General features: G+C 37.4%; 1 protein-coding gene and 1 long non-coding RNA gene across 2 annotated transcripts; both read right to left on the reverse strand.

Annotated features, from left to right (window-relative positions):
• Positions 1 to 11,463: 11,463 nt before the first annotated feature.
• LOC140135689 (uncharacterized) lies at positions 11,464 to 12,625 on the reverse strand. The gene is made up of 3 exons (XR_011856556.1): positions 12,540 to 12,625; positions 12,172 to 12,257; positions 11,464 to 11,494 (listed from the first exon to the last, which is right to left on the reverse strand). It is a non-coding gene; the product is annotated as an uncharacterized lncRNA (long non-coding RNA).
• Positions 12,626 to 27,815: 15,190 nt separating this feature from the next.
• On the reverse strand, positions 27,816 to 34,414 carry LOC140139215 (neogenin-like). The gene is made up of 5 exons (XM_072160998.1): positions 34,354 to 34,414; positions 31,543 to 31,749; positions 30,067 to 30,369; positions 29,397 to 29,675; positions 27,816 to 28,120 (listed from the first exon to the last, which is right to left on the reverse strand). The coding sequence occupies exons 1-5, from the start codon at positions 34,412 to 34,414 to the stop codon at positions 27,816 to 27,818; spliced, it is 1,155 nt and encodes a 384-aa protein (XP_072017099.1).
• Positions 34,415 to 59,430: the final 25,016 nt, after the last annotated feature.

The raw sequence follows: 59,430 nt of genomic DNA on the forward strand, positions 1-59,430 counted from the left end.
TCGGTGGGGGGGGGGGTTAACGCGTACGGGAGATACAACCCCCCCCCTTCCACACACACACCCCTACACCCCTAAAAATAGGGTATATAAACCAGCAAACACAAATAGATTTTGAAGAACCTCAGGCTCCCTCGAATGTAAGTTTATTCTAAAGGGTACATACTTGAAACCTTCCATCTATATTTATCAGCAAATTCGGTAAAAATCGCACCCTCTCATTTTAAACTTATTGTGATATTGTCCGGGGAATGAACGTATTTTGGTATCTCTGAATAACAGATACCACAACTACAGGTTGTAACCAAAAAAATGTAGAAAATAGTATTAAGCAAACATGTCACTTATTGTTTGTATTGAATTGACTTGGTCGTCAGGGTGATTTCTTAACCTACTATATAAGCTTGTTTCAGTAAAATCGGTTGTCGACAAAGAAAAATAATGTGCAATAGTCCTAAAACAGGTTGGGCCACTTCCATGTCTTTGTGTAGCAACAGTGACTGCATTGAGTTGAATCATGAACCATCTGGTCAGTGCTATTTAGATTGGTCATTTTAAACAATTGCATCTAGGCCTAGGAAAGGATAATCAAGATTTGGATCTGAAGCTGAGGTTTAAAAGGGAAGATAAACTTGGACAATAGAGCTGTTAACTAATTGATGGTTCTGTCTTCCCTTAGAATCCCAAATGCTTCCCTAGATAGGCAGATGTCGAAACTAAAACGAAAATGGATTTTGTATGAAATATGCAAAGCAGTGCATTATTACCTATAGTATGACCACTAGTCACTATTGCCCAGGCAGGGGAGAATTACTGACCCAACTTTTCCCTGTTTTATGCTTTAGTCCATTTTCCCTTAAAATAATTATTTTTGTGGTGGAAATGCGTAAAAGCCAAGGGACCACTACATGTATGCTAATGCTATGTACCCAATATAATTTTTCCCTAGATGACACTACCCTGAAGAGCAGTCACTGCCAGCCAATGACCATCTATTTTATTCCAAAAATAACCATAAAACATAATAATACATGTTCCAGTAATACATTTTCCGCCTAAATTAGTAAAATTTTATTTTTATGTTAACATAAATATCATATTATTAATAATGTCAATTAAATGAAAAAAAAACGTGAAAAACCTTTGCTTTTGTTCTGCAATCTTTGACAATAAACATGAGAGTTCATTTTACGCGGTACAGAATTAAGGGTTGACCAAGGAAAGGTAGTCGAGCCATTCACAAAGATCAATTTTCATTGTCTATAAAATATTATTGAAAAATTACACCTTGATGCTTTACAGAAGTTCAGTCTACAAAACATAATTTTTATACTTTGAAAACGTGTTTGATTTATTGTTCTTAATGAGTTATGTACGTTTGATGATGAAGGTGATGTTGTTTCAGCCCTCTTTACAACATAACATAACATAACAGGACCTAGAAACGTATATATGTGATATTTGAATCCTTCTACACGCTTGCTATGTAATGATCAATGCATTTTTTGCCAAAGCTCGCTACCATTGGTAGGATCCTGTGAACTACCAAATCGCAACAGTTTAAAATAGTTACTAAGATTAATGTGGGAAATTGGCAAAAAGTGGCCCAACTCTGGCGATTAGTGTAAAATCGAGCTTAGCAAACTAGAAAAAGACACCAAGTAAAAAAAAAAACTGTTAGCCAAGAATATTACTTGATTTTACTGCATATCACATTACACCATGACCCTTTTTTTTCTGAATGGCATAAATGCATGTCGATTTTACAAAATGCAAGCTTGGTATGCGCGAAAATGTCAAAATTGGTCCAATTCGTTTTCTGAACGATTTAGTAAATTGAGCATAGCATTTGAGCCCGAAGTAGTAAAGAAACCAAGTAAAGTCAAGACGTTACCTATTCCACTGCATATTATAATATCGTTTCCATGATCTCTTTTATTCTTTTTCCGAGAAGCGTCTATATACATTGGTATTAACTATAACCGGTACCTTTCCGTTTGCAAATAAACTGAGTAAGGCGCGGGTTGAAAATACAAAATGTTTTGTTTATTTATGATTATTAATGTCGTGGGGAAAATTAATAAAACGTCCAAAAAACTAAAGTTTTTCACGCTATGGGCACGTTTTTCGAAGATCTTGTCAGGAATTTTGTTTACGCTAAAATTTTAAAAATCATCATTTTGCTTCCAAAACCAAAAACTCCCCAAAAATGCTTAAAAGTTCGTTAAAAAAAGGGATGTAATTGAAGCCTGAGCGCAAGAAGACTGTAAGTCCATATTTGGCATTTATGAGATATGGACGTTTAAAATGTTGAAATAAGATAATTTGGAAACCAAAAAGCCATAATATTGATACTTCTCAGGTATATGGGTATAGGCAAGAACAATAATTTTGTATATCAACCAAGTAAATATCTGTAATATTGATCGATATTGATCGATTTATCATTATTGTCTTACCTTGAAAGAATCATCCATCAGAGGTCCCTTTACTGCAGTAGTATTCCATAATATTATGTTATAATAACTTACCTTTTATCAGGTATTTTCAACAGATTTTCCAAGTTTCCTAGTTCATCGCCGAATAATGTCAAAACCCCCACTTTCGTATCAATAAAAGGTTCCACCTAATAAGAATCCACTTTGATATTATTTTAACTTCCAAAAATGAGCACTACTTTAAAACTTACACTTTTAAATGCTCAGTCGGAACTATTAGAATCCATGATTTTCCAGAAACGCTCATCTACTCGTTATGATCATTTACCACCGCTGAAGAAGAAGCAGTCAGAAGCTATTGAAACTATTGGCAACTGATTACGACAATGGCCTAATAAGGTATGGTTTATACCAAATATGGAATTGAACCATGTATATAGTCAAGATCGTGTGCGCAACAGGCAATAATATCCCAAAATAATGGATGTTGTCATGCGCTATTAATTACCTAAAAGCATATTATTATTTAGCCTTCCGTTTGTAATCAAATATGCATAGCTATGCGAATTATATATATTAATCTCGTTGGGGCTCTATACATGTAGCCTAAGCATATTCTTTTTTTCTTTTTTATGTGTTTTCGAGGTGGGTGTGTGCTTTAACATGCCGATATATGCCGGTCGAGGTGATAATGTTTATTGTTCGGTTACGTGAAACTGGCGTATACAAAAGGTTCACTCTGGCTGCCCAAAACAAAAAGCTGCGAAAATGGGTCAAATTGTTAAGATCCAGTGTATAAAAATGTTGCTAATTAGTTTCTTAATTATTTGACATGGACTGGTATCAGAAAAGTTTAACCTTGAAACAAATGTGTTTAGTAAATGCTGATATTTTCCATTTCTGAGACAGCCATGGTAACAATAATTTATAACAATGATCTGGTTAATTCACGGATGGATACCCATAGTTCATATACCAAAAAGCAGCTACATCTTGTTCGTTTATATTCTGTATGCCAGGAGTGTGCACCACTTAAATTCAATTATTAACAAACAAAAAGGTCTTCTTGATTGAATATGACGGTTTCATTTTATAACCGTATTGTACAATGCGCGGGCTCTACTGGCATATATTTGGATATCTTTCCTTATACAGACACTAAAACAACCCCTATATATTCTAAACAAAGACAAGATTACAACTAAATCTAGCAGCCAATATCTATACCCTTTAGCTCTGATTTTGTTAAAATCAATTGAGAATTAAACGGTTAATCTGAAACCCAAGGAAGGGTCGATATCAAAAGTTTAATAATCTAATCAATTTGAAAGAACGGCGCTGGTTTTGTTGTTTGAGAACGCTTTATCAGGCAGAACGGTAGCCAGTCGATGCCTATTGTTAAACAAGACTGACTCAGTCACTTAATTTAGGTGCTTGAAACGATCGAATTCGGTGTTGAAATAAGCAAAATGTTTAGTTACACCTTTTCATTTCATAATTAATTCTCGGTCAAATTAAGGGGGCACTACGCCCCTGGCCAATTGTGTACCTATTTTTGCATTTTTCTCAAAAATTATAGCACATTGGTGACAAGTAAGATATGTATATTATAGGGGTAAGGACTACAACTAGTGTACTGAAAATTCAGCAACTCAAAGCAAGTAGTTATTGATTTATTAATCAAATATTGGTTTTCCCTCATTTTTGACTGTTACTCCACACCTGTTGTCTGTGCTGAAATAAAATTTCCAGTGCAGTAGTTGTAGTCCTTGCCCATATAATATACATATCTTACTTATCCCCAATGCGCTATAATTTTTGAGAAAAATTCAAAAATAGGCACAAAATTGACCCATTCAGAGCAATAGTTTTCATTTCTTCAGTAAATGTCAGAAGAAAACTATAATGCTTGGTACTCTATTTTTTTTTTTCAAACCCTGGTGTTGAACTTAGGTGTACAATTTAGGCTTCTACTGTACTAAGGTCAACGTTTTTGCTTTTCAAAGTAACATAATTCGCTAACGAAAGATATTTCCCAACTTTCTAAAGCACATCATATAGCTATATGTCATAGTTTTGTCAGAATTTCGGTTTTGATTTGCACCGGTTTTTTTCCAATTCCGACTTCCAATTTGGTCAAAATCAACTCGCGAATGTACCCATGGATGGATGATTTTTCAAACCACAATAGAAATATCGATTATTTAACTGGTTATATAAGAAATGAAGTACTAGTTGGACATTTTGGAGGTCGCAAGTGGAAAAAGGTGAAATCAAAACGGATATTCTGACAAAACTATAATATATATTAGTTTGAAACGCTAAAACATGAATTCCGGAAAAAAAGCTGCGGGGAAAGTAAAGGCCTATAAAAATAGAAAAGCTTATACTAACATGACTAACAGACACAATTTAAACTGCCTATTTCAATATTTTGTATTGAAATAGGCAGTAGAGGCCTCATCGCAAGCTCCAACAAGTGTAACCTGAGTTCCATCTTCCCCTTAGTGTCAAAAAAGCCAAAAACCAATGAAACGGGTCTTTGATAAATGTTCAAAATCACTCAGTCAACGTGCAATCCTATGTTCTTACTCAATTTTTTATTCAAAATATGACCATGACTGGTCGATTTAAATCATAATGCCGTCTTTTAGACCATATTTTATCGTTTTGTGCAATTGTTTCGGGGCGGGTCCCTGTCAACATTTTGTATGCAATATTACTTCTAATTTATAATATAATATTATTGATGTATTCCTTTATAAACTGCATTCATGTGTTGTATTGTCCTGTTGTTTAATATGCCTGCGGATGTTTGAGCCTGGTCATGTACCTTCTCAACCCTCCTGACTGGCCTTAAATGTATTCTTTTCAATATATCTGTTTTATGTGTATTATGAATAAAATTGAAATGATGAAACTAAACCTAATTTTAACACGAGGATTTTTTGTTAAATGTATATCCAAGTACTATGATTTTAACTGACATTACTGAGGGACAAAAATATTTCTTTATATTTGAATTTAAAAATTAATATAATAGCAAAAAGGTGTATCTCTGAATTGCGCTGATTTCAACAAGCTGGTGCCCAACGTCCAGAGTGTTATGTACAAATCAAAAGAGCATGCAAGGGATCAAACTGCAATTTTCAGCTATAAAAGATGCAGCTATTGCAATATGACATTACCTGTCTTTGTTAAGGATTATTCATTTCATTCATTTCATTTCATTCGGCTGCGAAGCAGGCGACTACAAAGTTTCTCCATGTACTACGATCTGAAGCCAAAGTGGCAATGGACTCTGGCAGTAGAAGGTTGTCGAAATCCCCCAACAGTTTTTGCACATAAGACAATTAGAATGTTCTTTGCCTTCCAGGTCTTCTTTTACCATGTAATGGGGTGTAGATAGCATATATTCTGCATGGTTCATCTTCGTGCATCCTCAGGGGTTTTCGCGAGGGGTGGCGTTGGGTATGGGCATTGAAGTCAACAGTCGCCATCATTCCCAAGCCTTTTCACAACAATATTCAATATTATGGAAATATACTCTCTGTGATCTATCTTACCATAACATGTCATGCTTTATATCCGTGTAGCTCATAGGCATTTTAGTTGCTCTTAATTTATTTCACAGCTTTTTTTCAATTACTTAATGAGGTTAAATTCCATCTTCAATGATTTGCAATAACAGTGAATGGAATATACACTTCATTATTAAACACAGTATATACGTCTCCATGACAATGAAATAGTGACAGTTAAATATACATTATAGCAACAGGCATATTTTGTTATATTGGTAGACAAGATAAGATATTACCACAGTTGGTAGTCTGGCACACAGAACACTGCTTGTTTTGTTTTCCCGCGAACACAGACACTGAGAGGCATCACATCATCTTTATAGAAAATTGTATTTTCTTTCTCAATCTATAAATATATATTGCTTTGTATACTTTAGTGATGTTGTTATCACTTTGAAAAACAAAGCCCATTTTATAATGTACTCATTAAAAATGTTGATAACGTCTTGTAGAAGATATTTTTAATGTTGCCAAAAAAGTATTAAAAACAGTTTTCTAAAACACTTATTTTATCTATTTATCGTGAAGATAGCAATAAATAGTTGGTTTACACATACTTATTAATATGAACATCACGAATCATTGCTTTTTTAGTTGTTTGTACATCAAGTCAATTATCAAGCCTCCAAAATGTGTGACTCCATTGCAAAATGTGTACTACAATGCGGTATACCAGACACTGACAACGCGACCTTGCAACCTACACAATGTGTAGGTGGCAAGGTCGCGTTGTGTAGTACACATATCAACTTGTAAGCGCAAATTAGCAAAGTCATAGTTCATTGAATTTACAACCGTATGACAAAAGAGGTGACAATTTGCACAAAATTGGCAATTTAAAGAGAATTGTCTATTGCTTATTATATGAAGCTAGTATAGACGAATCCAACGAGCCAAGTCATGGTCAGGATTTGGTCGGCCATTACTGCGTCCCCAGCGCACCAAGCTGGTGTTGTGACTGCCCCATTGGGTGGATTAACCCCGCTTAAAAAATCGATGTTATATTGCATCGTGTTGTAAACTTTTATCATTCTTTTGTCTACGTGTATAACAAGGGTGATGGAATGCAGTTTAAAACTCCCACCAAGGACGCATCATTTCACATTTCAGGTGAGATATAATCAGCGAGGACCCAGCCATGGCTACCGCTGAGGGGTGGGAATGCATGAAATTGGATTCGTCTTCCTGGAGAATATAAGTGTGCTCTTTTATTTCATGACATAAAATTTCAAAAATATTGTAAGGACGACTTGAGGTTTTGACTTTTAAAAAGTACATTTTGGTCAAAAATTGTGCTGGAATAGGTCGTTTGCAACAGATCTACCACATTCACCTTGCTATAAACAAATTATCTGTTGACCTAATGAAATGAAATTTTTTTAGGGGGAAGTATTAGCTTTCGTTCGATATAAAAAAATTCTGATTGGATGAAGGGAACAGATGCCTATTTTCCACTAGATCTCACACAGCTCTTATGATGCAATGCACTCAACCGTGTAGCATAAACACAGATTGTGTAGAGGTTAGACTCTCTGTGCTTGGAAATATCTATGTGCTCGGGTGTATCGAGGTGGAAAAAACGGAAACCCTCCGTAGATGCATTTATAATAAAGTCGTTTTTGTAGCCAAACCATTTTTTTCGCTATTTAGGCGCGCTTAGCACAATGTACGCTGCTATAGTAAAGTGTACGGGTCGTGAAAAGTTAGTTCAAAGTGTGACATTTCTTGTCCTATTTTTTGTTTGTTTGTTTGTTGTTGGTTTTGGGTTTTTTTTTGTCTGTTTGATTTTGTTTGTCTGCTATGTGCACAATGATTTTCATCACTTCCATGGTACTTTTGTTCTGTTTCCTTACACTTCTGTGATCTCTGGAATTGGCAATTTTTGGCCATCGAACTTTGCCTGTTTGTGTGTCTACATTGGTTGTTTGGTTTATTGTGTCTAGCGCACTTTTGTATTCCCATTGATTCTTGTTATTTTTGCAGGTTTAGCACTTCTGTGGGCCTTGGAACTGGTAATTTTAGGCTATCGAACTTTGACTACTTCTAAGGCCCACATTTGCTGTTTTTGCCCCCCCCCCTGCATACTGTCTAGTCTGTATTTTCCTGTTGTTCATATTCAAAGTATCCTCTTGTATCATTTATTGATCCTTGATGTGTTTTGTGTCCTCGTCCGTTGGATTCAACATTACCCACTTTTTTTGACGATAAAAGAACCTCCTTTTTACTCCATGTTTAAGGATGTAACACTACAAGGGGGTAATTTTACACTCCGAATAGCTTCTAATGGCCCTTTTCAGAAAGAGTCCTCATGTAACACCCTTAAAGGTATCACAATAAAAATACCATCCATAGGTGTCATGTTGTTACACCGTTAACCATGTTAACGGTGTCAACCTGACGCCTATTTGGCAACATGCTGGCTAATTTTAACACCGTTATTAATTTTCGTCAGAAGGAATTTTTTATGTCTTTACATCGAAAGGGCTAATAGTTAATATAAATCGACTTATTCTAGGTGTTTCAGTGGCGATGATATGGTTTTTGCTGAATGCCGTCATTCTCTATAAATTGATTATGAATTTTTCTGCAAAGAAATACAATTTACTTAGTCGTTGTATAAGTAAACATAAAGCTACAATATAAAGAAAATGCAACATAAGAGCAAACGCGACTATAAAAAGAAGCTTCAAACTCAAAGAAAATAATGTACAAATATTTACTGTTCAATTAACAAAATGTATATTTCAGAATAATCCAAAATTATCAAGTTATTGAACAGCAAGGATGAATATAACTGACGAGTTTCTTTTTGTGCCTGGTGTAGTATGTTTTTCAAATGTAATTGGTCATCATTTTGAAACCTATACTCCCCATGTATTGTGGCGTTTTGTACCTATATCTTCCACAACTAGAGTGAGTATATCAAACAGAAACTACCTTGCTGTCTATTCTATTCGAAATTCATACTCCCTCTGTGGAAGACTTAAGATAAATCTTCAACAGTAGAAGTGTGAATTTTAACTGGAATAGCATAATGGTTTTACTACACAGGAGGTAATATACATACAAACAATCATAAGAAAAAAGGAAATGCAAATCTATACAGCGGCTATTTCACTGACGATGAAACGGTTTTAATAAAAATGTTCTTCCCTTTTCAATTAGTTTTTAAACAGCTTATACTGTAAATATTCTATTCTAACGAAATGACAAAATGTTGATACAGTCGGATGTAATTTTCTTCGGAAGGGTGGGCCTTCCGCTTACAAAGACTCAAAACAAATTATTCATTACCGGAACTATGGCGCGGAGTGCGCCAAAACTTTAGAGCAAAGAAAGTGCGCGGAGCGCGTTAAAATTTCCATCATAAAGGTAAACAATACATTTTGCATAATATAACTAAAGATTGTGGGCACATATTGAATGTGTTAAAGAATGTGCGCAGCGCGCAAAAATATTTATATAATAATTCTCTAATCCCCCTAGTTTGGGTGTAATAAAATTGTATACAATAAAGCATAAGCTACAATATTGATAAAAAGCAGCATAAGAGTACACGGCAACTATAAAAGAGATACACACACACAACAGAAAATAACGTACAACTATTAAATTGTTTAACCTTGTGTCTAAGTTATTTCGAGGGAATTTCGTGATCCACACCCTCATCCCCCACTTTTCTCTAGAAAGTTGAGATTTTTATACCACTGGAAACCTCTGGCTACCGTACTAAAAGGCAACTATAAAAGAGGTATACACACACAAAAGAAAATAATGTACACCTGTTAAATGCCTTCATTCAATAATGATTAACCTTGTGTCTAAGTTAAAGGGAATGTCGTGATCCATATTCACATAAGAGTACACGGCAACTATTAAAATAACAACGACACACAAAGGTGTCATATTCTTAGACTTAACAGTGTCAACCTAACACCTTTGGTGGCAAAATGATGACTCGTTTTCTGTAAAATGATTCTGAATTTCACTGCAAAACAAAACAAAACAAAACAAAAAAAACCCAATTAATTTAGTCTTTATACAATAAAGCATAAGCTACAATATTGATAAAAAGCACCATAAGAGCACACGGCAACTATAAAAGAGTTACACACACAATAGAAAATAACATACAACTGTTAAATGTCTTGATTCAATTGTTTAACATTGTTAACAAGTTAAAAGGGCATTTCGAGGGCATTACGTGATCCACACCTTCCTCCCCACTTTTCTCAGGAAAGTTGAGATTTGTATACCACTGGAAACATCTGGTTACCGTAATGTTTATGTACAAAAATTATCGTTAAATTTGAATTACGTTCCGCTGTACCAGAACGAAATTACAACAATAGCCCACGGAGCAGTGTAAACATAAGCATGAATAACTCTCAAACACAAAATCTGAATTAACTGCGATGTGTTGCATAAAAGGACATGCGTGAAAATGTATTTCATTTAAAATAAATAAAAATCTGAAATGTGTGCTAACATCAAAGAGGCTATTGTTTTAATGTAAATCCACACATTCTGGTTATTTGAGTTCCGATAATTAATGGTTTAACTCACAGGGAGTAGCATGCATACTATCACAAGATAAAGGAAATGCAAATTTATATATAGAAGCTATTTACACTTCCCACTCATTCATTTATTTCCTAATAATAAAAAGGTTATTGTTTAATATAAATCGACGCATTCTTGGTGTTTTAGTGGCGATGATATGCTTTAAAGAGAAAAACAACATTCCGTCAACATCTATAAAATTATTGTGAATTTCACTGCAAAAATACAATATATTTAGTCTTTATACAATTGAACATGAAGCTACAATCATAAAGAAAAAGCAACGTACGAGTACACAACGATAAAGCTAGCGTCTAAAGAAAATCAGCATAAAAGTATACATAGCGACTTTAAAAGAGCTTCACACACAAATAGAAACTAATGTACAAGAGTTAAATATCTTGATTCATATGTTTACAAATAATATTATGTATTACATAAATTGACTTGCTCCAACCGACTCCGATAATTAATGGTTCATTTTACTACATAGGGAGTAACATACGTACTATCACAAGATAAAAGAAATGCATATACAGCGGATATTTACACTACCCTTTCTAATTAGATTTCAAACAATGTAAATTTTCTAACAAAATGCTCCAAGACAAATGTTGATCCATTTTCATTAGTTATCACTGTCATAAATTTGAACTTTACCCTCATCAACAATATTGGCACTTATGCTCGGGATAGGTGTCGTTGCATTTGTGTCATTGGTACATTTAAATGACAGCGTATCTTCGTAGACGTTGATGTCATCTGGCATAGATGCAATAAGGGCGACGTCGTCCGAAGTTTCTCCGAAATTCCCGATGTCATCCAAGACAAACCTGATGTTCTTTGACGTTTTGAAGAGGTCGTTGCTTCTGATTGGCTGCTCATCATCTTCGAACACTGGATTGACTCTAGCTATCATTGTCAATGTAGCAAAAGCAAAACGAATTAATAATGTTATGATCATCATCATCAAATCAACATCAACATCATCATTAAGATCTTCTTCATCATCGTCGTCATCTACTTTTTTTTCTTCTTCACGTGACGTGGGTATCTAATCTAATATTTTTGTTAAAGATGCACGCATGGAACAAAACATAATACGTAATACATCGTGATAATGAAATGCTACCTTATTAACGCACTGTGGCATTATTGATGAATTTGAATGTAGAGTCAAATGACTCAACGGGTAGAGTCAGTAGGTCCGACTCCATTTAAGAGTCAGTGCCAAATTACTAGCACAACTCCGCAGGTAGGCCCTATAGTCAACTAACTCCACAGGTAGAGTCAGTTGACACTCTTGTGACAGTCAGACGACTCCTTTTGAGAGTTAGTGCTATGTCACTTAACTCCATTCTTGCTATCAGTGAGGGTGATATTTCGTGAAATAAGCGTCCATCACTGTACAATGTATATTTTTCAGTACCGGAGTTTATCGGTATTGTATTCTCTTGAGTAGAGAAAGTAGTGGTCGTGCGCAATATTATTGAATATTAGTCTGGATCGGTTTACCTAATAATATACCTACAAGCGCGTAAAAATGGAGAATCAGCGGCAAAAAAAATCGGAATACATGGAATACTTACTAGAATTCAAAATATTGTCGTTTTGGTCTGTCTCATGACCATTGTTATTCACATTTACTGTCACATTCACTGGCTCCCGATTGGTACTGATTTGGAACAACAAAAGATATCAAAAAATGATTATTTTCTTACTTGCTTTCATTATTTTAACATCACCCTAACCCTAGATCTATGAAGAGAGGTGTACCAGCTATTACGGCCTTCGAGTCAGATATGATGGTCAACCTATTTTATTCTAGTAATGATTTTACCCATCGATAAAAAGATGTAGATACCGATATACTGGTTTTAATGAAATCACAATTTAAAAATATAAAAATATGAAGAAAAAATGATACATTCACTGGAAGACACGTAAATTAGCTTACTCTTTTCGCAAAACAAGAACTCCACCAAATATCAGCACAATAGTAACTAAACAGACACATGTGACGATGGCGATTATTGACGATTCCAGTATTAGGATCTGAGTAAAAAAAGTAATAATTAATGAATAATCTTGATTATTTTTTTTCTAATCAATTTAAAAATTCAATACCCGCATTCTTGTCATTTTCTTACATTTCTATTTTATACCACTAGTACAGGGTGATTTAAAATGAGCTGTACCCAACTTTACCCATTTTTTAAATATATTTGCATTTTGATAATAAGTGGTTTTAGTCAGTAGATATCGCACTTTCCAGTTTTTAGATCAACACACGGAACTAAGTTATCCGTGTTCTCTACCGCAGTAACAAAACGCAACTACCATGACTACGTACATGTACAGCAAACCAAGTCAAATGTTATTTCACATTATTAAATCAATAATATTGATATTCATTATTACAATGTCAGGTTTGCAAAAGATTACATGTTAAATAATAGATGTAGAACAAAGGATTCGTTGACTTGAAATTGTAGAGGGAAATTTGAATTCAAATGGAAATGGTGCTGGTGCAATATCCATACACTTGTAATTGAGACCTGATTTTTTAACCAATAATAGGAAACATAGCCTTCTACCCTATTACAGATTGCAATATAAAATTATTTAAATATCGGTAAGTATTTCATTTTAATTGTATTAATTTATCAATTCATCTTATTTTTATTTTTAAATAAACATGCGCAATTTATGTTGAACTGAAAGTGTCTGAGGGCAGTTGAATGAGCAAAATGCTGTAGAACAGATAGTTTGAATAAAATGCTCATCCGTGTGCAGCATCGTTTTTGGTGTGTTTTCTAAGAATATATTTTTCTTCAAAATCATTAGAGTTAAAGACATGATTTTTTCACCAATAATAGGAAACATAATATCCTGCTACAGCTTACAAACACAAATTATATAAATGTCGGTAAGTATTTTATTTTAATTTTTGAAGTTGGGTACAGTTCATTTTAAATCACCCTGTATAACTAGCATCGTCATCGTACAATTATAATCATCTTCAACATCTTCATAACAATCAACAGTATTAGCTACTCAAAAAGAAGAAAAGACAAGTGTGTATCTAGAAAGAAAGTCCCAGAATTACATAGAAATTGCACATCATCTTCAAATGCAAGCATTTAGAGACTGTAAAAGCTAGAGTTCCCCCAAATCTCCGTAAAAAATCCAATCTAAATAATGACGTAAATATGTACCTGGTGGTGGTGGTATATTCTCCTGTGGTTCAGTTTTTGCTTCCGTTACTTCAGACCAAGTGCCAGAGCCACCGGTGTCTCCACTTGTCACACCTCTGACCTAAGTATCAATAGGACATACCGTTTAATGTTATTGTTATAAACATCATTAGATGAGGGGTGGTTGTGCATGTGAGCTTCCTCTACCTGACTCAATTTCCCCTTTCTCTCCTTTCCGTCACTTTACTCAAGCTAATTTCATTTATTCTTCTTTTCGCAGGTCCATTTGCTAGAACAGGTAAGCTAACTAGTTGCAAGGTATTGTTCCGTCCCTGGTTTGTCTAGGATACTAGGCTTTAATCCTACTTCCTACATGCATATCTTCACATGCCAGGGCTGCAACAGAATCTGTAAGTCTTGCATTGGTTTATTCAGCCACACAGGACGATGCTCCTCAACCACCTCATATGGCGCAGACTGAGGGATGGCAAAAGACAAACAGCATGCATGATACATGTAGAGGACACTCTATCGAGCTCGTCACATTTCAGCCAGGTGCAAAATGAGGAGTTGTGAGAGGGGGTAGTCATACCAGACACCATTATGGTTATTTTTGCAGCGAAGTGGTTTTACATCATCCCACTGGAATAAATGTAAAGTTAATACGCCAGAGCTAAAGGGCTATAGAAATCAGTTCATTTATCTATTTTCATTTTACTATGAATCTACCCAATTCATTTATTAAATGTAACAGTAATTGTTATCTACAATGCAAATTTGGTTTGTACATTGATTCATAATCAAGTTTAAATCATTGGGCAAAACAGGCAAAGCTGAACTGGTAATGGACATAAGTTTGCCTAATATTGAGTAAAAGTATACCGATTTAGTCTACCGGTTGTGAAGGACTTAATCCCCTGTTGTACTAAAAACAACACATATTAGGGACTAAATTTAAGATAAAAGCAATGAAATAATGGTAAAAATTCCTTGAATTTTAAACTTAAACCCCGACTTTAAATCATCACAATCGGCCACACAACAGCCGAGATGCATGCGAATACGTTTTGTACATAAACCTAGCTGTTCAAGTCGACATAGAAACAGTGGCGAAAACGAAACTCAAAAATAACTTTTTCTTGAAAAGTCCCTTCCAGATTTCATATTTAGATTGAGACAAGTTTTCTAGATAATCAGAGAAAATTGCAGGACGAGATTTTGTTGTGTACAAAACAGAAGCATGTTTTACTATCGCTATGGAAAATCTCAGCCCAGTAAAATCATCGGTCCCAATGGGCCATACAGAAACCGTGGCGAAAACAAGGGTCAAAAATACATGTACCTTTTAATTAATTATAAACCTTCATATTTCAGATTTATGTTCAGATATGTTTTCAAGAAATTCACAGAAAATTACTAGATGACACGTGTTTGAGAGCTTAAGAGAAGCACTTATTACTAAGTATGTCCACTAAAAATTGAAGTACTTTCAAATTGATTCAGACCTAACTTATTGGCTGGGAATTGATGAAAGAAACATTTTGGCGTTTAAATAATCTTAATCGGACGTTCCATTCCAGAGATGTGGCCTTTCGAGTGTCACGGGTTTATATAGGGCTGCTAGAACATGTTAAAAAGTTTAATCATGAATGTATTTATTAACTAGCGTTATCTGGAACATTACATTTGCTTATAACCACATGAAATAAGATCATCCTGAAAATTTAAACGATTTTGTTGACATACAACAAACAATATAAGACTTCAAAACCCATGGTTTGTTTGGTGGAACCTCAAGTATAATCATAGATGGCTGCCATGGAAAATATCTCCATAGAAGAGCTGAACAATAAGTGCAATATTTCAAATGAATAGCGGCAGTCTTAAACATTGTTCCATCTTTTCAGGTCAGCACATTTTATCTTCAAAAATGATTATATTTCATCATGACATAAGTTTGGTAACATTAATCACTACCAATTTTGAGAAATTTGCTTCAACTCAAAAGGTTATCTTTACTACATTGAGCAATATACTGTGTGTGCATGGAAGCCATCATGTAGCCTTTTTAAAAAATGACATGGTGGTCAGCAGTGCATAATTTGAGATTGGTTTCGGCAGGCTTAAACATTGATTTCTTTGTTTGTAATATGGCTGCATCCCCAATCCGAACACTGGATGGAAGCGAGCTTGAAGTAGTAGACGATTTCAAATACCTTGTGGCTTGGATTGGCAGCAGTGAAAAGGATTTTAACAGCAGGAAAGCCCAGGCATGGATGGCCTGCAACCAAGCTTTTCACCACCACAGTCGAATCAGTTCTGATGTATGGTGCAGAAACCTGGACAATTACATCAAAGTTTAGGAAGGCGCTTGATGGTTGTTACACAAGACTACTGAGAAAAGCACTTAATGTTACCTGGCAGTCGCACACCACCAATAAGGAGCTGTACGGCAATCTCTCCCCAATCTCCGAAAGGCTGAAAACAAAAAGGCTGAGATTTGCTGGACACTGTGTCAGAAGTGAAACAGAGGCAGCTTCCAGAGTTTTGCTGTGGCAGCCTACGCATGGTAAAAGATCAAGAGGACAACCACGGAAGGACTACATCAAGCAACTAATCGAGGATACTGGACTAGAGAAACAAGACATTAGGAACTGCATGCAGAACAGAGTTGTGTGGAGAGCCATCAGCGGAGTCCGACTAGACAAGTCGACATAAGCAAGCAAGCAAGCAAGCAAACAAACATTCTTTAATTTCTCAACATCCTGTACATTTTGTCTTCAAAAATAGTTAAATTTTATGTATGTAAGTTTGCTTGTCTGAATCAATCCAAATTCGGAGATACTTGCGTTTCAACACCTGATGCACAGAATGGTGTCACTTCAACCTGTTGTAGTTCTCATTTCATTATTTTTCTTTAAAGTTGATCCCTTGATAAAGGAAGGTCCTCTCTATTTACTGACCAATCAGGAAAGAGTTTGGTTAATGTTTTCTGGTGGAATCAGGAATTTCTTGAAACACCCTGATATAGGCCTACATTTGGATCACAACAAGTACTGTACGCCATTTAACAGGCCTGGGATTTCCTGCATTGATTGTTTTCCCATAGACAATACATGGGCGAGTGCACGCATACAGTAAATGGGAAACCGTTCTAGTGGCAACTGTATTGACAGTGGGCATCACTATTATTACTATCGATATGGAAAATCTAAAATTCGATCTCAATGGGCCACACAACTATGCTTGAAACGAATAGGAAACATAAATCGTCCAAAAATCCCCCAAAAAGCTACCGACCGTAAAATGTCTCATTTGCATATCAACAAGAAACAACTTTATTAAGTTGGGGTTTGAGTTAAAAATACCAAAATTTATTATTGCTTCTTTGTAAACATGGGGAATAGTGCCCTTGTTTACTGCATACCAAATATGGCCTGAACCCTTTCGAATAGGATTTTCAGTGACAGAAGTTTTTGTGAAAGCGAGCGAAGAACTACCCTGTCAAATTTTAATTTTCTTGATTTTAATTAAAAATTCGGGGTAAATTTTACAGGATATTTCACCTGTATGAAACCAAATCTAATTTGAAAAAAAAAAAAACCCGGAGAAATTCGTTGCCATTTAAGCCAGAGATGACAAAAAACCGAAAACACTCTTCATCATGTTTACATCGTATAACGGTTATTCTAGGAGTTTGGCATTTAAAAAAACACTCTCGCAACAGGAAATGGCCCTAGCAACCGGCAGTCTGGATTGATTGTTTGCTTTTGCCCATTTATCTAAAGTGTTGATATTTGCCCAACATTTGTCCCATTATAGCTCGACAATATTTACCTTAAGTGTATACAGTGTGTCATATGCAAGATTTGTAACATTGTATGCCATATATTTGTCGTCAAGATGATCTGTGATGGTTATTGATCTTTCAACGGGTGAAATGAGAATTTTATACGCAATAAGTTCACCATTACGAGAAATCGGCTCACTAAACGTTACTCTCACGGTATTCAACATGGGTTCTGCCCTCAAATCCCGCGGCTCTGATGGTGCTGCAGTAACGAAAAACATTTAGAGAATAAAGGTATTGGTTTTAGCCACTGGAGTGCATTTAAGACGAGGCGAAGCCGAGTTGTTTTACGCCAAAAATAATGATGTCGCCCGTGTTATATGGGACGATAGATGCATGACAGCGGCTAAAACATTACCTTTATTCTCATTCTTAAACACAAATAGAAATATCACAAGTATTACACATTTTAATTAAATTAAATCCTACATTTTACAAGGAACTACCTGGGGCTTAAAATCGATCAGTATTATTGTTGCTATGCGCCTCCGATTGATTCAAATAGCGAGAACGCGTATCGCGTTGATGTACACGCGCTGACCCGTGTGATATCGTGTCATATCACACGGGTAGGAACTTTTAAGAACCAATAAGATTACAGGAACGTTCTCAAGTGTTTAAGAATAAACAATATAGGCGACGAAATTAAACAACTTCTTTTACCGACTACCAGTCCACCCATCCAGTTCTTGCGTTCTATAATATGAGCCTGCTTTTTTTATTTGCTTTTTTTCTTCTTATTTTTGACAAAAAAATTATTAAAATTAAAAAAAAAACGCAAGCAAACATACAGGGTGTATCAAAATGATTGGTACCGAGGACTTCTTATTTTTAATGAATTTATTTACTCATTTGCTGTACCAGTTTGGGGTAAATTGTTTAAATATATGTAATGTATGTAGTTTTATCTTCTCTAAGAATTTTAGATCATAAAGATAACACATTCTGTTCAGAAATTACATGATTCTGGAAAGTAGGTGGTTTTACACTTTTCATCGTAACGCTGGATCAGTAGCGCACCATTTTCAAAGCTCTATTTTACTACATATACCTTGTATGTTGAAAATCATGGAAATGTTTATCTTGCCTATTTCTTCATTCATAATACATATAATGTTCTAATCAATATGTATTGGTTGAGAGTAATATTATTGACTTGAATAATTTTGTGAAGAAGTTTGTGTATCAACACCTTCCAGGGCGGTAATTCAAAGTGTAGTATAAGATGGATTAAGATTACTAAGTAGATGGTGTGAATGGCTATGGCTATAGACTGTAGACAGTGTAGGTTAGACCTGGTAAAAGTTATTGGAATGGCTCCACACTGTATTCCACACTTTAGCGAAGATTCACAGTAAAGAATTAGGCCTACTGGTTGACACGAAGCTATGGAAAAGTGCATAAAAGATTTAGAAGACAGTTCCAAGAGCAAGGAGTATCCCATTACTTGAAATGTTTCAATAATTTGATATGGGCAGTTACAGCATGGATCCATCACAGGTGTTAAGTTCATTCAAGATAGAGCTTCACCTCACATTGCCAGAGTCGTTAGTCAGGGACGTCACACAGTGACATCGCCCCGATATCTTCATAGTAGACATCGCCATGGTAGGTTGAATCCACAGCCACCCATGACCATTTTATTCGGACCTTATGAGATGCATATTATTAGCGAAGTGACCTGACTAAAGGCCGGCTTACACGATGCAATTTTCCATGCAATTGCCTGTTGCACAGACCTTGGAAAAAGATTGCTCCGTGTATTTTGGATTTGCAAGGAATTAATCCCCAAGCATCAGGCAAATTAATCCCCCGAGCAACAGGCAAAAAGGTAGAGACCTGCTCTACTTTCAAGGTTGTTGCATGCAATCTAACCTCCTTCAGCCAATCAGCTGAGTGAACACCGGCTGATCACTGCATTCATTTGGGAATGTGTAGGGACCAGCTTGATTCACCATCCACAACATGATAAATGTGTGCACATGCTACATTATAATACACTTGTAGGCCTATGTTGTTGTTGGTGGTGGTGTTTAGCCCTTTTGATCTTAGTTTTCCTTAGCCTTTTATTTATGGAAAATTATATAGATATACAGGAGAGGATGGCAATCTTTTGCTTTCAGGACAACACATGAGCCATTTTGATATTAATACGAAAATCATAAACCACTACTTATGTTTTGAGTATATCCCAAACCTATGGCCACGCTCAAGGAATTGCAAGGCCGAGCATTGCTTCGTCTATTTTGATCAATTGCACAGCTTCATTGTCAGTGAGCACATAATCTCACCCACTAAGTAATGGGCCTTGCAATGGAAATTTCATCGTGTAAGCCCACCTTTAGGCTACTGACATAGACGGGGTAATTGATTTCTCGCTCTGTGAGCAAGCTTGTATACGACATTGCGGTCAATGGTTATACTCTCTCCACTTGAGTGAGTGCCGCTATAGCCTGCCGCGCGCTGTAGTCCATACAAGACCAACGCAATATAAAATTGAGAGTCTTGGTCAAATTTTGAGTTCAAAGCGCACGGCCAATTTTCAAAGCGCACGCTAACGACTATAATAGCTGTTCAACACGTATTTTCAAGTGTATGAGACCACATCTGGTTTCTTGAGAAAAATTCATTTACGGGAGATATTCATCATTTTCTAACTCAGTATCCGAAGATTTTCGTCTGATATCAAAATCGTGCATAGCAATTCACGTGTATCGATCCCGTGTATTCATTTTAATGTCACTGCTGCACCAAATAATTATTAGCCAGGCGATGTCGGTGTGCGTCACACAGTGTCATCGCCCCGATATCTTCATGGCAGAAAATACCATGGTAGGGTGAATCCACAGCCACGAATGGGTGTTCCCACCTGTTTATAAAACACATAATAGGCTGAAGGACATCCGACTATAGGCTAATGACATTAGCATGTGACTGACCTCTGTACGGTCAGCGAGCATACATACGCCATTGTAATATGCTTTTAACTGCCTTTACGATAGTCTCCTACACAGTCAGTTTGTGTCAGTCGGTCTGACACTCGTCGATCCTGTATGTTCGTGATAGCCACATACAGTCTGGCCCGAGACTACCTCCACGAGGGTCTACGCTGCGCTATTATAAAATCTGATGATTTTAGTCACTTTTTCAGCTCAAGACGCACGCTAGTTTTTCAAAGCGCAACCTAACTTCAGATTATTAAATCAATTAGTTAACATATGCCCTTTCTATTTACAGTACAAAAACTATATTAATTAGCCATTTTATATTTTTGATATATTTATATGAAAATGTCACATAGCCCATTACCAATCATTTGATACACCCTGTAGAAGAACTTGTATGCTTGAAACAACCTTAGGGATGAAAACCCCGGCTAGCGGTTGGCAGTCGAGGTTTGATTTTATCCCTTACTAGATTCAGCTGTGTAAGCCTCGACGTAATCCGTAAAAGGACCTTCTCCAATGTTCGTAATCGCACGAACACGAAACTTGTAACAGGTAAAATGATGAAGGCCTTGAAAAACTATTTCTCTTTGGACTGTGTTCCCATTCTTCATTAGCAAGACCTGACTACATCCAGAGAATTCATACTCGTAGCCGATTATTTCACCACCTCGGTGTTTACAGAGCACTTCATCCCAGAAGAATACGATCTGACTCAAAATTGAATTGTCATATTGAAGATTTCTTGGAGAATCAGTCGGAACTATGTTTGTGAGAAAAAAAAACACATACATGGTAATGGTTAATCAATTTCTTTACCACCACATCTTCATCGTTATTTGTCATCATCATTATTATTATCATCATCATCATCATCATCATCATCTTCATTCATTTTTTATAATTTTGAGAACAAAGTACAAAATATGGTTCAAGCCTGCATCAGTTACGTAATCATTTCGGATTAAGTACAAATAGTCAGTGGCGTAGCCAGGACATTTTCAGAGGGGGGGGGCAGGCAAATTTCAAGGGGGGCAAACTTTGACGAAAATGGTCAAAAGTGGGCTAACAATTGAATATATGAATACAAAAGCCACCTAAGTCCATACTTTGGCCAAATTGAGTTAAGCATGGGAAATTGTTGCTATACATAAGCCTGTCATATGCATGAAAGAACAACTCAAATTCATTCTCTGTGTCTATTGGGCATGTGAAAAATAGCATGTATGAAAGAATCACCCAATTCCATGATTTGAGTCTTGTAACACATTGATTGAAATCCAGTATGTATAAAAGTCCACTTGTAACACATTCATTGTTAGAGAATGACTTTTGAACAAAAATGGGGTTAATAAAGGAAAGTGTGTGGTTTATATTACATGGCAGAATGCTTATCAACATTATACATACCTGTGTGCTGTATTTTGTATTATCTTACTAGTGGTAATCTCTTTGTCTTTGTATATGATTAAAAAAAATCCAACATTTAAAATGAACCCCACGAAGTCCCTGAAATGCTAATCGTCATACCTAATACAGGTTAATCCACTCATTTGCACGTAAAACTTACCATATTGACCAGGTAAATCTAACTGAAGGAATTAAAATGATACACGGGTTTTTCTCTCAAAATAACTTCGCATGGACTTAGGTGGCTTTTGTATTCATGTATTCAATTACATAAAAGGCCTCTCATAGCGAGGGCAAAAGAAGGGGCAAGACATCTCATAGGGGAAGACTCCCCCTCCCCCTGGCTACGACACTGCAAATATCGTCCATACAATGTAGATAATAATGTAGCGTCATATTATTTGAAGACGCTCTCGTGTCATTACCCGTCTCAGTTGTGGTAAAATTCCAAAATTGACTCATAGGACCCTCCAGAAACCAATTCTGGTCATGATTGACAACGGTGGTGTTGATTGCTATTACGTAAGTAGAAAAGCTATCTAAGTTATCAATGGTGAGACTATTGGTTGATGTTGCTACTTTTTCCATCGGAGACTCTGGTGTTTCTTCACATTGAAAATGGTTATAGAGGCGAAATTGAACAGTATAACTTGGAGTACCACATATTGGTAATGGCGGTGTCCATGCCACTGTGACAGAAGATGAAGAGCGCGATGATATCCAAATTTCATCTATCGGACTAGGAGCTGTTAAAACGAAAGAGACAACGCATGTTTAAAGATCACTGTACTTGTTTTTCGACGCACTTTATTTTAAAGACGACGGAAAATAAGATTGGATTAAAAGACGACGGAAAATAAGTTTGGATTAAAATAGTATTATACAGCATTTAAAAACAATGGAGCCGGGAATAACGGGTGAGCTGGAGGAGTATTGCTCACTAAAAGCGGAGCCCACACAACGAGTCTGTTTCAGTGTTTACATTCCCATCGGAATTATACTGGTACCTTTGGTGCATATAATCAATAGAGGCTTTTGGGCAGGACACTTCCGGGGTTACCATTTAGGTTCTGGTTAGGAGTTCAAAAGTAGGTGGTCATCATTCATAAAAAGCCCAGATAACACAAAACGTTCTCACGACGTTTGCGAACGTTCCCTTTTGGGAGCGTTTGATCAGGTAAATTGCAAACGTCACGAGAACGTTCAGCGAACGTATTAAAGTATTAAACAAATGTATGACGTTTCAGCAACGTGCAAATGGGACCATTTATTTATTTATTCAGTCATTTATTTATTCAGTCATTTATTTACATATTTCTATGTAAAAACAATTTCGGCTTTTACTCTATTCTATATGCCACATTGAATATGCCAGTTCAATGTGGGACCCCCACGAAAAGGACCTAAGTAACAAAGTTGAGATGGTGCAGCGTCGCGCAGCGCGCTTTTTTTTATGAATGACCACAAAAGCACTAGTAACATGCTGAAGGAGCTGGATTGGTGTTCTCTTAAAGATCGTAGAACAGCCAATAGGTTAACGTCCACAAAGACTGGAACAAACTACCCTACCACATCACCACGATACAAGACTCAAAAGAATTAAAGAATCAAGCAACCAACCACCTAAAGCAACTACAATAAATAGCATTCCGCATGTGCACAACCATTTCCTGATCGTCTGGCTTCACCTGAAGCGTTGAGCAGTATTGCTACAGATACAGATACTATGATTTTTATTGTCCGACGATTTTCACTTTCGCGCGCTAATTAGATTTTCGCGGTTGTGATGTCTCCTGGTTTATCATAAGAATGATGAGTTAGCCTTTCAACAAGGTTTTGCCTGTAGTGGGAGCGCCATCTTTCTTGTTGTGCTGAAGGAGAAGGCTTTTCCTGGAGCCCTGTAGTGGGAGCGCCATCTATGGATAATGGTTCTAGAACATCCCATGCCACAATGATGGCACTGTTATATTAATATTATCGTTATGATATACATGATTGTGCATGTGTATTATAACTTGTGAAGCAGGCCAGTTTACAGTTAACAGTAGACTTCGGTTGTATATATAAATGCGCTTTTATAAATGCACACGTGACCAGATGGCCAGCGCCATATTTGCATTACATCACTGTCAATCACTGAAATGGTGACCATTGAAGGAGTGGCTACACCCGGTGGCTACAGTTGTGACCTTGTTTCGTGGCTAGCACTGGCAAAGAACATTGGCTGGAGGTTCGATGCTATAAATTTGCAAGGATAAATCATGGATATCAAAGGATCATGATTATTGCACAGAACCCCCCATGTACAAACATAACTAATGTTTATTTATTTATTTTTATTTATTTATTTTTATTTTTTTATTTTTTTATTTATTTATTTATTTATTTAGTTAGTTAGTTAGTTAGTTAGTTAGTTAGTTAGTTAGTTAGTTAGTTAGTTAGTTAGTTAGTTATGCGACGAAAAAAAGCCCTGTTCTATTTTGAACAAATTGGGAAACAAATTTTTCCTGTACAAATGAATGCCGACCCCAAATTTCGGAAATTTCAGGACAATTTTTTTTGGTATTTTCTCAAATTTAAATTTATTTACAGGTTTTTGTGATTTTTTGGGTTATTTAATTTTTTTTTTAAATACCAACCGACCGATCGACCCTACTTGAAAGGTCCGTTCGCCCGTAGAACAGGGTTTCTCTCTTTCTCGCCTTACTTATAATTTTATAAATATTATTTGTCCCCCCTTCCCCAAAACCACCCCTCCCCTTTTTACACTCATAAATTAATTGTTTTTTTTTAACTTTCCCCTTCCGTGTAAAGTAAAACTTTATAAGCCGGTTGAATCAAACTGAACAAAATTGACGTATACAATTACAATATAATACCATGACAATAATGTGTATGACGAGATCTAACTTACTAGCTGAATAAACCTCAACCGTGCATCACATACGTGATTGTACGTCATATTATCATATAACGTATGAGCGTGATGTATAGTATACGAGTCTTCCTCAACATCTTCCAGTCGGGATGATTAGATCATGTACAGTCATCTACGTGTTTATACTTTAAATTGTCCGTCAAAGGGTGACAAAGGGTGTACAGATTACCGATTTAGCATGGGGGACACAAAAAGGTGCTTAAAAACACATTCTGAATTTATTTTTTTGTATATTTGCGAGCGAATGAGTAAGTTAGAGTTGAGGAGGTCGGGCGGGGACATCTAGCCTATTAGTTTGAGAGGGTCATTATACCGAAAAGGGCTAAAGTTATAGTTTCCTCAATTTACGTTATAATTAGAGTTAAAATTAGGGTCAGAGTTATGTTCATTGGCGGCACTACGGGGGGATACTTATCTTGACTCCGAAAAAAATAAATCCATGACCCCTTCCTTCCGAAGAAAATGACAGCCCCTAAGTTCCCTACGTGCAAACATTATCAAATAACATCATCGGCAGCTACCCAGTTCTGACCTTAATGCCAGTAAGAATCACATTTCGTCATCAATATGGCCAATTGCCACGCCCATTTAGCACGGAAATAATGAAATATAACTTCAGCTATATCTAGCTTTTCCGTCATAATTTTTTTTTTCCGTAATGGAAAATCCAAATAAAGTGTTTATGTTTATTATTTTGCCCTTTGGAATCAATGCCACTATTTTGCAAAACCAATTTTTCTTGTAACCTGCCATTTTCGCCTATACTTTTGCGTGTGGAATTTGTGCACATCCGGGTACCTTACATCGTTGAACACGGTATGGCGACTTGTAGATGTCACGTGCGCATTTATAAAAGCGCATTTATATATATACCCGAAGTCCACTGGTTAACCTAAAGGCACCGGTTTATCTCAACCATTGGGTTAAACCACAGTAATAGTAGGCATATCACATCAAAAATAAGCGCAGCAGAAACACGTTATTTAATGTTTCTGCATGAATGAGCTTTATTAAAGCATCAAAAATCAAAAAACGGAATTGAAATCGGTCAATGCATTGTGATGTAGTGTCAATTTAAAGATGCTCGTAAATGGAATAAAAACCTGCCACAAAATGGCTGCAATGACAACATTGGCACATTCCGAGATTTTGACGGTTTGTTTGGACGCTTGCTTGAAAAAGCAGCGTTAATTTAAGTATCACAGGTTAAATGCCTATCTTTCCTGACTTCGTTAAAGAAAACAAAATTAAAAAAAATTATCATTGGATAATTATAATAAATTAACCAAATGTGCTATTTTAGCAATTTCGGCCAATCTGCAGACAAATTAAAGCTGAAAAAATGACTATGTTCAGCTAATTAATATGCAAAATTGATGCTAGTGGAAAACCGTACATGATATCAGGGTGCGGTTTTTTTTGCACACATATGTATACGAAGTTCTTTCAATTGATAACAAAAAATACACAAAAAGTAATTAATTATGCAAATTAGCTAATTACAGCTAATTATGTATTCATGATATTATTATGTAAATTAGGCATGAGTAATTTTGGTGTTTTTAATATTTAATGAAAGTCTATTCATTCACCATAAATTTGTCAAGTATGAACCTGTTATGATGTTGAATAAAGAAACTGCAGTTAATTACTTAAAAATAATACAAAAAAATACAAAGTTTGACATTTTGATGGTGTCTGGAATAGAATTTTCTTTTTAACTGCCAACATGGTATGTGTCACCATTACTCAAAGCCAAATCCCAAAAGTAAATATAAAAATTCATTTGCAATGAGACTTAAAATTAACATTTTGTTATCTGGATTAACGTAGGAGGGCAAATGGTAAAAGGAATCGTCATTTCACTCTAGCGCGTATACATAACTAGTATGGCCTTGGACATACACAATGGCTTAAAGCTATTGTGGTTTGGAAAACTACTCCCTATGGAATATCTTTGATAATATTATGTTTTAACTAGTGTTCCTCAAGTGCTTCATTCAATGTAGACGGAAATAATTTACATGCTAAGAAAGATAAGTATTTTAGCTAAATGGTGGTAGATCAGACTATTTCAATAGGCCTATATTTACTGATTTATGAGCGATCGTCAAAAATCCATTAAACAGGCAGTAATTCTTGAACAAAGCAAAATTTAATTTTGTCGGATTCAATGGTAGCTTCAGAAAGGTTTCACATACCATATATTAAAATTTCAATTGGGATAAATGGAACATACTAAGGAAATTCATTTTTGACATTGATGTTTTCCAAAAATCAGCCGACTTTGATGCGCGCGCTTTTTAATTCACTGTTATGCTTGCATGCACAGTGTGGCAGAATTATTAGTAATAGCATGTTTTATGGCACAATACTGTTCTTTCATTTTTAACCTTGTATTCCCCTGGTGGGTGTGAATGTTCTGAATAAAAAAATTATTGCTAAACAAAAGGTGTCTATTTGTTTTGAAACGTTTCTTGAATGTTCAGCAGCAGCTAAAAATGTTTTAAGGACATTTCTTAAGCATTCTGAAAACGTTCTATTAAACGTCCAGGTAACGTGAATAGGTGAATATGAAGGACGTTTTTATTATGAAGGACGTTTGGAGAACATTTGAATGGGATGTGAAGGTCAGGTTAACTTGTCAGAACGTTGTTACAACGATTAAAGAACGTTACATCTAACGTTCTATCGGCGTCAAAAAGTGTCTACACTTTTGGTCATTTGGACGTAACACAATAACGTTCAGATGACCAAAGTTAAACCTTGTCACGACGTTCTCAACGTTCTCACAACGTTATATTGTTAGCTGGGTGCCAACTAAAACCCTTTTGGGGAAGTTACATTATATGACGACGGATAACAATCGAAGAAAAACCACTTAAACCAACTCTTAACCATAGATAAACTCATGCCCATTAATACCTGTATGCAGTGTCCACGCAGTTTTTGGTTTCGTTAAAGGGCCACCGCCAACTGCCGTAAACGCTTTAACAGTGAACTCGTATGCTGTACAATGAGCCAAATTAGTGAAAGTAACTGTTGGATCTGTGGTGCTATTTGATATACCATTAAACTTATATATGTACATTGTGATGATCCCATTTTGATGTTCTTTGGGTGGTGGTAACCAGCTCATGATAAGTTCTTGAAGAATGGAGTTGTCAGATGTGATGTTTTGAGGAACATCATCTGGAGCTGTTCGACATTAAAAACAAATGCATACATGATACAATTATGATGTTTTATATAAATGCAATACGATAAATCAGTGATTCTGTTTTTCAACTGAATAGGGATAAGCAAATGACAAGAGCCAATTATTCATAATCATATGCGATGTGATCAAGCAAAATCATGGAACGCGGAAACATTGATTTTGAGATATAGCCTGTTTCTTGTTGTTTTGGTAACTCTTTTTAAAATTGCTTATATCTTTGGATATGGTTGTTAAATTTAGATGGGGGTTTCTGCAAAATCTATCTTTGTAAAATAATGCATTTTACTATCCTATAAGAAACCGAAAATTTGATATTTCCGCGTTCCGACTGATATGGCTTGATCGCATCACATATATATATATATATGATGTTTGCTTTAAAAGTATTTATCTCAAAATTAAGTCTGCGTAGACGTTTTGGTTTTGTGGCAATGGTCACATTTGTATTGCTACAAAAATCGGAACATTACCGGGTTTTACTTTTGGTCCAGATAGCTTCAAGTATTACACCTGTTACCAGCTGGTTACACCTGTTACCAGCTGGTTACATTTGACGACCTATTGCGTCATACGAAGGTCACTTTCAAGATAATGTTACCTGACGTAACTGATTCTCCATCTACACTGATCTAGGTCATAGTATGTGGCTGCAAGACCAACTGGTCATCACAGGAACGGGGAAATCATTACGTAAGGAACTAAAACTGCCAGGAAGAATCACATTGAACTTAAAGGGACCTCTAGCGATGTATAATAGCATTGCTGAAGGACTTGGGTATGTGAGGACAAAATTGACTGCGCTCTAGCTGGGCGGCATCACTTTGGCCCTGCTACCTTTTTTATTTGTCTAACTGCGACATTATCCAGGTTAGCTGCAACCTAGATGGTCAATGTATTTTGAAGGCTGCAGCCAGAGTGGGCCATTCATTTTGGTGTTAAGTCGCATATTGAGGATTATTGGTAAATAATCTACTTTGCATATTTACTGTACAATACTAACCATTATTCCTATTGTTCCGATGATTTGTGGTTTATCTGGGCTATTTATTACTTGAACAATAAGCCTATTATTGATTCAATTCACCGGGTCTTGGATATAGGTCGCAAGGTGTGTGGTAACAACACACTAATTTAATAGTTAGCGCAGCCGAATGCAGGAAAAAGGGCCAACCTTGAGTTGACTCCGCTCAGATCAGCGCAGCCAGAGCGGGAGGCCCTGCTGGAGCGCATCCAATGTGTTCTCTCGCGCCTTACCACTTTCTGCTGTCCGTCCAGTTTGCCATTCTGAAAATGGTCCAGGCCCCATTATGGTCCAAGCTCGAACTCTAAATACATATTCAGTAAAATGCTCCAGGTTATTAAACGTAACGAACAAGTCTGTCGTGTTGTAATTATGGCCGGACATACCAAATTCGTATTCAAACTGATCTATTTTGCCATTTCTCTTGCCACAATATGGAAGTTCCCAACTGAATGTTAGTTGTTCTTTGATGGATGAATCAACGCCTAGGCAAGATGGGGATCCGAGTGGAGCTGTGGAAATAAAGAAACATCTCCGTGAAAGAAAGTCATATGTCGTATGTGGTATAGTTACATTTTGTCATTTAACAATGTGTATAAAGGTGGTGGTTATCAAGCCGTTTGGGTAAAACTTTAACTTCGGAAGAATGGTACTAATGTATATTTAGTGTATACCACGCTTAACAGTTTCGACCGCGTGTTTGGTTTTGATTTGCAACTTTTGAAAAGTCACCAAGTTTCATCAATCTTTGTCTATATAGTGTTCGGTAGCAAATTTGGTATCAAATCAAGCTAACAAGATTCTGCACACGAATTAATCAATCCAATTGCTACAACAAGATCAGGGTTTGGTTAAATAAGTGCGGGTTTCTTTTTATGTTGTGTTATACACATGAAGTGATACCTGATTCTAGCGTTGATTCCAAGAGTTCAACAGAGTCTCCGGCCAGTTGCCCTACGTAAGCATGTACCGATACGATGTATAGTGAATAGGCCTTTAAACTGTCTATCACATACTGTGTGTTATCTGTAGTAGCTGCCAAAGCTGGTAAATCTGTTTGGTTGCAATGGTCGTAATCAACGAGAGTGACTTGGATGAAGTAATGACGAATTTTGCACAGATTTATACGCCTGGGTGGATTCCATCTCGCTACCAACGATGACTCTGAAGTAGCGACAACACTTAGATTTCGCACTTGATTTGGAGCTGCCACAACAAAGAATAATATAGAATTAGGCGAATTGCACAAAACACCTGTAGCTGTGTATAACAATAAACATACTTAAACACACCACAAACAATAACTGCAACCATTAATGGAACATAATAAAATAAATTATATGGAACTGAAATAACAAAACATTATAAATGTAATACCTCATTTTGTGTCAATAGCAACTCCTATTGTGTTAAAAGTCAATAGCAATCCTTTAAATTACAAAATCAAGCTATTGACAAACATGAGGTATCGGCACCTGCTGAATATTCTTTGGCCTGTTTTTAAAATGGGTTGAATATCCTTTTGTTACTGTCATTCTCCTGTAACAACAGAATCAGGCAAGCCCATTTTCCTAATGAATTATGCAAATATTTATTTTTACAAGGAATTGCTATCGATGATATTGATAAAACATGTGACTTAACCCTAGAACTACGAAGAGGTTTTTTTTTATCCGTCATAAAAAGCACGCGTTTACGCCCACACGACCTAAGCTAATCTTAGCTCCATCCTTTACGCTCATTTTAGTGATAAAATGGTTACCCAGCAACTTCCCCGGGGGTAGGACTGGAAAAGATGACCATAGAGCTAGAGGAGGGGGGTTGATGAGGCCCCAATGATTTTCACTTCACTCATGTGAAATCATTCCAAGAGCTACTGACTTTTTCTTTAGGTAAAAGTAGTCATTTCCTTTAGTATTTGGGAGAAAATTCGGTTTTTTTTCCTATACACTTGTACATAGCGAGAATTACCTATATTTGCATGGGCGCCCTCACATTGTGACGTCATGGCGAGGCGACATTATGTGGGCCATGTTTGTACTTATTTTGGTATCACTGGTTAGAGGAGACCCATATCTATACCTTAGTACCAAATATAATGGTATGTGGCGTTTATAATTGAAAATTCAGGGGGGTATAGGAGACCCATAGCTATATCTTAGTACCAAATATAATGGTATGTGGTAAAATTTAGGGGGGTCGCAACAACCCCACTCTTCGTAGTACGTGTTACAAAATATAGCTCAGTAATTCTAGGGTTAAAAATAAGAAGTTTAAATTTTAACGAACCCACAAGAACTGTACACGCCGTATACTTATCAGAATAAGGCCCATGACCTTTTGATGTCCATGCCCGAACACGGAATTCATAACACATACAATCCTCTAAATTAGAGAACAGTTTGATGGTCTCGGTAACGTTGCCTTCTTCAATGTCGTGCTTATTACTGACGTCTATTCCAAATTGGTATTCATAAAAACGTATGATTCCATTTTGAGATTCTTGTGGAGGCGGGGTCCATATAAACTCCAATATATATCGTGTTGAGTTGTCGCATTGTAGATTTTGTGGCGGTTCATCTGGAACTGAAAAGTAAGGAGAAAGGTTTTTTTTAATGACTGTGTTTTTAATTGCCATATGGTATGATGCCTCATCCGAAAAGCAAAAATTAAAATGATGCAATGATTAATTGAGCATTTTGGAATGAATGATTATCAAATTTATACTGAGGTCAATAATTGAAGGTGCTCTAATTTTATTACAAAGTATATTAAACCATTTGTACTTGCCTTTAACTGGGACGACAAAGTATGGGCTTTTGCCATTAGATTATTATGAAGATATATATTTACACGGAGTGTTTAAATATATCAGGATACTAGCTTTACATTATTTGTCAAATTTATCCCCCCCCCCCTTGAAAACCGTCTTATTCCTCACCCTATACTTTGGTAGAATATGCACTATTTGCAGCAAACAGTCAACCAATGCAACATGGGATTCTCTGCATGGATGGCAATTTGGTCATGGCACTGTACCAACAACAACTAGAGCTACGTGGCTCACGAGCCACGAATGTCAGGCGGTGATTACACAGCCGTGACGTTAGTCACGGCTGTGTCTTTTTTCTTACAGGTTCTTTCTTTCTTACACAGCCGTGACGTTAGTCACGGCTGTGTCTTTTTTCTTACAGGTTCTTTCTTCTTCTTCTTCTTCTTACACAGCCGTGACGTTAGTCACGGCTGTGTCTTTTTTCTTACAGGTTCTTCTTTCTTCTTTCTTTCTTCTTTCTGTCAACCATTACATTTGCTCTAGCACTCACATGCTTACATCGATTTTTACCTAACTTGGTCACCATGATCATTGACCATGCCCCTACATGTCACATGAAACTCGCGGGGTCAAAGGTCACGCAGGGGTCACAGGGGTCAAAACGTGATTTCAACTAAAATGCATCTTCTCCTACAACTTACGTAGGACAGCGACCCAACTTGCACACATGCATTGTTATTACCCAGTGTCTATGTGGTGTACACAGATTTGGGGTCAAAGGTCATTAAGGGGTCACTTCCGGTATAAAACGAAAAACCTTCAAAATTTTTATTAGCCAAGTAAAACATGGGACAGTAACGATATGTTCACACATGATCTGCAGTCACCCAATGTATATGTGGTATTTTTTTTATTTGGGTCAAATCTCATTAAGGGGTCACTTCCGGTATAAAATGAAATACCTTTAAAATGCATCTTCTTCCACAGATTCAGTAGGACAGTGACGCCACTTGCACACATGCATTGTTATTACCCAGTGTCTATGGGGTGTACACAGATTTGGGGTCAAAGGTCAGTGAGGGGTCACTTCCGGTATAAAACGATATACCTTCAAAATGCCCCTTCTGCCACAAAAAGCATAGCAAAATGATGCCGCGTGTGACACGTGCATTGACATTAGCCAATGTCTATGGGGTTTTCATATATTTTGGGGTCAAAGGTAATTAAGGGGTCACAACACGGCTGTGTTCGTGGTCTTAGACCACAGCTAAGTCTAGTTCTTCTTCTTTCTTCTGTCAACCATTACATTTGCTCTAGCACTCACATGCTTACATCGATTTTGATCTAACTTGGTCACAATGATCATTGATCATGCCCCTACATGTCACATGAAACTCGCGGGGTCAAAGGTCACGCAGGGGTCACAGGGGTCAAAAACGTGATTTCAACTAAAAATGCATCTCTCCTACAACTTACGTAGGACAGCAACCCCACTTGCACACATGCATTGTTATTACCCAGTGTCTATGTGGTGTACACAGATTTGTGGTCAAAGGTCATTAAGGGGTCACTTCCGGTATAAAACGAAAAACCTTCAAAAATTTTTATTAGCTAAGTAAAACATAGCACAGTAGCGGTATGTTCACATATGATCTGCAGTCACCCAATGTATATGTGGTATTTTTGTTATTTGGGGTCAAAGCTCATTAAGGGGTCACTTCCGGTATAAAAAGAAATACCTTTAAAATGCATCTTCTTCCACAAATTATGTGGGACAGAGACGCCACTTGCACACATGCATTGTTATTACCCAGTGTCTATGTGGTGTACACAGATTTGGGGTCAAAGGTCATTAAGGGGTCACTTCCGGTATAAAACGAAATACCTTCAAAAAATTTTATTAGCTAAGTAAAACATTGGACAGTAACGGTATGTTCACACATGATCTGCAGTCACCCAATGTATATGTGGTATTTTTTTTATTTGGGGTCAAATCTCATTATGGGGTCACTTCCGGTATAAAACGAAATACTTTGAAAATGCATCTTCTTCCACAGATTCTGTAGGACAGTGACGCCACTTGCACACATGCATTGTTATTACCCATTGTCTATGGGGTGTACACAGATTTGGGGTCAAAGGTCATTAAGGGGTCACTTCCGGTATAAAACGAAAAACCTTCAAATTTTTTTATTTGCTAAGAAAAACATAGGACAGTAACGGTATGTTCACACATGAATTGTGGTTACCCAATTCATCTGTGGTATTTTTTTATTTGGGGTCAAATGTCATTAAGGGGTCACTTCCGGTCTGAGACGAAAAACCTTCAAAATGCCCCTTCTGCCCACACCACCTCAATGCCTTCGGCAAAATATTTCCCTAAAATATCGCAAAGTAGTTTGATTGACAGATTTCACCTCTGACCTCGATCACAAACATGGCTGCGCCCAGTGGGACATTCACACACACACATCGCATTATTTGCCTCGTTTACCGACGTGCTTTGACGAGTTTGCAATAGATTTTCAATTCATCTTGTATCAGAGAAGCAAATAATAAGATGGACTAAGGACAAATATTGCCACGGACATCGAATCCCGCATCGAATAGACGGCGAAAACATGACGAGATATCGAGATTTGTTCCATTGACTACCATCAGTAACCATGTACTGCACTGCCCGTATGTTTTCATATGCATCAATTGATCATACAGCTAGCTGTGTACAGCTAGCTGAGCATGATGTTGGATTGTGTTGCTTGTCGTGTACACGACTCTGCAAGGTGGGTTTCTTTTAAAACCAATACTATAGAAAAATTATCAAATTCGTGGACATCGTGGAACATACTCTTTGCGTGGCTGTGCGTAGTAAGCAGTTGTACGCAGATAGCCTCGCTAATATGGACGCGTAGAGTAGCGTTGTACACGCGTGTAGTCAGCATGATTAGTCGCGGAGTAACCGCATAGTTGAATGTTCCACAATGTCCACGAATTTGATAATTTTTCTATAGTCTACCGTTCACAAACACTTGTTAGGGGGCATGATGCAAAAAGGGCGGCCCTGAAATTTTTTTACCCTCTCTAAGGGGGGCCGGGGGGACCTGAAAAAAATGACCAGGTGATGACCACAAATTTTCTTGGAAAAATTTAGTTTATATGCTTTTCTATGGGGTTAGTTGACCCATAATTTTCATGTCAAAAAGGGAGGTCCCTGAAATTTTCGAGGTCTGTAAAGTCCCCCCCTACAAGTGTTTGTGAACGGTCCTTTACATTTAATTATTTTGTTTAAAAAGGTGATGATTTAACTCAAAAATGAGGGGTCTTGCCACCATGTCTGTATGTCAAAAATTAGCTAAGTTTATGGGCAAATGACTGTTTTCAAATTCTGCAGCCATCATTGACATAGGGGCTGTGCAATAATTATGAACCGGGGTGATTTCCAAACGGCTCGCCAAAAATCACTTCCCCCCCCCCCCCTTCTCGCCCCGCCAAAATTCGCTTCCCCCCTCTCGGCCTGCCAAAAATTCTTTGCCCCCTTGTGTATGCCAAATTTTTGGGATCCCAATTTACAAACCTCAAATGGTGCTGTCCATGGTAAAAAGCAGTCTATAATCCTGATACATGAATAATAATTTGTAATTTATCATTGGCTAATATTATTTTACATTTTATTTTATTCTCATTTCCAGGTGCAGTAGAACAACTGAGGATAATAGAGAGCTTGCGGAATGAAGTTACTGGAACTTTAACGGCAACTTCAAAAATATCGATTCGATTTCTTGCTCAACTTCACTTCAACGCGAACGTCAGATTAGTTTCTGTACCAACAGCGTCTTGTTGTTTAAACTAGGGGAAGTGTATCAATGGGTGATCAAAGGAAGGGTATGTAAAAGCGACTGCATCAGATTTCTCCCTTTTGTTTGCTGAAGCGGTTTGTTGGTAACACCAGGTAACACTTATTACAATAGGCGCTTAGTTTGAATAAACATGGATTACATCTCTTGGCGATGACCAATGCAATGGGAATTAGGCCTATGTTATGAGCTATACGCTAATATTATACTTCTAAACATGTTTCAATTAAATATTCTTGTGATATGCCTATATTATGCCCGGATTATTATAATAAAAGCTCATTTATTATTCCAGTAAACGTCAGCTTTGTCAATTTTATATTTCCATCAGGACACAAGCCCATTTTATCTGTTTGCTCTCCCTAGCCACCCCCCCCCCCAACCACCACCACCATCACCACCTCTCCATATCATCCCCTCCCTCCATCTATTCATCTATCCTCACTTTCCCACTCCCCAGTGGCGTTGCCAAGAGTTTTCTTTTAGGAGGGCAAGGACTCCTCTTTGCATTCTGATCGAATTAAATATATCTCCCCGAATGATCCTCATTTTGTTCTTTAAAAACTCCCAGAATTTTGAATTTCAACCAACATATTTCTGGATGCTCCTTTTCTGACATTCTTATTTTTTTGTAACAAATGGGCCTCCTCTTTTAATAATGAATAATTTGGTTGACATACAATACCCATAGGCCTATAATATGCGTATAAATAATAGCGTGGCACATGTTAGACCAGCTTTCTGCTGAATTGGGTACATAATGTAGGCCTAAATGAATAAAATAATAATTAAATAAAATACCTGAACAGTACAAACATATTTGGTTATATAGAGGTGTAATTAATTATAAGACACGCAACGTTGTAAAAAAATGTTCACAGTAGCTGCAATTCGCAGAAGTTCACTACACTGCTGGGTCTCGTAAAATCAGTCCATTTTACTGGAACTTAATCCCCTTGGCGTTGAAGTCAAGCCAAAAACTTGGTTCCGCAAGCTGATTTGGTGTACGTCATGAGCACACACAAATGTATATATCAAGTGTGACGTTTGGAACAAAATTTATTTTGATCTAATTCAATCAGTAATTTTTAGCATCATGTGGCATGTTTTTTACCCAAACCAAATTAGCTTTCCAATAATTGGTCTATTAACTAGACAATACATAAATGGTAATTTTGTAGTCTATGAGGAAATATGCAAACCATTGTTTTAATTATGACGTATTTTCATCATAATTTACGGCACACTATAGATTCTGGCGTTAACTTTAACTTTAACGGCTTTAATGGCAGAGTGGTTTTGAATACATAATCCTCTATAATCCTCTAGACGTTAAAGTTAAAGTTAAAGTAACTTCATTCCGCAAGCTCTCTAATGGCGCAATTCTTGACAGACCGAAAAGATAATGATTTGGAAGGGAACAGCTGGCATCTGTAAACTATCTGTTGCATGCATTTGAAACTCTCCCAACATGCTGCTGGACCGATAAAGTCAACAATTTAATTTTTTGAAGAAAAATCTTATCTGGAGGTTTAACATTTTAAAAGAAATTAAATACTTGCATAGCAATACATGTTGTGCATAAACTAACTACATGCACGATGCAGTAGTAATTTAGTAAATATGAACTCCAATTATAAAAACAATAAGGACCTCAAAAAGTGACACTGACGTGTGATGCCTACAAGTACAATGCAGAGTTCCTTATACTATATTTTGTAGACTAAATTATAGCACAGAATGATTGGAAATGTTCAATGTGCAGGCATTTTTATTTGGTTCGCCTCAAGTTCGGTAGGCCTAATGACATCAATGTCTTTTCGCGGTTGTGCCATTACAAACCAACTAAGGCTCTCACCAATTCTGAGTTCCCGCCTGTTCTTGGCCTACCCGGGTCAAAGTACCTGAAAAATGGCAATTTTTTTTTTACAAAATTTGAAAAAATAACCTGGCAGTTATAGGCCTTAAATTACTCGAGGTTATTCGAGGTTGGAAACCAGAGAAATACGGCAATATAAAAAAATTCTAAAAACTGGATTAAGTTGTACATTTTAATTACTTTTGCTTCTATTGAACAGCTAGCAATGCATACTAATTCAATTTGTCCCTGCCTGTTCAATAGAAGCAAAAGTATTTTTTTAAATAATTTTTTCGAAAATTAAATCGGGTACCGGTACCCAAGTACATAATTACCTGTTAGTTGAGAGCCCTAAAACCAACATTGTACATGTGCGCTCTACGCAATTAACTTTACGAGTGCGATTCAATACTCCACCCCAGCCCAAAAAATTTTGCACCAACGTCACTACTGAACTTGAGTCAAACTAGGGTTCCGGTGGGGGTGTGGCAGTGATGGGTAAGGTGTACCTTCATTCCAATAATTAATATGATGAGTATCCACTTCAAGGGTTTAAGTCCAGAAGGCCCCAATTGCAATAGGTGCCATGTAGACATCTCAATAATTTTTGCATTATGTAGTGTACATATCTAAAATATGACACCTGGCAGCTATTGCAGATAGGGCCTTCTGGTCCTATAAAATCTTCGACTTGTAAATGCTTTATTATTGGCAGACAAACTATTTCTTTCATGAAGACTAGCATTGGCAGGTGTCAGTCAATACTAGTCTTTTATGAAAGTACCATATTAAGTAGGACTTGAATTGCAGTGAGGCCACCAAGGCCATTGCCTGCCCTGTTTCAGTTTTGGCCTTGGTGCCCCATATCTTTGTCATTTTCAAGGCATTCTTCATCACTTGTTGGCCTTGGTGCCCTTGCTAGTCTTTTGGGAAATTGGAAAGGCTTGTGTGCAGGCCTCAAATTTCAATGTGTTTTTTTTGGGGGGGGGCACCCATTTTCAAGGCCCCCCCAAAAAAAAAAAACATTGAAATTTGAAGCCTGCACACAAGCCTTCCCAAAAGACTAGTGACTGCCAATAGACAAACAAATGATCTTTTTGTACTTGCAATTCATTACTAAAGTTATTTTTACACTATATAAAAAAGACAAGAGTTCATGAAAAAAACACAACAAGAAAGCATGGTGAATACGGCCGGTATGTACTTTTGATCACTGTTTATTTTGAGATTTGTAAGAAATTAAAAAAAATAAAAAGCACTATTTTTTTAATTAAAACAGTATGAAGTTCTGTGTTTGCTTGTGTTTGGCATCAATAAACAATCAAACCAAAATAGTTCATCACACCTACTAAATAGAGAATAAATGATGGGAATTTTTTTACTAGCCTCTACTATTGTGATGGAAGAAGATATCCAGTATACGTTCCCTACAAATTCCTCAAACTAAAAAAATCAGTCTACCAGTGATTGTAATCAGAGACAAGTCCAAAATTGGATTAAAACATTTAAATGAAATTTAACTGAATTCTAATCTATTCTTAAACACTTGAGAATGTTCCTGCAATCTTATTGGTTCTTACCACATGGGTCAGCGCGTGTGCATCGATAGGCGTACTCGCTATTTGAACCAATTGGAGGCCCATAGCAACAACGGGACTGATCGATTTTAAGCCCTAGGTATAATTCCTTGCAAAATGTAGGATTTAATTTGATTAAAACTTGTAATTCTTTTGATATTTTTATTTGAATGAAAGTGTTTAAGAACGAGAATAAAGGTATTGTTTTTGAGCTGCTGTCGTGCATCTATCATCTCATATAACACGGGCGAGTTCGGGCGACATCATTATTTTTGTTTTACTTAAAATAATGATGCCGCCCGTGTTATATATATGAGACGATAGATGCTCTCCAGCGGTTAAAAACAATACCTTTATTCTCTAATTAGAAACATTCAATCTAGAATTCAATCTAATTCGATTTTTAAAATCGCTTTGATTTTTTAAATCCAATTCGATTCAATCTAATTTGATTTTAAAAATCAATCTAAGCAATTTTTAATCCCTTAAATTAAAATTGAATTAAATTATATTCTAATCTAGATTCTAGATCTAGATTGAATATTTCTAATACTAGATCTGAATAATTTTTTACACATTCCATTACACCTAATTTATGAGTCCCGACTTTTAATACTAGTATTGTTCTTCAATTAGCAACATAGTGAAGTGCATTTCTGAACTCTGTTATTTCAGTCCTTTGTTTTGTCTGCCTCTGCTGCAAAAAGCGACATGGAATGGCTCACAGGGGCATTGGTCAATGGTGACTGGCAGTTGGTTGTTACTTGTACAGTAGCTCTCATCTTTTGGCAGGTCTGAACCGGGGGTCTGAAAAAGAAAATAGGATTTTAGAAAATTTGTTAGGGTAGAGCTGGGACAGTGGCACAATACCTCCAGCATGGGGCTGTTATCCTTGCCCCCACTCACACTTCCCCAAATGAACACATTCTTCAATAAAAAATCAGCATTTCCCCAGCCCCCTTTGGTGGTGGTGGCAGATTTACCCCCAGCTACATGTAACTGTTCTCTTGATTGCGAAAGTCTAGTTTCGTCACTGGAGAATGTTCCCCCTGAACCCCCCCCCCCTGTGGTGCGGTGTCATTCAGCACTGAGTGATTTCATTTATGGGGCAAATTATTAACCCCCCAGTTGGTCGCACACCACAGGGTTCATATTTGGGAACGTTCACAAACACTGTAACAGGGGGGGCCTAATGCCCAAAGAAAAATTGCCGTGGGGGGGGGGGGGATTTAAAAATTTCACCTTAATTTTTCTTGTAGAACATTAATTTACACTATTTTCTATAGGGTTGACATTCATTAATCATGGCCAAAAAAGGGGGCCCTGAAATTAATATTATTATTAGGTCTGAAAGTGGGGCCCTGAAAAAATATTTCAGACCCCCGAAGCTGAGGGGGGGGGGGGGGCAAATGATTTTAGGCACACATTCTTGGGCGCCTTTTAAATAAAACCCTCTAAAAATGCTTAGGAAAACCGTACAGAAACGCTTAAATATGCCAATTTTCCTGCTCGCTGCACTCGCAACATGTAGGCCTATAGACCATTTTAAGGTTTGCAAATTGGGATCCCAAAAGTTTGGCATGTGCAAAAGGAGGGGGGGGTGGTAAATATTTTTTGGCGGGCCAAGAGGTGGGGCAAGCGATTTTGGCATGCCGAGGGGGGGGGCAAGCAATTTTGGCGAGCCGTTTGGAAATTTTACCCCCCCAGCTCATAATTATTGCACAACCCCTAAATGCAGTTTTATAAATATTTAACAAGCAAAAAATTACACGTACAGTAGTAGTATAAATACATACTTCATCAAAGAGGTAAACAAATCAGTGTTTTGTATTTTGAAGGTGGTTAGGGGATGGCATTTTCTTCAGAAGGGGGTCCCAAAAATACAGGGGGGTCATAGAATTTTCAGACTAAAAATAGGGGGGTTATAATTTTGTTAACACCCAAAATAGGGGGGTTATAGAATTATTAAGGGCTGGTGACTCAAAATTTTAGCGCGCTACGCGCGCAATCTTTGACTTCACAATCAAAATGTGCGGACAATCTATGTTGCACGCCTTCTTTACACTTACAATAAAAAATTTAACACGCTCCATGCACTTTCTTCACTATAAAGTTTTGGTGCGCGCCGCGCCTTAGTTCCGGCAATAAATAATTTGTCTTGAGTCTGTGTAGGGGGGATCATAAAATTTTTCGCCCCAATTTAGGGGGTTGTAAAAAAATTTTGCCTGTGATAGGGGGGGTCATAAATTTCTCCGGTCACCGACATATTTGGGACCCCCCCCCCTTCCGAAGAAAATGCCAGCCCCTTATGTGTGGGAATTCTCTTAACTAAAATCTAAATTAACAGGTTTGGACGTTTTCTTTTGTAATGAAGACATTTGATATTAATAAACAAACACTCGTTGGGAGACACTCAGTGATAAAGTGCATTTTAGGGTATGAACTCGTGAAAATACTATCTCGACATTGCCGAATTCCACAGTCTTGCACTACTGGCGAAGGGATCAGGAACCGAAACCGCGGACAAATGCCTCGTATTTGTTACTCTCGTAAGGCCAAAATTTCCATTCTTAACTATTTAAATGGAAAAAAAAGAGTGTATATACACACATGGACGAGTCGATTTACGAGAAAAATTTACAAAATATTGTTGTATAATGCCGAGACTAAAATTTAGCCTAGCCGAAAGCTTGAGATTCCCATTGAGTTTAATACGAACCTGTCAATTCCATTGACCATTATACCAAAAACATGCCCACATTTCAACTCGATTTTCTACCAAACTGGTAGTAGATCTCCTACAATTTTTTGATATTACATAAATGAAAGTGTTATTTACCTAGTATATCCATTTCAGTCGAGATCTACGACTGGAATTCCTGTAATTCGTTGCCAAATATTGGTAATTTCCTCATTTTGCACCACACAAACCAATGGAAAACGTTACTTCCGGGTCGCCGAGAAGGCAGGAAAAGTAGGCGGGGCTTGTGAGAAAAACTTCTAGAATCGTTTGAGCCTGGTTTGAGCCGGGACGGTAGAAACACCGAGTGCATTAAAATATACGAACCCAATGTGGTGGTGTGCCTTCTGCCACAAATAACATGGCAAAGTGATGCCACGTGCACACATACATTGACATTAGCCAATGTCTATGGGGTTTTCATATATTTTGGGGTCAAAGGTCATTAAGGGGTAACAACACGGCTGTGTTCGTGGTCTTAGACCACAGCTAAGTCTAGTTACACAGCCGTGACGTTAGTCACGGCTGTGTCTTTTTTCTTACAGGTTCTTTCTTTCTTCTTTCTTCTTTCTTCTTCTGTCAACCATTACATTTGCTCTAGCACTCACATGCTTACATCGATTTTGACCTAACTTGGTCACAATGATCATTGACCATGCCCCTACATGTCACATGAAACTTGTGGGGTCAAAGGTCACGCAGGGGTCACAGGGGTCAAAAACGTGATTTCAACTAAAAATGCATCTTTTCCCACAACTTACGTAGGACAGCGACCCTACTTGCACACATGCATTGTTATTACCCAGTGTCTATGTGGTGTACACAGATTTGGGGTCAAAGGTCATTAAGGGGTCACTTCCGGTATAAAACGAAAAACCTTCAAAAATTTGTATTAGCTAAGTAAAACATAGCACAGTAACGGTATGTTCACATATGATCTGCAGTCACCCAATGTACATGTGGTATTTTTTTTTATTTGGGGTCAAAGCTCATTAAGGGGTCACTTCCGGTATAAAAAGAAATGCCTTTAAAATGCATCTTCTTCCACAAATTATGTGGGACAGAGATGCCACTTGCACACATGCATTGTTATTACTCAGTGTCTATGGGGTGTACACAGATTTGGGGTCAAAGGTCATTAAGGGGTCACTTCCGGTATAAAACGAAATACCTTCAAAATTTTTTATTAAATAAGTAAAACATGGGACAGTAACGGTATGTTCACACATGATCTGCAGTCACCCAATGTATATGTGGTATTTTTTTATTTGGGGTCAAATCTCATTAAGGGGTCACTTCCGGTATAAAACGAAATACCTTTAAAATGCATCTTCTTCCACAGATTCTGTAGGACAGTGACGCCACTTGCACACATGCATTGTTATTATCCAGTGTCTATGGGGTGTACACAGATTTGGGGTCAAAGGTCATTAAGGGGTCACTTCCGGTATAAAACGAAAATCTTGAAAATGCTTCTTCTTCTTCTACTAATTACGTTGGACAGTGACGCCACTTGCACACATGCATTGTTATAACACAGTGTCTATATGGTGTACATACATTTGGGGTCAAAGGTCAGTAAGGGGTTACTTCCGGTATAAAACGATATACCTTCAAAATATCCCTTCTGCCACAAAAAGCATAGCAAAGTGATGCCACGTGGACATGTGCATTGACATTAACCGATGTCTATGGGGTTTTCATATATTTTGGGGTCAAAGGTGATTAAGAGGTCACAACACGGCTGTGTTCGTGGTCTTAGACCACAGCTAAGTCTAGTTTCTTCTTCTTCTTCTTCTTCTTCTTTCTTCTGTCAACCATTACATTTGCTCTAGCACTCACATGCTTACATCGATTTTGACCTAACTTGGTCACAATGATCATTGACCGTGCCCTACATGTCACATGAAACTTGTGGGGTCAAAGGTCATGCAGAAGTCACAGGGGTCAAAAACGTGATTTCAACTAAAATGCATCTTCTCCCACAACTTACGTTGGACAGTGACCCTGCTTGCACACATGCATTGTTATTACCCAGTGTCTATGTGGTGTACACAGATTTGGGGTCAAAGGTCATTACTGGGGTCATTTCCGGTATAAAACGAAAAACCTTCAAAAATTTTATTAGCTAAGTAAAACATAGCACAGTAACGGTATGTTCACATATGATCTGCAGTCACCCAATGTATATGTGGTATCTTTTTTATTTGGGGTCAAAGCTCATTAAGGGGTCACTTCCGGTATAAAAAGAAATACCTTTAAAATGCATCTTCTTCCACAGATTATGTATGACAGTGACGCCTCTTGCACACATGCATTGTTATTACCCAGTGTCTATGGGGTGTACACAGATTTGGGGTCAAAGTCATTAAGGGGTCACTTCCGGTATAAAATGAAAAACCTTCAAAATTTTTTATTAGCTAAGTAAAACATGGGACAGTAACGGTATGTTCACATATGATCTGCAGTCACTCAATGTATATGTGGTATTTTTTTATTTGGGGTCAAATCTCATTAAGGGGTCACTTCCGGTATAAAACGAAATACCTTTAAAATGCATCTTCTTCCACAGATTATGTAGGACAGTGACGCCACTTGCACACATGCATTGTTATTACCCAGTGTCTATGGGGTGTACACAGATTTGGGGTCAAAGGTCATTAAGGGGTCACTTCGGTATAAAACGAAAAACCTTCAAAAATTTTTATTTGCTAAGAAAACATAGGACAGTGACGGTATGTTCACACATGAATTGTTGTTACCCAATTCATATGTGGTATTTTTTTGTTTGGGGTCAAATGTCATTAAGGGGTCACTTCCGGTCTGAGACGAAAAACCTTCAAAATGCCCCTTCTGCCACAAGTAACATAGTGGTGCCACGTGCACCCATGCATTGACATTAGCCAATGTCTATTGGCGTTTTCATATATTTTGGGGTCAAAGGTCATTTAACGGGCCACAACACGGCTGTGTTCGTGGTCTTAGACCACAGCTAAGTCTAGTTGATTCTTATTCGCGTCGTTTGTCCTTAGACCTCGGGTAAACTCGTGCTTTCTCAAATCAAGGATGCTCTCTCAAATCAAGAATAATTTCCATCACATTTAAGCCCAATTCAACATTTGACCTTTCCTGACCTTTGGATGACATTTACGGTTTTACTCCCCAAATGTCAGGGATCATTTTCCGCAAGTAACAGCCTCATTGGAGCAACTTTAAATTTGACCTGACCTTTGACCTCGCATGACCTTTGCGGTTTCATACTCCTGAAATGTCAGGGATCATTTCCTGCAAATTTCAATTTGACCTAAACTTTGTGGTTTCATACTCCTGAAGTGTCATGGATCATTTTCCCGGAGTTACATGCCGATCGAAGCAACTTGACCTGACCGTTAACTTTTACCTCAGACGACATTTACGGTTTCATGCTCCCCAAGTGTCAGGGATCATTTTCTGCAAGTTACAGCTCGATCGGAACAACTTTGGATTTCACCTGACCTTTGTCCTCGGATGACCTTTGCGGTTTTATACTCCTGAATTGTTGGGGATCATTTTTCCTCAGTTGCAGCTCAATCGGAGCAACTTTAAGTTTGACCTGACCTTTGACCTCAGATGACCTTTACGGTTTTATACTCCTCAAGTGTCATGGACTGTTTTCCCTGAATTACAGGCCGTTTTGAACAACTTTAAATTTGACCTGACCTTTGACCTCTGATGGACTTTGCGGTTTCATACTCCTCAATTGTAAGTGATCATTTTCTCGGCTCGGAGTTACAGCCCCCCCCCCCCACTACCAACGCTGCCCTCCAGCACTTTCCCTTATCACCAAGCAAATTTCCCGTTGTCTCTTACCTTGTCCACTTATACAGCAAATAGCCCCCCCAAAAAAATCTTATGCGAGATCCACTGTCAGCTATCTTCCCCAAAAACACCACTGCCCCCCCCCCTTGCACTAGACAATCTCTGACATGTTAAGTTTGGTCTAAACTGTGGTTAAGATTTAATACGTTGAGACTTGAGAAAAATATTTACTATGCTTATTCTCTTGTTATCAAAACAGCAGACAAGCTATCTCCCTGCCTAAGTTATCTGTCAAATTGCTGCCTCTAATGATAGCTGCTTCATTACATTTCACACAAATATTTTCACAAAATGACCCCTATCAAGCCTTACATGAACTTTGACCCAATCTGTGGTACAACTTATTTGAAGCTTATTTCAAAAACATTTTATTTAAAGGAGTACATGTAGTAGCATTTTAAGATTTTCACAAAATAACCCTAATAACCCTTACGTGACCTTTGATCCCTATCCGTGTAGAAGTTATATTAAGCTTGGGCCAGTGCTTCTTGTGACCAAGTTTGATATAAAACTGGATGGTTTGAACCCAATACACAAATTTATTGGTCGAGCTATGAGTTTTAAATATTAGACGAAACAAATGTGACTTTTAGTCCAAAATGTGATTTTTGGTCCAAAATGTGATATTTGGTCCAAAATGTGATTTTTGGTCCAAAATGTGATTTTTGGTCCAAAATGTGATTTTTGGTCCAAAATGTGATTTTTGGTCCAAAATGTGATTTTTGGTCCAAAATGATTTTGGTCCAAAATGTGATTTTTGGTCCAAAATGTGATTTTTGGTCCAAAATGTGATTTTTGATCCAAAATGTGATTTTTGATCCAAAATGTGATTTTTTGTCAAAAATGTGATTTTTGATTTTTTTGTCAAAAATGTGATTGTTGTTGAATGAGCAAGTCAAACATGAATTTTAGTCAAAAAATTGTAAAAAACAAAATTTTTTGGGGAAAAGTGAGCCTATCCAAACACAGTCCAAGTTTTGAGTCCAAGTGTTGATTATATTGGACTCTTCAACTCTGTGCAAAGTATAGGAAGGAAGATTCTGAGAACATAATAATGGTCAAAATTGGAGCAAGCGTCTTGCACTAGTAGCAATTTTTGATTCTACTATTAAAATAAGAAAGAAGATTTTGGAGCTTCACAGTATATCAGGCGGATAAATCCGCCTGACATAACAATTGTAAAGGATTTCAGAGCAATTTTGAAATCCTTTTCATTCAAAGGATCAACATGACAATAATATCATGGCTTACATAAAAAGGGCATGAAATAATTGGGCTACTTTTTGCTATTTTTTATTGAAACATCTGTGCTCTGAAATGTTATGGTCACTAAAATGACCCAGGCCAAAATCACCTGCTTCCGAGTTCACGCGCAACTTTTGTGTTGAGTTGGGTGCCGTGGATTATACCTACCTGATTCAGCAGTCCGTTCCAGAATTTGATCAATTTCACCACAACCAGCTGATGTACATGCTCTAATTCTAAACACGTACTGCGTATAGTGATCCAAACCACCAAATGTAGTCGTAGTGACATCAGCTGGAATACTGCGATCTGTCGGTTCACGGTTCGGTCCTTCCAATCTGCACCAGTAGCTTGTTAGTATGCCATTTCGATCTCCACACATAGGAGGATCCCAGGTGCATGCTAGTTGACTTTGGACATTAGCGTCACACAAAAGATTCAGCGGTACCTCTGGCTCTATGTAAAGTAATAGAGTTTATGGAATCGAAATCGAAATTGAATTTGTATTAAAAAGAAATTAACTAATTCGTCGCTCACAACACATAGTGGCAGGAAAAATGCGTTTCAAGGATATGCTACTAATAACACAGTCAGTGCCCCTCCAACATTATATCTCAGTGGACCGATTACATTTGAAATGGAAGATTAAGGATTAAACTATTAAACAGTACCTTTTAGTTAAAAGGGAATGATTTTTACAGAATATATCTAGCTCTAAACTTATACGCCACCATGTGAAACGGACGATTTGGGGGTTTCTGCAGGTTTTCATGCATAATTCGCACGTACGCCACTATGTGAAACGGAGCATATCGGACTTTCAGTGTGTTTTTATACGTCACATCATTCATTCATTCATTATGTGAAACGAAATATTTGGGGCTTTCGAATCGTTTCAGAAGCATACGCTACATTATTGACGGATAGTATACCTGAATGTCATCAAATCCAATTTTCGCCGTTTCACATAGTGGCGTATGTTGATTGTACGTCAGTTCGTAAAACGGAAGACATTGGATACTTACGACATTGTTAACATAGGTCAATTAATTAATTAACATTATTGATTAATTAAGTATAGTTTTGCTTTCTTACTTGGTGTACTTGAAGAACTTTATATTTAAAAACGTTGGGCCAAATTTCATAAAAATAACTAAAATCACCGTACACCACTATGTGTTTCGACCGACGAATTTCGAACAAACAGGCTCAAATATATAGTGATGATAAGGCTAACTGTCTTAGTTAAGGCGAGTAGTTGGCATGAGTCAACATTTTTTTTTTCAGTTTTGACTATTTAACTAAAACACTATAATGTTCTTCATAATTATTGAATATTGATCACTGAAGCCATTAATTGCATGACAGTATAATATTTCCATACGTCTTGCTGTTCATACAAAACAAGCGTTTTGGGCGTATAGCCCTCCCGAGAAAATGACACCCATTATATCTTTTATAGAACTCATATCATTCTTCTAGTGTGTCACCTGTATTTGTCTTAATATTTGAGTGCCACCAAGTAGTCATGCTGCCCTCCGACCCGTCTCAAGTATACTGGTCAAAATAATCACACAAGACTACGTGTTTGTTGATCAAATCAAGCAAAATAGAATAAACAAAATGAAATGAAATGAAATTAAATGAAATTTTTTATTTTTTATTTTTTATTTTTATTTATAACATTCGGCCGAAGCCAGGCTAAACCCAATAGTGCTCAGAGGCTACTAAATTCAAGGGATGCCTCCAGATATGACGGGACAGGGATATGGGAAGAGGTCCGATTTTAGAAGGTGGATGAAAACCGGAGCACCCGGAGAAAAACCTGCGAGGACGAACATGGATCGGCAACCAAACTCACATGTGGCACTCCGGACCACAGTGGTGAGAAGCGAGTGAGAAGACCACTGCACTAACCAACCCACATGAAATGAAATGAAATGAAATGAAATGAAATGAAATGAAATGAAATGAAATGAAATGAAATGAAATGAAATGAAATGAAATGAAATGAAATGAAATGAAATGAAATGAAATGAAATGAAATGAAATGAAAAATGAAATGAAATAGAACAAAACAAAACAAAACAAAACAAAACAAAACAAAACAAAACAAAACAAAACACCAGGGTAGCATTACCATCAACGTGCGTTGTTACCGTGACATCTCTAACATCTCCCCTCAGATCGGTATCAGCCAGTGCAGCTACAGTTATTATGTATGTAGAGTGCTTTTCTAAATCTTCGAAACACGTCGACATTTCATCTACTGTCACTGTAATTGGAGTTTGTTCTACTTCCTTACACTGATCCAAATTAACAAGTTGGGCGGTAACGAGGTAGCCCGTGATTTCGCAGATAGGATTAGATGGTATATCCCACGTTACACACATGGACACTGGAGATGTAGCGTAAGCGTTGAGGTTGTTCACAGAGTTGGGTGCTGTATGATAGAATAAACTAATAATGGAATCATTAGGCTACAAATCAGCTCTGTCAGACGCCAATGGACGCGAACTAGGTTTTTTTCACGCAGTGAACAATAATGCATCTTTAACCCACATCTCATATGCATAGTTTATCCCTTACATACCATGTGTCTTGGAATAACTATTGTAGCCCACCAACCCTATGGTTAAGAGACTAGGAAATACTGATTCCTGATATCTCATACCCTTGGATGCATGCCCTTTTCTAATCCTGCCCCACATGACAACTTACTATTTAGCCCATCCAGCCTTGTAATCAGTCAACACTTTTTAGCCTTTTTTCTAAGCATGTTCGCAGTTGGCTATCAGCCATCACATAATTATAATATGCTTTCCTGATTGGTGAGCAAGGTTATTACAATTATTTACTTTAAAAATGCCACTGAGAATAGGAAAAATACACTGGATATTTCACACAGCCGGTTTACTGCTCATATGTCTTCATGTAAGAGTTTATTAAGCATCTTATCAAGGCCTTATCTGATTGGTTTAATTGAATGTGATAGTGATAGTTGTTTTAAAGCTTATCTTGTTTGAAGGATAATACAAACAATAGGCATTATTTCTAGAGGATCTGGCTAACGAGTTATATGGGCATCATATGTGTGATATAGACATAGAATATACTACCTGGACCTGTAGACTTCACACCATGAATAATAAATTTCTAAAAATAATTAAACCCAAATTTGTTTCTGTAGGTGGCTTAAAAACCTTAAAATTATTTCCAGAGTCAGCATGTAGGTATCATTATTCCTCAAATCACTTATTATTTTATTGTCAAATCAGTGCAGAGTATTTTAAATATGAAAATTGAACAAAATACACCTAATACGTGAAATTTGTGGAATTTAAATGTTGCATTTACAAAAACGGGTTTCTTTATAACCATCAAAACTGTTTAGCCGCAATTATTAAAAAGAGTTAGTTCCCTTGTATCCATATTCATATCTCGATCTAATCGATTGGTATGAATATGGAAAACAGTTTCAAAACTCACATTATCGTTACTCTCTTTGAAACATCACTGATTTCATTAACGTTTTCAGGTATTGGAAACATCCTCAAATTTACAGCAGGTCGTATAGACCCGAGCATGCGTCAAGTAAGCTCATTTAAACTTACGGATTGCCAGGGTATTAGTGTACCATAATGTCCCATAAGGTCCTTCACAATGTTTGTTAACTGCCCTTACTCTAACTTTGTAGCACTGGCACGGTTCAAGACCCGTTATTTCTTTTGAATCTTTGTTATCCCCATATTCATATTCGGGAGTGTATGGGCCTGATGTACACCTTGCATATTCAACAAGAAACTTCTCTATTCCTGTAGAACAACTTTTCCAATCATCGCCGACTGGTTTCTATTTAAAAAAATCAAAAAAGAGAGAACCAACATATGAAGACCTGAGCGCAAGAAGACCGTAAGTCCATATTGGTATTTTGAGATATGATCGTTTAAACTTTTTAAAATAAGATATAGTGTAGCCAAAAACCTCAATTCCGTGACCATTCCCTGTCTAGTAAGGTTTGACGATTGATTTGACTTCTATGGACTATTTAGAAAAAAGTTAGCACCCATGTCCCTCGCGAAAATCCCTGCATTTTTCACTAGAGGCCAAAATCCAAAATGGCAGCCGCCACCATTTTGAAAAATTAAGTTTTGAACCAGAGCACCTATAATCATGTAGAAAGAGACTTTTTCGGGTATGTAGAGTACAAGGATTCCGATTCTGACATTAGTTTGACATTACGGTATCATTTTCACCCAGAAATCCAAGATGGTGGCCGGCACCATCTTGAGAAATTTAGTTTTGAACCAGAGGACCTAAAATCGTGTACAAAGATACTTTTTTGGATAAATCGACCACAAGGATTTCAAATCTGACATTACTTTGACATTACGACCTCATTTTTACCCAGAAATCCAAGATGGCGGCCGCCGGCGCCATCTTTAAAAAATAGGTTTTGTACCTAAAATAATGTACAAAGACACTTTTTCGGGTAAGTCGACCCCAAGAAATCCGAATCTGACATTAATTTGACGTTATAACATAATTTTTGCCCAGAAATCCTAGATGGCCCCCATGTGGTAGAGCGTAAATGTAACTAGACTTAGCTGTGGTCTAACCCACGAACACAGCCGTGGGGTCAAAACCCCTAATGACATTTGACCCCAAAATATATGAAAACGCCCATAGACATTGGCTAATGTCAATGCATGGGTGCACATGGCACCACTTTGCTATGTTACTTGTGGCAGAAGGGGCATTTTGAAGGTTTTCGTCTCATACCGGAAGTGATCCCTTAATGACATTTGACCCCAAATAAAAAAAATACCAAATATGAATTGGGTAACCACAATCAATGTGTGAACATACCGTTACTGTCCTATGTTTTTCTTAGCAAATGAAAATTTAAGTGACCCCTTAAAATAAAAAATACCACATATACATTGGTTAAACACAATTCAATAGTGAACATACCATCACTCTCCTATGTTTTTCTTAGCTAATAAAATTTTTTGAAAATATTTCGATTTATACCGGAAGTGGCCCTTAATGACCTTTGACCCCAAATCTGTGTACACCACATTGACACTGGGTAATAACAATGCATATGTGCAAGTGGTGTCACTGTCCTACGTAATTTGTGGGAGAAGATGCATTTTAAAGGTATTTCGTTTTATTCCGGAAGTGACCCCTTAATGACCTTTGACCCCAAATAAAAAATACCACATATACATTGGGTAACTGCCACTCATATGTGAACATACCGTTACTGTCCTATGTTTTTCTTAGCAAATAAAATTTTTGAAGGTTTTTTCGTTTTATACCGGAAGTGACCCCTTAATGACCTTTGACCCCAAATCTGTGTACAGCCCATAGACACTGGGTAATAACAATGCATGTGTGCAAGTTTCGTTACTGTCCTACATAATCTGTGGAAGAAGATGCATTTTAAATGTATTTCGTTTTATACCGGAAGTGACCCCTTAATGAGATTTGACCCCAAATAAAAAAATACCACATATACATTGGGAGACTGCAGATCATTTGTGAACATACAGTTACTGTCCCATGTTATACTTAGCTAATACAAAATTTTGACGGTATTTCGTTTTATACCGGAAGTGACCCCTTAATGACCTTTGACCCCAAATCTGTGTACACTACATAGACACTGGGTAATAACAATACATATGTGCAAGTGGGGTCGCTGTCCTACGTAAGTTGTGGGAGAAGATGCATTTTTAGTTGAAACCACGTTTTTGACCCCTGCGTGACCTTTGACCCCGCGAGTTTCATGTGACATGGTTAGGTCAAAATCGATGTAAGCATGTGAGTGCTAGAGCGAATGTAATGGTTGACAGAAAGAACCTGTAAGAAAGAAGACACAGCCGACACAGCCGTGACGTTACTAGACTTAGCTGTGGTCTAAGACCACGAACACAGCCGTGTTGTGACCCCTTAATGACCTTTGATCCCAAAATATATGAAAACACCATAGACATTGGTTAATGTCAATGCACGTGTGTACGTGGCATCACTCTGCTATGTTATTTGTGCCAGAAGAGGCATTTAGAAGGACTTTCGTTTTAGACCGGAAGTGACCACTTAATGGCCTTTGATCCCAAATAAAAAAATAGCAGAGATACACTGGATAACCACAATTCATGTGTGAACATACCGTTACTGTCCTATGTTTTGTTTAGCTAATAAAACATTTTGAAGGTATTTCGTTTTATACCGGAAGTGACCCATTAGTGACCTTTGACCCCAAATCTGTGTACACCACATAGACACTAGGTAATAACAATCCTTGTGCGCAAGTGGCGTCACTGTACTACGTAATTTGTGGGAGAAGATGCATTTTAAAGGTATTTCGTTTTATACCGGAAGTGACCCCTTAATGACCTTTGACCCCAAATCTGTGTACACCACATAGACACTGGGTAATAACAATTCATGTGTGCAAGTGGCGTTACTGTCATACGTAAGTTGTGGGAGAAGATGCATTTTTAGTTGAAATCACGTTTTTGACCCCTATGACCCCTGCGTGACCTTTGACCGCACAAGTTTCATGTAACATGTAGGGGCACGGTCAATGATCATTGTGACTAAGTTAGGTCAAAATCGATGTAAGCGTGTGAGTGCTAGAGCAAATGTAATGGTTGACAGAAGAAGAAAGAAGAAAGAAAGAACGAAGAAAGAAGAACCTGTAAGAAAAAAGACACAGCCGTAGAAGAAAAAAAGAACCTGTAATTTTTGAGTGGGAGCAGAAGTGTGTCATTTCCGCCTTATCTGGGGTTTATGTCGCTTATCTGGGGGTTAAACTGCCTAATCCCTTATGTAAGTTTAGGGCGCCTTATCGGTTGTTTAGACGGCCTTATCCGGGGTTTACGTTCCTTACCTGTGGCTAAGATGCCTTAACCTTAGCATATCGCAGTATAAACCCGGATAAGGCATCTAAACCCCAGCTAATGCGCCGTAACCCCAGATAAGGGACGTAGACCCCAGATAAAACAATCCAAACCCCAAATAAGGCGCCTTAACCCAAAATAAGGAACACAAACTCCAGATAAGGCATCGAAACCACACATAAGGTGCCTTAACTCTAGATAAGGGTCGTAAACCCCAGATAAGGGTAGTAAACCTCAGATAAGGCATTTAACCCCAAAGTAAGGTGCCTTAACCCCAGATAAGAGACGTAAACTCAGATATGGCAGTCTAAACCCCAGATAAGGCACAGTAACCCCAGATAAGGGACGTAGACCTCAGATAAAGCAGTCCCAACCCCAAATAAGGCGCCGTAACCCAAAATAAGGAACATAAACCTAAGATAAGAGAAGTAAACCCCAAATAAGGCAGTCTAAATCCCAGATAAGGCGCTTTAACCCCAGATAAGGAACGTTATACCCCAGATAAGGTATCTAAACCCAGATAAGGCGCCTTAACTTCAGATGAGGGACGTAAACCTAGGATAACACAGTCTAAACCCCAGATAAAGCAGTCTAACCCCCAGATAAGGCGCCTTCCATCAGATAAGGAGCGTAAACCCCAGATAAGGTGCATTATCCATAGATAAGGGACGTAAACCGCAGATAGAGCAATTTAAACCCCAGATAAGGGACGTTAACCCCAGATAAAGCTGAAATTGAATACCTAATGCTTCCATATCCATTACTATTTCATAATTAGCCAAAATAAAGAGAGTTAATTCATGATCCTAGGTGCTCCCACTCAAAAATTACATTTACGCTCTACCAAATGGGTGCCATTTTGGATTTCTGGGCAAAAATTATGTTATAACGTCAAATTAAAGTCAGATTCGGATTTCTTGGGGTCGACTTACCCGAAAAAGTGTCTTTGTACACGATTTTAGGTACTCTGGTTCAAAACTTATTTTTTCAAGATGGCGCCGGCGGCCGCCATCTTGGATTTCTGGGTAAAAATGAGGTCGTAATGTCAAAGTAATGTCAGATTTGAAATGCTTGTGGTCGATTTATCCAAAAAAGTGTCTTTGTACACGATTTTAGGTCCTCTGGTTCAAAACTAAATTTTTCAAGATGGTGCCGGCCACCATCTTGGATTTCTGGGTGAAAATGATGCCGTAATGTCAAACTAATGTCCCTCCCAAGCGAGGGACATGAGGGCTATTTTTCTCTAAATAGTCCATAGAAGTCAAATCAATCGTCAAACCTTACTAGCCAGAGAATGGGCACGGAATTGAGGTTATTGACTACACTAATAATTTGGAAACCAAAAAGCCATAATATTGGTAGGCCACAGGTACATGGGTATAGGCAAGAAGAATCATATGGATATTCATATTCATATTTAATTTATTTCCATCACAAATCACATACATAATAACACCAACAACTTCATATAAAAACAAGATGGAGGAGGTGCAACTAAAAGCAAAAGCCTGAGAAAACGTTGCACCACCTGACAATTAAATTAAACACTCAAAAACCAAACAGACATACAAACAAGACATGACAAGAGCGCGGTGGCCGAGAACACCCCCCCCTCTTTCTCTTTCTCTCTCACTCTCACTTTGGAAATCGAATACACGCTTTCAAATGTAGATTGACTTCTTCGACTTCTCTGCTCGTGAATATTGGACTGCGAAATTTAAAGACTTCTTTTGTATACTTTAATCAAGGTATCTTCAAACATGATAGTCTGTGGTTTTTCGATTATGTAACACAATGTAATGAAAACCTAAAATATTTCTAAAAAGTTTCTAACCAAGGGTAGAAACAAAGATATCGATAATGATGTCAGTCAAGAGTTTAGGCAGGATAATAGGAAACCACGTGACCGACTCCAAAACCAAAACTAAAACTCAATAATTATTTGAAATGACCAACTGTCATTTTTTCTACCCCCTCCCTCCCCCTGACGATGTGTTTTGTGTTTATGAAGCTGCTAACGTCAAGTTCAGCATGACGCAAACAAGGAGGAACGAGATAATTAGATAATTGGTTTTCAAATTTGAGTTAATACTACGACTGATTACGATGTCGCACGATACTTGTCAATGAGGTATGATTATATAATTTTACCCACTATTTCCTTGCATTTGTGTACAATAACTTAAACAATGCTATGAAATGATATAAATACAGTTCTATTTGTTAAAGAATTGAGTTTTAATAAGATAAGATGTTATTATAATAATAAATAATACATGTATGTTAAACCGGAAAATAATAAATTTTCTTACCTCCCAAAATACTGTCATACGATCTGATTGAACAATTGAACTGACAATTTCTGGAGAATCAAAGGGCACTATAAAAGAAACAAACAAGCACCTGATACTTAAAGCCATGTTATAACATTTTCATACCAAATAGATTAGTATTTCTTTGCCATAAAAATTACAAAGGGCGACTCTCGAGGGAAAATCCACTTGCTAATGTAGGAGGGAACATACCCTCGACCACAGACATCTGTTATCAGATAAGGTCGAGTAACTGGGTAGCACTGTGAGAGCATATGGTCGTAGAGATTAAAGTTAGAAACAGTGCAAAATATATATATACCAAGAGGTATAGATAAACACGACGTTTCGGGTTGGACCCTTTGACAAGTGTGAGGCCAACCAGAGAAAAAACTTGCACTACAATGCATCACAAACTAAAGTACAATTACACAACAATAAGAAAAATCTATACCAGAAAGCTGATGTAAACAAACCCCTTAAGCAACTATGAAAAATACAGGGTGAACAGGGTGGTACAAGAAAATTATAAATTGAATGTACAAAACTTAATATTGAGTCCACGAGGTTGCATAGTGCCGAGTTTGAATATCAGACGGTGTTCTGCAATGAGTCTGTCCTTATTGGAGCCGCGAGATTGTATAACAGCGGAAACTCTGAAGTGGCTAACATTACAAAGAGATGGTGGATTGAAATGACGAGCAACAGGGAAACCAGCAAAGTTCTTAGCAATGGAGCGGAGATGTTCTGTGGTACGATCTGCTAATCGGCGGCTGGTTTCACCTATGTACAATATATGGCAGTTGGTACATTGAATACAATAAACAACATTGCGAGAGATGCATGTGAAGTGGGAAGTGATGTCAAAACCCCCATTGGGACCGCGGATGTGAGTTTCATTGGAGACATGAGCACAGGTATTACACCTTCTCCTATCACAGCAAAAAGTACCAGGGGTGTCACATGGCTGGATGGGGTGTGAAGCGCGGACGACCTGGTCGCCAATGTTCTTGTCCCTTCTGAAGGCGGTCACCGGAAGTTGATTAAAAACTTGGGATGTGGAATCGTCGTCAAGAAGTATGCGAAAGTTACGGAAGATAATATTGCGAATACAAAGATTAAGCGGATGATAAGTGAGAACCAAGGGAACTCTTTCAGAAGATTTGGATCCGGATGGTTGGAGAGCAAGATCCCTGTCAACTGATTGAACCCGATCAAGAGCAGCTTGTGTGGTGTCGGTAGGGTATCCACGCTCATGGAAAAAACTAGTCATGTCATTGTGAACTTGATCCAGATCATTAGTGTCACTGCAGATGCGTTTGGCGCGGAGGAGCTGACTATATGGGATTCCCTTTTTGCAGGCGGGAGGATGGCTGGAATTGTACAGTAAGTAGCTATGGGAGTCCGTGGGCTTATAGTGGATTGTGGTAGTGATCTTGTTTTGGCTGTTGATGATAAGTTTGAGGTCCAAGAAGGTTACTGAAGTGCTGGAGATTTCATGAGTGAAGTTAAGCGACTCATTGTAGGTGTTCACATGGGAGATGAAGTGGTCGAGATCCTTTCTGTCACCAGAGAATGCCCCTACAATATCATCGATGTACCTTTTGTAGAGGAAGGGCTTAGGAAGATCATAGGTGCGAATCATAGGTGTCTACATTATCAGATAATGTAGACAAGAATGTGGTTTGTGGTTGACAATGTAGTTTATGGTTAACAATAAATAGCTGTTATATAATGAGGTTTGACATTCCAATTTAAACAAAATACAACCAGTAGCCTAGATGTGAACAATTATCACAGCAAATTGAATCAACTAATTCTGTAAAGATGCAAAATATGGGCTTTTTCACTATCACAAAATCTAGAATGTGATTTTCTGAATCAAGTGGATGACAGAGTAGTCTACTCTCCCCCATGTTGGGAAATTCCAATGTCTTCAGCAGTTTTTCAATTACAGACCTGCATGGTCTGTAGTATCCCTATATTTTAAATTCCTGCTGGGGGAAAGAATATAAAAAGACAGAAAGGAAAAAAGAAAGAAATCCGATTATGGCATAGACTAGGGGGAGAGGAGCATCAGTCCTTGTGTCAATTTTTCGTTCTTGACACAAAATCGTTCCAAGGCCTTTTCCAAAGCTTGTATATAGGTCAGTAAACGCAAACAGGGTTTCATCTTTCCGTTTCAGAGGGCTGAGCTTTCAGAACGCTATCGAGTGCTATCTTCATCGTAAGTAAATAAACAAGATGACGAGTCTTCCCCTACACTAATAACGCTAGTGACTCTTTGGTTATTGTTAAACAAGGCCCTCATTTTAGGCGATGGAATTGTGTTGAAATGATTTTGACTTTAAAATAATTCAATAACACTTTCAAACATGTCAAATTATTCGTCTATTCCCACGGATCCCAAAAATGATCAGTTTGGAAACGTACCAGATAGAAGTTGTAGGTACAAAAGGTCTAAGGTCGATTTGTTCCAATTTTCGTAAAAATTAAGACAAATTGTTCGTCTAGCTTAGAGGTTTCACAAAAAGAATAGCTTACACTATCTGTGATGTCTAGTTTATGTTACGCAGCAAAGGGTTGAAAGATATACCGTAAAACCTGGTCTACAAACATATAGAGTGCTTTTGATGAAAGCTAAATTAATCCAAACTCTAACCATCGACATAATTATAATAATATGGATTTTGAGCAAATTAATTACCGATACAAACATATACAAACAAATGCTATTGTAAGACCAATCTATTGTATTGGCATATTTATTTTAATTTAGCTTTCATCAAAAACACACTATATGCTTGTAGACGAGGTTTTACGGTATGTACGAATCCCTATTATTCAACTATCCCTCTCAAAGTGTTCCTGTATTTTGCACTACCCCCCCAGCGTACTCCCTTCAACACTACATGATAATGTCATTTTATCTTAGAACCAAAATGGCACTTACCACCACATCCTGTCCTGATAGACACTTTAGGTCCCATAGGTCCCTCGTAATCCGTATTAGATATCCTCTTCGTAATTGATACGGCAAACTCGTAGTCCTCCTCACTGGACAGACCGCTGGATATTACCGCGCTGTTTTTATTACTGGGAACAGTCACTCGTGTATTTAAATTATTGTCACGTCCTT

Source organism: Amphiura filiformis, chromosome 2 (assembly GCF_039555335.1).
Source record: "Amphiura filiformis chromosome 2, Afil_fr2py, whole genome shotgun sequence".
Lineage (NCBI taxonomy): Eukaryota > Metazoa > Echinodermata > Ophiuroidea > Amphilepidida > Amphiuridae > Amphiura > Amphiura filiformis.

Bases quoted from the DNA above. Each gene is read 5' to 3' on its own strand.
- LOC140139215 (XM_072160998.1), bottom strand. From the start codon at position 34,414: ATGCGATGTGTGTGTGTGAATGTCCCACTGGGCGCAGCCATGTTTGTG. The intron at 30,370-31,542 runs GTATGTGTTATG...TTGTTGTGGCAG, and splicing joins GTTCTCTAATTTAGAGGATT to CTCCAAATCAAGTGCGAAAT. The intron at 28,121-29,396 runs GTAAGGCGCGAG...AATGTCGAACAG, and splicing joins TGGACGGACAGCAGAAAGTG to CTCCAGATGATGTTCCTCAA.